Below are 72089 nucleotides of genomic sequence, written 5' to 3'. Positions count from 1 at the left end.
TGCTACATTGGATAGCTGATAACGAAAGTAGTAACTGCCGGACTCACAGTAAATAATTTTCACTCTTTCATCAAGCAAACTCTTGTAATACATTAAGGGTACGAGTCCGGATATGAATAATTACACGAAATTATAAATGCAAGTCTTCGAAGTGTGTAGCGGGGATGTAGGGTGTCCCCGCATTTTGAATATGCGCATTTCTCGCGTGTGAAATTCATTTCGAGTGAAGTTGGCAGTAGCAGAGAGAGGCAACTACCTCCGTGAGATGTAGGGCTTGGGGAGCTGTAGCGTCGCTGCAGAGGCAGTAGAGGCGGTCCACGGGAACCGCAACAGATGGGCGCGCGCGGGACGAGCCCTCCCTTACGCTCCAACCGCGAGTCGTGATGTACCTGGGACGTCCCGCAGCCAGGTCACGCCAAAGCAAACAAAATTTATCCCACCGTTTCATTACGTAATGAAAATCCCTGACCAATTATCAGTTGGCTGAAACATTGTTGCAATTTGTTATGGTCTTTCCGATGAATGTTTGCCGGAGAATCGAATCAAAAGTATCAACATTGAATCGTTTAAGGCTAAGTGTATAAATGTGAGAATATGAACTTACGCGTGTTAAAGGGTGTTTCTGTACCTAGTCGATAAAAATCGGGAGGTGTGAAAGGAAGCACACATACGATAATTTTTCTTGTTTTTATAATTTAGTAGTAAGGAGTAATGCAGATGTGTCAGGCCCACTGGTCACGGTACATAAGGCACCATAATCAAGTTGTACCCTCAGATTTCAAGAAGACTGTTGGAATTTGAGTTCCAAAGGAGGTAGGTGCTGTCAGGCGTGAATAATAAGACCATTCAATTTAATAATTCATTCTTGCAAATTACGAACACGAGTTATTTACAGGAGAATGTGAAGATCTGTATGCTGTTTAAGTTTAGGTGGAGGAAGTAAAACCTTTTAGATCTTACGATGGTATTTTTATTCTGTCATGCATGGAAAAGACTTGGGAGATTATTTGAACGGAATGGATACCGTCTTGAAAATCTGTTAGAACATGAGTGTCACGAAATGTAAAATAAGAGTAATGGAATGCACTCGAATGAAATCAGGCGATGTGGATGAAATTACATTAGGAAATGAGACACTTAAAATTGTAGTTAGGTTCTGCTATTTAAAAAGAGAAATTGGTTGACATCGAATATAGGCTGCATCTAGATGTCATGCTGTCTGAAACCGCGTGACCGCTACGGTCGCAGGTTCGAATGCTGCCTCGGGCATGGGTGTGTGTGATGTCCTTAGGTTAGTTAGGTTTAAGTAGTTCTAAGTTCTAGAGGACTGATGACCTCAGAAGTTAAGTCGCATAGTGCTCAGAATCATTTTTTGTGTTTTCTGAAGGTTTTCGTCTGGAGTGTTGTCTTATACAGAAGTCGAACATGGAGGAATAGTAGTTCAAACAAGAACAGAACAGAACAGGAGCTATTGAAATGTGGAGTGGTACATCGTTTAACTAATGAAGATGTACTGGATCGAAATGGGGAGGAAAGAAATTTATGGCTCAAATTGACTAAACGAAGGGATCGCTTGATAGGACACATCATGAGGCATCGAGAATCATCAGTTGGGTAGTGGAGACAAGTTTGCTGGGTAAACATTGAAAGACTGTAGAGAAACATCAAGTCTTGACTGCAATAAGCATATTCAAATGGGTATATGTTGCAATAGTTATTAAGAAATTAAGACGTTTGTTTAAGATAGACTAGAAAATATTAGATACAGGCTCCGAGGTAAATGCCATTTTCCTTGACTTCCGGAAGGCGTTCGATACAGTTCCGCACTGTCGCCTAATAAACAAAGTGAGAGCCTACGGAATATCAGACCAGCTGTGTGGCTGGATTGAAGAATTTTTTAGCAAACAGAACACAGCATGTTGTTCTCAATGGAGAGACGTCTACAACGTTAAAGTAACCTCTGGCGTGCCACAGGGGAGCGTTATGGGACCAATGCTTTTCACAATGTATATAAATGACCTAGTAGATTGTGTCGGAAGTCCCATGCGGCTTTTCGCGGATGATGCTGTAGTATACAGAGAAGTAGCAGCGTTAGAAAATTGCAGCGAAATGCAGGAAGATCTGCAGCGGATGGGCACTTGGTGCAGGGAGTGGCAACTGACTCTTAACATAGACAAATGTAATGTATTGCGAATACATAGAAAGAAGGATCCTTTATTGTATGATTATATGATAGTGGAACAAACATTGGTAGCAGTTACTTCTGTAAAATATCTGGGAGTATGCATACGGAACGATTTGAAGTGGAATGATCATATAAAGTTAATTGTTGGTAAGGCGGGATCCAGGTTGAGATTCATTGGGAGAGTCCTTAGAAAATGTAATCCATCAACAGAGGAGGTGGCTTACAAAACACTCGTTCGACCTATACTTGAGTATTGCTGATCAGTGTGGGATCCGTACCAGGTCGGGTTGACAGAGGAGATACAGAAGTTCCAAAGAAGAGCGGCGCGTTTCGTCACAGGGTTATTTGGTAAGCGTGATAGCGTTACGGAGATGTTTAGCAAACTCAAGTGGCAGACTCTGCAAGAGAGGCGCTCTGCATCGCGGTGTAGCTTGCTGTCCAGGTTTCGAGAGGGTGCGTTCCTGGATGAGGTATCGAATATATTGCTTCCCCCTACTTATACCTTCCGAGGAGATCATGAATGTAAAATTAGAGAGATTCAAGCGCGCACGGAGGATTTCCGGCAGTCGTTCTTCCCGCGAACCTTTCGCGACTGGAACAGGAAAGGGAGGTAACGACAGTGGCACGTGACGACAAGAGCTAGCTGTTGCTCTGCTTTCATCCGCAGATCAAAAACGTTACCACCTCATGCGTCATCTACACATTACTGTAATAACCGATACCTGAGACCGCAGACTAATATGACAATAGTGAACAGAACAGAAGGTGCGAATTTGGCCGTTCTGTGACTGGTTGTTGCTACGTTAGCTACCCTGTAAATAAACAAACTACAATTCATCATATTGTTATTCTAATAACTTGCACAGAGTTGCTTTCTAACGAACTACAGTTCGGTAGTTTTGGTGCAGTACAAAAATGGCGTAGTAAATGGTAGGGTTACAGGTAGAATTAGTAGTAGTTTTAGGGAAATAAAAAGAAATGAATGTGTGAGAGAGGAATTAGAAGCCGACTTTCTCTTTGATTTCTGTTTGTCTGTTTTGCACATAATTAGAACCGCATATCGTCCAGTATTTTCTATCCTCACAAATATAAATGGAATTTTATAAGTAACCAAAATTAGCTATTTGCATAACTTCTGCGCCTTTATGTACGCAAAGCAATTAGCATTCATTAAAGTACAGTTTACATGTACGAACACAAAAATATCTACATAATTATTCTTGTTACTTTTTACTCAGTAGAATGTTCTTCATCATGATCAAAGATAATAGTTTCCTTTCATTACTGATAAGTGCGAAACTTGTTTAGCAATAACAAGAAATGTTTTACATAAACTCGAAGAAGTATTAAGTGATACGTTTTTGTTTCAGGTTTTCTTTTTAAATTTTTCCTATTTTGCAGGAAATAACGTTTTCTAGTGCTGTATGATAAATCTGTATTTTGCAACAACATCCCTCTGTTTCAAGTTAAAAATGAACAATTTTAGTATAACACCTGAGTTAAACACTGACAATTTCCATTTTGCTATAAATACTATTTATTTTTAAGCAACAGGCAAGAGGATAACTATGTAAAAGGAAATGTTCTGTAGGTTCCGTGACTCTTTAAACTCAGTTTTCTAGACTGTCCACCACTTCCAGTTTCTAGGGAAATCTAGTAAGGGAGTGATCGCATATGCAAACAAAGGGATGGAAATGAAGTACCGCTCAATACATGTGCAACACACCTAACGTACGGATAACGTGGTTGCGATCCTAACTGACCAAAGTTACTAGGAAGACTACCTTGCCGGCCGCTGTGGCCGAGCGGTTCTAGGCGCTACAGTCTGGAACCGCGCAAACGCTACGGCTGCAGCTTCGAATGGATGTGTGTGATGTCCTTAGGTTAGTTAGGTTTAAGTAGGTTAGTTAGGTTTAAGTAGTTCTAGGGGACTGATGACCTCAGCGGTTAAGTCCCATAGTGCTCAGAGCCATTTTTAAGACTACTTTAGTCCACGCTCACTTACGGTAGTCCACAGTAGTCTATGGTAGTTTTACTACTCTGCTTATACTCCTCAGTATGCCTTATCAGTTGTGTACGTGTAACGTTCTGAATCCTGTGTGGTGTGAAAGGTTCTGAATCCTGTGTGGGCTGTTAGTTGTTTAAGATAATTGACGTGCTTGTGTTGCAATGAGGCGAGGGCCCATGGAAGACGCTCACATCTTATCTATGAACATCGGTTTCTCAATATCGAATATTCACACTGCAGTACCTTTGTTGAACATTAGAGACGCCTTCCAGAAGTAGGAAGCCTTCATTCTCAGCACGTCGGTTGGGGAAGGTATGAAGTGAGAACTCCATGCTTTGAGGATACCGTGATGTAGATGTCGTAGCACTGTAGCACGTGATAAGGGCGCGGCTCACGTAAACGTGTACACGGAATTGCAGGAGAAAAGGTACTTTCATAAGGTGCAGGTAATAAAACCATATCTCATTGTATATGGAACTAGTAAACTGGTGTCTTCACAAAATATATATAATGCAGCCTTTTTGTCTATGAGTTTATGTTCGTACATCATACTTCCGGAAATCCTGTGCACCAACATAGCATGTTGCGAGCCCCAACAAATTTTAGTTTTGAAGCGTCAACACAAATAACTGCCAAATTCAGGCAACACCAGATAGGACCTTTTCAATGGCCAGTCTGTTCACCTGTTATATCTCTCTCTGATTTTATATAAAGTGTTCCAGCTGCTAGCAAAGTAGAACTCATGGCTCAGATCTTTTATGAAACAGAATCTTGTCATGTTCGACAGAGTCAAAGGGTCGTTGCTACTAAGCTATCAGGCACTTCATTATACTTACAGCAGAGTGTTTTAAAATGTTGGGCTTCCTTCCGCCGAGATCGACGAGACGTAAAACTCTGAACTTCTAAGCTGGACTTTCTGCTCCTCATGCTTGTGGGTGAAAGATGCACAATTAGAACTGTCTTGTAACTAGAATTTCTTTTGGCAGGTGTCCATTTCCACCGTTCTTATGGCAGTCACATATTTTCAAACCTTTACGAAACTCTTTCTCACAAAATTATGAAAGAAAAAAGTTTATCTCTTACTACAGTTTAGCTATTCATGCAGTACAACTACGGCATTACTTCTTCATTATTAACTGTATTCGCGACATATTTTGCAGACAGTATTTACATACACCACTGAATGTACCTGCAAAATTATGTAATTATAAGACACGTAATTCATGAGAGATAATATCATTAACCGTGAGATGCGCCCTAAAAACTGCAGCATCATGCACGACGTTTATATTTGTTATATCTTTGCTACCTGTTCTAATCGCATCACATTTCGTAGGTAGTTTTCACATCTTCCACCGAATATACCTACAAAATTATATCTTTCTACGACATATAGTTCAGGACATATGCATAATAGACACTGAACTGCATGAAAACGAAACTGCAGGGCGAAATTCGCTAGAGACATAGGTGAAATGTGTGTACAAGTATGAGCGAAATGTGTTAAATATATGTGACGTTTGGTACACGGGTAAAAAGCTTCTCCTAAGTCCAAGGCTTAACTTCAGTCAAACTTGGTACTCCTTTCATATTATCTGGAAAGAAATACTATGGAGGTAAGAACCAGCAACCTCATATTGGCGTAGGGTGATAATGTGAAGAGAGAAGGAAGAGGAGGAGATGGGCAGAGAGTGAGGAAAGAAGAAGATGGCCTCATAAACGATTGGAATAAATACACACTCGGACAACACCGTGTACTTGCCTAGTACTTGAACAAAATTGCTGCTGTGGCCTACAGCACGAGGACTAGTTTGCTGCAGCTCTCCTCGTTAGTCTGCCCTGTGGCAGTTTCCTAATCTCGCCTTAACCACTGCAACCATCTTACAGTAGTTGAGCTCCGTTAATTTCTTGACGTTTCTGGATGTGCCCTATAAACCCATCCCTTCTTTTAGTCAAGTTAAGCCATAAAGCTCTTTTGTCTCCAATTACATTCAGTATGTCGTCACAAGTCACTGGATCCCTTTCCTGATCTTCGACTCTGATAGCTGCAGCCTGGTTGCCATACAAGTTAAAGATAACCTGTCGTTCACTGTATTTTCTCCCTAATACATTTAGAATTTCAAAGAGTGTATTTCAATTAATATTGACAGAAGATTTTCTGAACTTGGGTAGTCAGTCTTCTGACTGGTTTGATGGGACCCGCCACGAATTCCTCTCCTGGGCCAACTTCTTTATCTCAGAGTAGCACTTGCACCCAACTTCCTCAGTTATTTGTTTGATATATTCTCGTCTCTGTCTTCCACAACAGTTTTTACCCTCTGTAGCTTTTTGAAGCTCGAGGTCGGTTTCTACCAGTCTCCACGTTCTTCTGTGAATATAAGGGACAGTCAAATGATAACGTGTTAAGTGGAGAAAAGTAAGTAAACAGTTTATTATTTCAAAGTAATCACCATAACTGTTAATACATTTATCCGACTGTGAGACAAGACGGTCAATGCTTTCATAGAAAAATGTTTTTGATTGCCAACGGAACCATAATTGTACCCAGGCGTGCACCTCATCGTCCGAAGCAAATCGACGGCCACAAACGTCCTTCTCCAGGGCTCCGAAAATATGCAAATCGACATTCGTGGTCATCAATTTACTTCGGATGAAGACGTGCACGCCTGGGTACAACCATGGTTCCGTAGGCATCCGCAAACATTTTCCCATGCAGGCATTGACCCTCTTGTCTCACAGTAGCATAAAATTATTAACAGTTATGGCGATTAATTTTGAAATAATAAACTGTTTACTTACTTTTTCACATGTGTCTCGTATTCATTATTACTCGTGTTAGTATTTGGCATCTCTGGTTTACTAAACTGGTGGCTAGATAATGGTCGTGCCTTTCAGCAAACGTCTTCTTTGGTTGGGATTATTACATACTTCTTGAAGTGCGCCAATATTTCGCTTCTCTCATATATCGTACCTACTAGGTGGAATTGTTTTGTCATGATTGGTTCACAAAAACATTTTAGTAATTGAAAGATAATGTTGTCTATTCCAAGTGCCTTGTTTCGACTATGGTCTATCAGTGCTCTTCAAATCCCTATAGCGGTATCAAATTCCCATCTCTTCTCCATTCGATTCTATTTTCCTTTGCATAGTATTCCCTTCAAGTTTCTTTCCTTTATACCAACCATTAATCCAGTATATATTCCATCCACCTGTCCGTCTCCTCTTCTTTGCTTGCTACTGGTTTGCCAAAGCTCTTTATATTCATGAAGCTGCTTTTCTCAAAACATTTAATTAATTATCCAACATGTGGCGTCTATTTTTCCGATAGCCATGCAAGTTACTACAGTGTTGCATTTGTCCTGTAGCCATCCCTCCTCATCCATTTTGAGTTTCTTGTAGTTCTGACTGTTTAGATGTCTGTATTCCCTTTTGGCTACTTCATCTGCTGCACTTGTAAAGTTTCTCCTTTCGTGAGTTAAATACAATATTCCGTGTGTTATCCAAGGATTTCTGCTGGGTCTTGACGTTTCGCCTGTTAGATACTCTGCTGCCTTTTCAATTTCATCTCCTAAACTTGCCTATTAATCTTCTATTGTATTTATTTCACCTATTCAATCAGTCGTTGGTAAGGTTCTCTTTTTTAAATTCTCTACATTATTTGGTTCTTTCAACTTATTCAGGTGTTATATATCTCGGTAGAAATGTTTTGCGGTTTAAACCTGGTTCCGACATTCCTTCCTCACCAACGTATAAGCTATATGAAACCACCCGCCATCTTCATGACCACTCCACGTGTACAACCTTCTTTGACGAACCTTAAACCAAGTGTTCAAAAATATTACATTGTGAACTCAGTGTGCAGCCTACCAGGGACACTATCACTGGCGTTTCAACACAACCCTAAGGTCTGGGTTCGGATCTAGCTCCGTTGATGGGAGCTTCGCCAATATATGTAGGTTGCCTAGATGCAGGGGCAGGACAATGAAGTCACAGTCCAAGATAGCGGAAAATTAAAAAAAAATGCCAACACTGCACTGCTGGGAAACTTAAAAATTTTATTAGACATTAAAATGAAACAGCCAATTGCAGCACACTATTTTAGTGGTCATTAAAATAAAACCGCCAACCAGTATCGTGTCATGTTGGAAAGTATCAGAAAGATATGAATTTGAGCCATGTTCAAAAGTACTTGAATGGCCTGAATTACCCATCAGAAATACGTAAACACACAAGCACACATGCACACGTGTATGTGTGCACACAGTGTCATAAATGATTGTTATGTACTTCACTAAACGAATGTTACTGTAATGACTCTTTGAAATATTTAAATTAGCCAATCCTGCTGCAATTGGCTTATCAAGCCAAAAATGTAAGGCTCGTTTGTAAATTAAGTTTTGCGTTCAGTGCAGCTGCTCTGAGTCTGCTTTCTCAGGACGTTGCTAGATTTATGTTTCTCACCTTTCGTACGTTTTGCATGGTTTTACAAAACGCGCTATTATTCATCAGCTTGCAAAAATTCCTTCTCAGAATCAGTGCTTGCACGCATGTGTTTCTGGGCTTTATGTATATGTAAGACTTCACCCTGGGAGCTTGTCTAAGCGATAAAATTCTACGAATCTTTTTTGATAACAATTTATGATGCAAACATCGTTATAGATTTCTGTAGTGAATAAAATAGCTCTTCTTATCGCACAGAGTAGATATAAATTTCTATGGTTTTGTTGCTATCAGATGGTGGTGGCTTTTTTTTCAGCACGTAACGGAAACTCTCAACGAAAATTGTGAATCTCTCTGGATATTCTAGATCTACATCTAAAAATGTATGCTATGTCAGAATTGTCTGGTACATTTTTCTCATCAAAAGGTTCAACACCCTCTGAAGAAAATCATACAAAATTGTACAGTGGAAGATATTGCTTCATATCCCAGCTGTAAAGGTTATTCATGTTAAGACATATAATGTAAGATTATCGCTTTACCATCAGAACCAGCCATGGATCTATTGCTCGCAATAGCATGTCTGCACGAACAATAAACAATACTGCCTCTAATGCCCCTTTCAATAAACTGAAGTTCTTCAGTATCAGTAATAAGCTTCAGGTGTGCTCTAGTAATTTTCAGTAGAGCATCCCACGCCAAGACAGCTGAAGTAATGTAATGAACAAGTAACCACTTCGTTTCTTGTCCAACTCGAGTGTGACACGGAGATCATAAAATTTATTCTGCTGTATTTTCTATTATGTTCTACTCATTTATTCCATCGTCGTGCAAGCTAACGTCATAATGTGAAAATATACAAGGTGTACAACTTTGCTTCAACCGTTTTCCCCAAAATTTGAGGCTTTAATGAAACAAATTGGTTACACACTTATCATTCAAAGTATTTTCCATCGCTGGCCACTACTCTCTCCCATTTTTCAGGCAGTGTATGAATCCTGCGTCAAAAAAATTGTTCATCTTTTGAAGCTATCCACGAATCGATCCACTTTGTGACTTTTTCATGAGGTAGGGAGTGTTGGTCAGCCAGGCCATGCGCCATTGATCTAAACAGGTGATTATCATAGGGAGCAATGTCTGGAGAATTCGGCGGGTGGGGTAGGACTTCCATTTTTAACGTTTACAAGTACGTTTTGACTCTTTTGCAACGTGGGGTCGAGCGCTGTCGTGCAGCAAAATTACTTTATCGTGCCTCTCGATGTGTTTCGGCCGTTTGTCTTTAAATGCTCTGCTCAAATGCATTAACTGCGTTCGATAACGAGCACCTTGGATTGGTTCATTTGGTTTTAACACCTCATAGTACACGACGCCGAGCTGGTCCCACCATATGCAGAGCATGATCTTGGAGCCTTGAATATTCGGTTTGGCCGTCGACGTGGAAGCACGGCCGGGATATCCCCATGATTTTTTGCATTTAGGGTTATCGTAATGAACCCCTTTTTTCGTCCCCGGTCACAATAAGATGCAGAAATCCCTTCCGTTATTGCCTCCGAAGCCACTGTTCACAAACACACAAACGCCGTTCAACGTCTCTTGGTTTCAGCTCACACGGGACCCAAGTTCCTTCTTTCTGAGTCATGCCCACAGCCTTGAGACGTTTTGAAATGGCTTGCTGTGTCACTCACACTAATCGTGCCAATTCTTCTTGAATTTGACGCGAGTCATCACTCAGCAATGTCTCCAAGTCTGCATTATCGAAAAGATTCTCTCTTCCACCACTATGCCGGTGTACGACGTTAAAATCACCGTTCTTGAAGCGCTGAAACCACTCACGACACGTTCTTTCAATAACAGCGTCCTTACCATACGTACTTGACAGCATTCGATGAGACTCAGTTGCTGTTTTCTTCATATTGAAACAAAACAGTAACACCTCCCGCAAATGACTAGAATTAGGCTCGTAAACTGACATTTTCAATCAAGAACAACTTTATGATGCAGACAAAAATCGCCTAATGTTTCAATGAGGTTATGTTGACCGAGGTCCAAGCTAACTGCCTGACGTCTGCGATCTGTTTCTTTCGACCGCGGTTTACCGTTGTCGCCACCTATCGGCAAACGGCGGAAGCAAAGTTGTACACCTTTTATTTTTCACGAAATGGAATTAAAGGGAGGGTTTCGAGGGTGAGAATTTGCCCTTCTTGGTACTGCATGTGATCTATTGTGACAACGGAGTATGTGTGCAAGGTGAGAATAATTGATTTCGGGAATACTATTGCAGGTTGTCAGATTTCTACTTGATATAAAAAGTAAAAGCGCCTTCACAATTTTAATCTAATAAAGCTCCCAGTTCACAGGCCCTGGCGAGCCCATCGGCAACGACTGACCGCCATGTCATCCTGCGCTGATGGCGACACTGGAGGTGGTGTGGAGGTGTGGAAGGTCAGTACATTGCTCTCCTGGCCATTGTCTGTTTTAGTCACCTGGAGCCACTACTTCTCGGTCAAGTAGCTACTTAATTGCCGCCACAAGACTGAGCGCACCGCTTTACTGTCCTCCTACCAAGGAAAAATCCCCGTTAATACCAGAAATCGAACCCGGTTCCTCCACATAGTAGTCAGTCACGCTGACCTCTCAGATATAGAGGCGGACTTCATCTAATAAGTAAGTCAAAATTTTCTGTTACCGTTTGAAGAAGTAATTATAAGGGGCGATAGTAAAAAAAAAAGGGTCAAATGGCTCTGAGCGCTATGGGACTTAACTTCTAAGGTCATCAGTCCCCTAGAACTTAGAACTACTTAAACCTAACTAACCTAAGGACATTACACACATCCATGCCCGAGGCAGGATTCTAACCTGCGACTGTAGCGGTCGCGCGGTTCCAGACTGTAGCGCCTAGAACCGCTCGGCCACCCGGCCGGCGCGATCAAAAAGTTACCGTGCTAAGGCCTCACTAACCCCTTACCTACATTGCATTGGACTCGCAGTGTGTTGCACATACGTTGCAGTAAAGCCCTCAAATGGAAACTTTTTCATCGCCCGTTATATTTTGGGTATGAGTTATCAAACAGAGTATCGTAATCTTGTGCTGATCTCATATTTCCCAGATACAAATTTTGGAGCTGTTAGCGACATAAGGTTTATAAGCAGAAATAACAACTGAACCCTTCACAACGTACAAGAAAATCTAAATTTTTTGCCTAGCTGTAATATGTCGGACGACGTACACAGAAGGGGTTTTGTGTTGCTAGACGAGTTCTCTCTTCAAGTAGTACAGAGATCATTGCTCCAACCTCTGGATCGCTGTTGACCTTGGATGTAGCTTGAAGTGTAGGAGAAATAGTTTTACATATTGTGTCGTACTCTTTTTCTGTGGAAAGAGCAGTCAGAGTTCGACTAAATCTTGTGAAGGTTGCGACAACGTCCGTTAGGAAGAGAAGTGTCTTTTCTCTTTCTTCCCTCTTGTCATTAATTTATTGCGCCGTTACGTAGCGATGAGGGAAGCTACCATGAGCAAATAGGTGGTGCTCTAGTGGGCTCATGAGCGAGTGAGGAAATTTGATGGTGAGACACTGGACTACTGGACTTGCATTCAAAACATTTCGAATCCTCGTGCAGCCGTCAAGAGTTGGGGTTCCCGTCGTTTCCCTTACTTGCTTAAGCAAAATGTCGAGGTGATACCTCTTAACAGGTGACGGCCGATTTCCTTCCAGAGACATCAACGGTCCCAGCCTGTGCTCCGATTCTACTGACCTTATTTGCCGTCGATGAGACGTGAAAGCATAACCATAATATTTTTCTTCTGGGATGGTCTGAAGTAATTCTAGGAGTGAACTTCTTCTTGTAGGAATTTGATGACTTATCATTAAATACCCTGTGGAACATGAAGTATACAAGAAACGTATCGATTCGGATCTGTCACCAGACAAGACAGCGACATTCGATACTGGGGACGCAGGTACATTGACTGAGAACGATATGTGATGCTGGTGTACCATCTATGGATCTCGGTACCTAGATAAGACATGTGCTGCCAAAGGAGTTGCATAGCTATAAACATTCTGGTACACTGTTTGGTGAACATACAGGGTGTTAAAAAGTGTCTAATATGTTGAAAGGTGGTAGTAACCATCAAAAAAAGAAAAAAAAGGCCAGTAAACTTGGGTCTGAATATGCATAATTTCTGAGATCTGTACACCTGCTCATAGCGGATGAAGGTGTTTGGTTCTGAAAATGTCCAAGACAATGTATGGACAAGATAGCTGTATGTCCGACTCTATGACGGACAAGGTAAACATCGAGGAAGCAAAGGCTGTATGAGCACAGTCGGAGCATTGGTCACCTGTCAGCAAGGTTCACCACTGTGCATGACGCTCTGTATCAATGTACTTTTAGTATATACATCAGTCCGAGCATGGAGAGGTCTACAGGCAGTTGAGTTGTTTGAATTGAGTTGTAGGTATTGTAGTTTCAGTCTTCGTGTGTGTTATTGTGCAGTAAATCACTCACAACACTGGGTACGTACCATAGTGGCATATCCAGTTACAAAAATGGCTTAATTGTTATGTTAACTTTTATTTTATTGTTTGTATTTTCCTGTGCACGAATGGTTCAGTACATTTTCTTTTCTCTTCCTCGCGTTAGCATTGGAAGAATACTAGTCCACGAGTGGCATGACAAATATGATTTCCCGGGGACTAGGTGTTTGTGTTGTCCTCATCATTTCATCATCATCATTTGTGACAGTGGCTAGATTGGATTGTGAAAAAACTTGGACTGTGTTCGGGCGCTGATGACTGCGCAGTTGAGCGCCCTACAAACCAAACAAACAGATATGATTTTGTGCTATGTGTTGGCAAACGGAAGTAGCCTGTGAGCTGATGTCCTCTAATGTGGAAAAATGTACATGTTACACTGTACAACCCCATAAGTTATTTGGCAGACTTTTTCAGTGTCTTAAGGACACAGTTTCCCTTGCACCACACGAGGTGAACTCTGGGTGGCCTTGGTCAGTCCACATATCGAAGATGGAAGAACAGTGCTACTTTTATTTGAATGAAGACCTGGAACCAGAGTGCAGTGATTGGCAGTAGCAGAAGGTGTGAGTCATCCTCTTGTTTGGCAGTACTACAAGAACAATGGCTGTATCCTTACCATCCTCAGCACATCCAGGCACTGAGGTAGCAGATTGCAGTTCTGTCAATGGATCTTGCGGAAGTGTGCTGCAGATCCACTATTTTCACTGAAGCCTTTACTTATCAATGAGGCAGATTCACGTGAGATGGCGCTGTGAACTTTCATAACCAGGATGTGGGGGCTGATGAAAATCCCTAAACAACTGCAGAGAGAGGGCAGCAACGTCGATTCTCCATTAAGATATGGGAAGGCTTTCTTGGTGATAAATTATTAGGGGCATACATCTTACCACAAAGATTAAATGGACATCTTTATCCCCAATTTCGTGTTGGAGGATGTGCCATGCCAACGAAGACTAAAAATGTGCTTTAGGCACGGTGGTGCACCAGCACATTCCTTCTGCAGCGTGTGTGAACACTGGCACTGACATTTCAGGACTACCACTGTAGATTCGTCGTGGAGGCCTCACACCTTGCCCACCAAATTCCTCAGACATCAGTCCCCACAGACTTTTCGTTATGGGGATATCTGAAGTCATTAGTCAACGTCACGCTAGTCAGTGATGTCTGGACACTGTCAATGCATGACAACACTTACAACAACTGCAGGTATTTCGAAGAGTGGATGATTTCTTACACAAAAGGATAGAGGGATGCATTGTCTTGGATGGACGCTTCGTTGGGCATCTCCTACAACAAGTTTAATGAATGGATATTCGATTGAACCCCTTGCATGGAAAAGTGTACAAATCACAGAATGTATGTGTTTCTCGACCAATATTTTTTCCTTGTTTTCGTGGGTACTACCACCTCTCAAAACAATCGACGCTTTTTTTGTACCTTGTATATATAAAGTATACAATATGTACTACAGCTATGATGACCTAAGCCATGCATTCTTCCTGTGACGTCATCATGCCTCCCGCTACGAAGTCACTCCCCTTTCTTGGAAATAAAACAGTCAGAGAGCTTTTAAGGAGACACGTATTTAGATCTCCTCGTCACAACTCAGTATTTTAGCGACCAGTCACATTTTTTCAACTTCATCTTAAGTCACACCACCTCACCAATCAGGGATCTTCTAAGGGAACACATGCATATGTAGATATCTCAGTCAAAAGCCAGTATCTTACTATATACTTAGTCATGTTAAATAGCCAATCAGAGAGCCCCCATATACATATTTAGTACTCATAGTCTCAGCGTAGTATTTTACCAGCCATTAAAACGAAACAGTATGTTCCCATCTTCGATATTATTTCTTCCTACAATGCAATGAGCAAAGTTCGACAATTCCAGCGCACTTAATAAAAGCATAAATAAGTATTTCTACATGTAAACAGTTACTTCCATATCAGAACAAAATATGCATGGCTTGCATTTTGGCACTAGCGATCTAACTTACATATTAAGCTGCACGAACAAAGTTCAATCGTTATATCACTCGTGGTAGAAGGCACAATGGACGCTCAGATTAAGTATCTCAATGTTATTTTCACGTCTAATTTTTTCTATAATAGTGCAAAATACATATAACTCATTTATTAGCACTACTGATGCACACTTGGTGCTAAAATGTTATTTACACATGTAAAGTGTGTGTCAAAAACAAGTAAAAAATTGACTATGCTAGTGTGTCTTTTAGCACTTCCTCATCTAAAATGTCTCTTTGTAAAAAACACGTAAACTTTTTATTCTGCAATTATTGTGTAGTTTACAGTTACACTTTACAAATGAAACATTACTGTGGACTGTAAAATTAAGTGTCACAATTCTAGTTACAAGTCTAAATTTTCTGTATTATTGTTCTATAACAGTACAAAACATGTATGGCTAAAACCAACTTGGTACGCAGGCAATGCACTAATAGTTGACATTCCTCTTAAGCCTAAAATAAACTGATCGAGATTTATTTTAGGGGTGAAGAAGATAATGTATCATTAAAAATATGATTAACATTACCTATTGGTTGCTACAGCTTTCTATATTACTTTTGATCTTCGACCTACTTATCAATACGTTCCACTAGCGTCTTTATCCCTTGCTGTCACATTTTCTAACATTTCAGCACAACGAAGCATTCTAAAAGTAATGAAATGATGTGTTTTCAAAAGATCTTTAGGATACTGTATCACTTAAACTGCACATTTTCGTAATATGGCAGCGTAATTTCGAAATGCAAACAATACGTGTTTGTAAACAATACATGGCCAAAGACAACACTGGACAACTATGCCCAGAGGGGAAGGCTTGAGCTCTGGAAAATTCTATCTTTCCACCTAAATAAACTTGCCCATATTATTTATCAACGCGCATAAATATTTGTTTTATAAAATTACAAATCACCTGGGGCACTACTGATCTAACTTGCAGGTTGAGGCATACTTTGTGTGAGGACTGAAATAAGCTGTCACACAGTAGAAACTACATGATACTTCGATGAAACAGCGTACTGAACAGTAGTTTTAACATCAGAGTTTGATACACACTTGTATAGGTAAGAATTGAGAGTTTATATGCTTTTAACTACCCACTTTCAGTTATTTTTAAAAGACAGTCATAATTATAGCGACTCCATGCTAGAGTATAAACTACAACATAAAACGGATATCATCTTCTGTTATATGTAACTTATAGTGTTGCAAATATACATCAAACTAAATTGTAACACATTGTTCCATATGTCACCACTTACAGAAAAGCTTGAAACAAAATTGTAAAACTTCGAATTATACGTATCCACATACAGATAAATACCATGTACAAATGGCTCTGAGCACTATGGGACTTAACAGCTATGGTCATCAGTCCCCTACAACTTACAACTGCTTAAACCTAACTAACCTAAGGACAGCACACAACACCCAGTCATCACGAGGCAGAGAAAATCCCTGACCCCGCCGGGAATCGAACCCAGGAACCCGGGCGCGAAATACCATGTACAATTGTAAATAACTGAACCTTATGTCAATATTTTAAAATTTTCTGTTGTATCACAGGAACAAAGATAAGAAAAATTGTGTCTGAATACGCAGAAAAGATTGATTCGAATATTGACCATTTCATTAAAATTTCGTTTGATGTTTATCTGTAACAGCATAAGTGAGCATTATAACTGGAAGATGAATATGTTTCATGCTGCAGGGTAAATTTTTTTTCCTTGCATGGAGTCATTACAGTTTTTGACTGACTTTCTTTTGTAAAATCATTGAAAGTGGGTAGTTGAAAGCATAGCAACTGTCATTTCCTATCTTTAAAATGTGTATTAAATTCATATGTTTAAACTGATGTTCAGTATGCTATCTCATCGAAGTGTCATGTATTTTCCACTGTTTGTTAATGTTAAGTCAGCACTTGGCAAGTTTACCTTAACCTGTAAGTTAGATCAGTAGTGCCATGTATGTTTTGTAATGTTATAGAACATATCTTTATGATAAATAACATAAACAATTTTTGGTTTTTTGAAGTGTGGTACAATAATGGAATTTTGCTCATTGTCAAGTGCACATTAATTTGTAAACTAGCTCAGCAGTAGTTTACTGTTGTGGAACAATTAAGTCTCAACAGTGGTGCCACAGTTGTTTTGTACTGTGTGTGTTGCTGATGAAGCTTGGTTATAGGGACGGCGAAGAAGTTTCCATTTGCAGGCATTGCTGCAGCATACACGCAGCCCAGCATGACTCTGATGTAGGTCTATAATCATCGACGATTAAGGGTATTTTGGTCTTCAAATGGAAACTTAATGATCGCCCCATGGATTACTGATAGATAGTACTTCAATATTGTCAATATCCTTAATTATCTTTGACAGTGAGTTTAGAAATGAAAATGAAATTGTGATAGCAAGCGTTAATCAGTAGTTCCAATAAGTGATTAACATGAATTTTATGCTATTATAGAACAATTTAGACAGGAAAGTAACAATGTGACACTTAATTTGAGGCTCCGTTGTGCCTGGGAACAAATGTGGTACGAAGATCAAACTTTGCTCACTGACCAGTGCAGCTTACCCTGTAAGCTAGATACCTGTTACAGATTGAATTATTTACGTATTTTGATAAATAACACAGACAGTTTAGATGTGGAAATATTTAATTGCGACTTACATCAAGTGTGGTAGAAATATCGAACCTTGCTTGTTGTAAAGTTGGAGGTACAGAGAATAAAAATGGGGAATAGATTTTTCGTTTTAATGGTCGGTAAAGTACTGGGATGTTGTTGGCTGTTAGATTTTAGTGCTGGCAAAATGATGGGCTGTCATTTCGATAGCAAAGTATGATGCGAGCTCTCTGATTGCCTAAGTGGTGTGGCTTAAAATGTAGCTGAAAGAGAGTAAAATACTGGGTTTTGACTGTGATGTCTAAATATGCATGTGTTGGATTGGAATTTCTCTGGCTTAATATGGAGCTGAAAAAATGTGATTGGCTGTTAAAATACTGGGCTGCGATTGGAAGATCTAAATATGTGTTTTCTTAATAGCTCACGGATTCGTCTATTTTCAAGAAAGAGAAGTGGTTTAGGAGAATGGGAGGTTTATGATGATTTCATAGAAAGTGAAGTTGTAGATACAGTATGTGTACGGCTCGTGTATTCGCACCAAAAGTGCACCGTAATACTCATAGATAGACTACTCAAAGGCTGTATTAACGCAGATATTCAGAAGGGGCCGCTCCCTCAAGGAGAAAGGGTAATGTGCTGTGCGAATATGCAAGCTGCGGTCAGGACGGCGTTGTTTGGTATTGCTGCTGCGAACGCTTCAAGCGTGATGCAACAAGAAACCGAGGTCAGCGACCAGGCGCTGTTATTACGTGGGGCGCAAAACAGCCGTGATGTGAGACTTGCGTGCGTTGTCAACCTATTAGGCCCCACAACCAGTACCACAGTACAGCCAGCATCACGACCGGAATCGTGTGGAGTGGCCAGCTAACTGAACAACACAACATGGCAGCAGGCACGAGTGGGCGTGGTTGGAGAATGGAACACCAGCGTAGTGTAGAGATCTTTGCGGAAATCTCTGGTTTCAGTTCTTTGGGAAGGCTTGGTCCCCTAGTGATTTCCCTTCAGAAGTTCTTTTTGATTCAATGCTATCAAAATTTCTTCTAGTTGTCTCCTATATTGTTAGTCTGAAACACATGTTGTACTAGTATACTGAAAGAACAATCGCAGTTTACTTGCAGGTGTGGCCACCTGTTGATGTTACTGTGCTTGCCCCTTGGTAACCTGTAGAGATGGGCAAAAGTGGTCTTTTCAGAGACTGGGTCAGAACTGGTCACTCAGTGGAATGAATTAATTCTTTTTCTTGACTCATCACTCACCATTCACTCACAAAAATAAGTAAAAGGAAGGTACATTACCTTTTTAATTCAGGTCACTAAACCTGTATTTTTATTTAATTTGGTCCTATTTTGAAAGAACATATAAAGAGGACCAATAGCTTTGTGTTATGGCCATAGTAAATTTCAGATACAAAAGTTTTAAATTTCCTCTCTTGCAAACGTTGTAAATATTACAACATAATCCTAAATATTGTTTATCAGGTGGAAAAATTTTAAGAAATAAGAGTGATTCTTATTATATTTTCATATTTTTCTTGTAGAAAACGTAATATAAGAATTATAACAACTGTATTTGAAGTGTATTTGCAGTCATCATTTACGGTCAGTATTACCATATATGTTTCAATAAAAGAAAAATTAAACATTATTGTCATTTATGAATAAATTTGACTCATTTTAGTCGATCTGAGTCTATTTCTCATCTCAGTGCGTATTTGTCCTGCTTTTGAAAATATTCGTTCACAGGCCACTTATATTGCTGTGATTCATAATACTTTCATAACCAATTGAGACAGCGCTGGCCAAAGTATTCTTTTTTCTTGTTTCCCACCAGTTTAAGGGATCGCTGTTTCTAGGCAAATATCCCTCCACTGAATGTTCGTCCATTTCAAAAACTGCTGCATTTTACTGTTTGTGACTTCCTAGAAGTTGATTAATAGTTTCACTGAAGTCCTACCAGAGTGAAGAAGTCTCATGTTTAACAAGTGGTAACTTGTTGAGGCAGAAGTTCTGTTTTTTCTTGTTGAACAACCAACGTTTTCATTTCTACAACAGCCTTCATGTAGCAGTTCTGAAATGTTTTGTCATCTGAAAATACTTGCCTTTGAATTGGGGATCCCTAATGTTGTCTGATTAGTCATTTCGTTGCTGGAGATAACACCAAACTACCCTGATAACTCTTTGCGCAAATTATCAACCAATGGCTTTGTTTCTTGAGGATATTCTTTATTTTTGTCTTTAAAAGGTTTTACTTGCCATTTAATTAATTTTGGAAAGATTTTCATCATTGAAACTGAGACTGTTTTCTGTGAGGGCACCTCTTCGGTTACCTCAGCAAAAACTTTCAAAATCTGTAAAGCCTGTTGCATTATCTTCCATTCTGTATCTTTTAAGTTTAAAGTTATCGATTTCCGACCTAAAACAGAGAGGTAAGACATTATGGGATCTTTATTTAAATAAAATGTTTTCAACATTTCTTAAGTAGTTCCATCTGGTTGGGAAATCTTGTTTCAGTTTCCGTCTGTCTTTTTTAAAATTTTATCGCATTTCAGCAAGTTTGCTTAAAGCGAAGGGTTTCTTCTTAAGAAACACAACAACTCATTTGAAATCATTGACGGTTTTCTGTATGGACTTCTGAACTACGTCTTGCGCAGTGGGGTTTAAAAAATGTGCAAAGTATGGGATATGTGGAAGCTTTAAAAACATGGCAGTTAATTTCGTATTTGAATCATTTTCCGTTGTTATGGAAGTGATTTTAAAATTGGTGTTGTATCTGGGATAACAGACTTTATCCAGTTTTAGACGTTTTCTGCAGTCTGTCTGTCTTCGAATTTTGAGGACTCTAAAACGTATTACTTTAGTTCACTCTTCTCAAACTAATGTTACTTACACTCGTCCACTCATCAGACGTACGGCAGACTGCCTATTCGGTGGCCGAAATTTTTAAAATTTTTATTGCAAAGCAATTTTAAAAGCTGTACGTCTAATGGCATACATTTACTTAATGTGAACGGCTTTATAATATTAAAAAAATACTTATTGGTTGTTGTAAATGAAATGCAATTGAGGGTGAAGGCACCACAAAGGCGATAAATCAGGACTTGGTCCAGAACCTGACGACACTGATGGGCTGGATAGTGCCTGACACTCAGTTTGCCTTTTTGGGGGAATACCTCCACCCGAGGTGGAAGCAGACGTCGGTGAGGACAGTTCGCGAGAAATGATATCTCAAATTTCTGCAGCAATTGATGGCGATCTTGATCGGCTTCCTGACCCTCATTGTTCCAGAGATACTGTAGGCTCCTTCGATTTTAGATGTCTCTTCAGGTCTGATAATGAGCCAGAAGCCACAACAATTATCTGCCGACAGTAGTGGCATTTTCACTTTTCTTCCATTTTGGTAAAATGGTACCGAACATCGCTCCTAATTCTTCAAAAAAGAAAAAAAAACAATTTGTAGCTATAAATGTAGCTGCATGTGTAGAACTAAAAATTTCAGTAATATTAATATTAGATCTATTCATGTGTGTATATATATCTTGTAATCTCACTTGTTCCACATCATATTGGTAAAATAATCGTGAAAAATGATCTACGGAATATGACGTAACTAACTAGCTAGCTAACTAACAAGGCGAAGGCAATGTGGATAACGCACTGAAAGTACACTGGTAAATTAAAACATTTGTTGTTAATATAACCATTTTACATTGTGAAAGCTTAATGTCAGAACAAATATACATGTAGTACATTCTACAATAAGAAGTTATACAGTAGGATGTAAAAAGTTGTGATCTGCGAAAACTAGAGCCACAATCGTGAAGTTTGTAGCATATACGAAAAGGTCTGAAACAATCATAGTGATTGAGAAATTCACGAAGACAAGCCTGACAATATGCGAGGATTTCACTGTTGATAGAAAAATTTTGAGTAATGTGATATCCGAATTTTGGCTACACAGCGTGTGAACAAGAGATGGCAGTATAATGGTGCGGATAAAGGCTGGAAAAAGGCAGTGTAAATGAACTCTAAAGTCTGTGCTCTAGGAGCTACGAACTTGTCTACTCATGCAGCCACTATTTCTAGCAGCTGTTTGTATTGTTACTACAGAACATAGTTGGCCATCACTTTCAACTCATTTCGACGAACTCTGCCTTATATTCAGACTATCGACAACCATCTCTTTCTTCTAACGAACTTGGACATCTGGCTCAAGCCAAGCGTGCTCTCCAGTTCCCTAAATATAGACTCCACTGTCCTAGGACATCACAGAAGTAACAGATGAGGAGGTGGGGCAGTGACATACAAGCGCTTTGACTTGTTACCGATCATGCTACTCACAGCCAATATCAATGAAGCCAAACGAGACAAATACATGTTCGTAAATATCAAACCCCTTTTTAAAAAATTTCCTAATATGCGTCCTCTACAGACCTCCGAAAATTGGTGGGATAGCCTGTTTCAAAATTGACCTTTCAAAATTCGATTCTGCTTAGGAGCATACAAATATTGGTAGGAGCACTAACATAGATATTCTGCCCCTTCACTGTGAAATTCAAGTATGTAGTTTCTTTTGCAGATGCAACAGTATATCAGCTTGCACCTACCCATAATGCAGCCTATAGTCAGGCCACCATACATATATTTGTCAGGAAATCCACAAACGAAGAAATTCTTATCTGGAGTATCAGCTCTCAACTACATTATCACACTAACTCTCTTACATATAACCCTGGGTTTGGTGTGGGGTGGCAGTGGGGTGAGTGAATTGCTGTAGCCTGTTGCAGGGTTGTGACCCACTGAGGGCTACGGCGGGGACGAAGCCTCTCTGTCGTTTCTAGGTCCCCAGTTCCATATAATACAATATAACTCTCTTACATAATAAATATGCTCCCCCGAAGACTGGAAACCTGAAGGGAAAACCTGCGCCTTGGCTAACGGAAGAGGTAAAACAGTCCATGAATGTAGGAGACACCTCACATCGGATTCACAAACGACGTCCTACCCTTGAAAATAAAATTGATTACATGCAGAAAGCAAACAGAATCAATCAAACTGAGAGAAACGATAACTACGATATACCAATACATTAATCTAAAACATAAAGACCAGATGCTCTACGGGAAAGCCTGTGTGATCTAGGGAAGAGTAGGCAAAGTAGAAGCTGCAGCTGATCCCATTGATCCGATCGAGGAATTAAACCGGCACTTGAATTTAGTGATAACCTTCATTGAACCGTAAACATAATAGAGACTTACTGATTATTTTGCCGAGTTAAATGACGGTAGTCGTGAAAAATTCTTTCTTGAGCTGACAACACTGTAGACAAATCCTTCAGCTCAGCATTTACTGCACAGGACGGCGTCGCAGTCCAAATACTCAAGCTTTTTGTTGATCCACTACTGCTCATAATAACCACTGCTCCATAGACCTTGATGCTCTCACCTAGACAACACAGCAGAAACACTCGTTCCCATCAGAATACAAGCACTAGAGATCCGATTGTTAGAAGAGCAGCTGGGTACATTATGTTTGGGGGAGAGTGAATATAGACATCACAAAAGAACTGTGAGTGAAAACATTAAATGAGCAAATTAATGGATACAGAAACAACTCGAAGAATTACGTCAAAAGAAAGGAAGACGACAGATTACCAAAATTGGTAACAATTATTACTCTGTGGAAAGAAGATATTTAGGAAGCTCGAGGAAAATCAACAATTTCAGCCAAGAGGGCGCAACAGTCAAATCTGTCCTACATGCAGAGAGATGAAGAAGAAATATCAAATTAAAAATGTTATCATTTTTTAAGTAACTGCGATTTTAATAATTTTTGTAATTACACATAAAACTCTGATCTGATGTAAAAGGACACCTGAGGGCATTAATCTGTTCAGGTTAAATGAATGAATAAGAAATTAAATATAAGATACGGGTTGTTTCAGGATGAATGATCAATATTCAGGGATATGACAGGAACGATGATTTGAAGCAAAAAACTTCATGTGGACACACACACTCTAGTTACCGAGACAGATCACATTTAATGTACATTGTTACTTATTTTCTTTATTATTCAGTACAGTGCCATTGTTTACAATGTACCACAGTAGTGTAGCCGAATTCGAGACGAATAATTTGATATGGGACACGTGGTCTATCAAGTCGAGAGACTACCTCAAACTGGCTTACCTACACCTCAATGCATGCGCGATGAGCAAGAATTTCCATACTCCCTCGCTCTCTCCACGCAACCTAAAAGTCCTTGAGAAAAAATGAATAGGACCCTGTTAAACGAAATTTAAAGTAGTTTAATTTTGTACTGAGACAAGTTTTCGCTAGAGGCCACGGATTTCGTGTTATTCAAGAAAAACATACAAAAGTAACTTTAAATATGTTTCGTCGAAAAAACCATTTGGAATAGGGCATATGTCCACATTTAGTTTTCTGCTTCAAAACATCGTTCGTGTCATATCTCTGAATACTGAGCATTCTTCCTGAGACAGCCTATGTACATGGAGTATTACGTATGTTAAAATAACTGTTTCATTTAGTATCCTATCCACCCAAAGTAGTTAAAAGGTGCATAAAGGCTACCAACACACCAACAAAAGAAACTGGAAATGCAGCACACACAGAAGAAGACATAACTGTACATCTAATGAACACTCACACAACAAGAAAACAGAAGAGCAACAACACAAGAAGATGACGATTAGAACAGATCACATAAGGATAAAAAGAATTAAGAGCTGAACTTGGATGGAGGCGTGCTCAGTCATGAAAGCGAGTTGCAAATTGTTGCACTGTGCCAAGTGTGCAAAGAACAGAGTGATGCCTCAATTCGCTGTGTGGTATGCTCTGTGCGATCTCGTCCGTGAGAGCTAGTTGCATTGGTGGGGAGCAGTGAGCTAGTTTGCAATCTGATCCTTAAGAACGATAGGGAGCAGTGAGCTAGTGAGCTATCTAACAATCTGATCTCTGAGAGTGGTGGGGAGCAGTGAGCTAGTGAGACAGACAACGGTCTGATCGGTGAGAAGGGTGGGGAACACTGGGCTATTGGGAGGGGAGTGATGCTTGGATCGCTTTGTGACATGCTCCGACCATGCAGTGGCCAAAGGCTGCAGCTTTTATGATCGCTGGCAACACATTACGAGTGCGATGCTAAGTGAAAGGATAAGAAGTAACAACTCTTTCAAAAGCATGTAAATGTTTACTGAGCTTCCGAAATTTGAGATACTGGTTGGTTGGTTGGTTGATTTGGGTTATAAAGGGACCAAACTACAAGGTCATCAGTCCCTTTTTCCTCAAGTAAACGAGTCTCAAGGTAAAGCAATTAAAAACAAAGGAATTGGAGGAAGTAATAGGGTGTAAAACTAATGGGGAACCACAGCGAAAGAGAAAACGAAAGAAGCGATCCAAAGGGGGAAACGTACACTAAAAGGAAAGGTACAGGAAGGTATTAAAATCATATAGCAGATGGCTTGGGCTGGCCGATCACAAAGATAAAAAAGGATGAGGAAGACGCTCTGCAACATTCTAAAATCGCCAGCTTAAAAGACAAGTCAAGAAGAACACACATAGGGATAAGTCAAACAACAAGGCAAACAAAATGCAAAGTAAGAGCGATGAAGACGGAAAAGGGAGGAAGGGTGGAGGCCTAGAGAGAAGGCCAGGATAAAAAAACCCTTCACGATTAAAAGGTAAAACTAAATCGGGCGTTGAGGCATTGTCGCCCAACACTGTAGGTAGAGTGCTGAGGAGGTTAAAAGTCAGCCGCAGAGCGGCTAAAATTGGACAGTCCAACAAGAGGAGGACGACAGTTGAAACGTCCCATTAGAAAAATTAATGAATTACTGTGCTGATAAACCTCTTACATTATTTGATTTTCAAACAGCTGAGCAGAACTGAACGTACTCAGACATTTCGCTCTTTACCTATTCTGATCAACACTAAACTGACACACAATATTTTTAGCGCAACGCAATCTGACTTTCAATAATCCTTACAAAAGAATGGCCCTGACTAACATTAACCTATACGTTTCACAAATCACTTACCTCACAAAAATCTTCGTTACTCGAACTACTGGAATACAGCGAGCGCCACTACTGCCAGCTAAATAAAAGATTCAAACTACTGATAGGCATAGTTGGCAAATGAAAGATTTTGATAGAGAACAAGCAATGTATTTACCTTAATAGTGTTCAAAAGTCATAATGTATATATCAGTCCATGATATCCAATATTACAAATTTACTCTTTCTGATGGACACACGCCCAGACCGTCCGTTTCAGAATTCCGCCATCTCTCTCCCCACATCCAGTACTGCTGGCGGCTCACTTCCAACTGCGCAACGCTACGCGCTGTTAACATCTAGCTGCCCAACACTACAATAGCCAACAACAATGCAAACCAGCCACAGACTGCAAACAGCACAGCCAGTGATTTTCATACAGAGCGCTACCTGGCGTTACCAATAAAAAAACCTAAAGAGCCTACTTACACAGTTTTAGAGGAGCCACAGCGACACTGAGATGGTTCCTCGTGACGGAGGAGGTTACCATGTGTTAGCCAAATATGACCAATGCGGAGCCAAGTATGACCGATGCAGAGCCAGCCAAGGACAACAGAGGCCCGTTACGAGTGGCTCGCATGGATGACCGCCACACATTCGCGATCTCCTTTATTTGTTTGGGGTACTGACGATGCGCGAGTCGGTATCCCAGACCGCGAAAACTTTGTGGCAGAAGATCGATCGGAGATTACTCTCCGGCAGGCCGATTTCCAGAGTTGGTTTACCGATAGACTCTTTGGCCAGGGTGTCAGCAAGTTAATTGACCGGCATTCCGACATGTCCTGGGGTTCAAATGAAGGTCACTGAACGTCCACTATTCTTGAGGGCATAAAGATACACGTGGATGGTCATTACCAAAGGATGTCAAGGGAGGCACTGGTCGAGAGCTTGTAGGCTCCTTAAGGAGTCACTACAGACGATGAAGGACTCACCAGCGCAGGAGGAGATGTGCTCAAGGGCACTATAAATGGCTACCAACTCTGCAGTGAAAACATTGCAGCCACCCTTCAAGGAGCGCTGTTCAGTTGGTCCAACGAGACTGTCAACCATTGATACATTGGTGTAGACTGTTTGTGAGCCCTATAACTCGCCAAGAAGCGAGAAAAATTGCCGGTGGAGGACCTCAGGTGGAATGGAGCTTTTTGGGCCCTGCGATAGGTCCAGCCGAAGCCGTGGCCGAGGTATTGATCATGGAGATGGACGGAGGTGGACCCGCCGGAAAGATGGCACGGGGAAAGCGTCGAGTTCACTAAGAAGCAACCGGACACGGACGGCGAGGGGATTCCCAGTTGTGGGCAGCCGTTGCGGGAGATACATCGCCGTGTTATGGAAAAGGAGACCGTAATTTGCATGGCGGGGCGAACTACCAATGTGGGCGATATAATTTTCAAGTGATAGTTCCGCCGGAGCCCCAATGAAGGAACGCCAGCTTCCACAAAGAGGCTGTTCACGGGGCTCGTTCGGAAGGCTGCCGTCGCGACCCGATGGGGTCCAGCAGATGCAGTGTGGAGGGCGATGCTGAACAATACTCCAGTCTCCCATAGTCAATATGGGACTGTAAGAAGGCTTTTTACAGCTGCAGTAGTGTAGGACGATCAGCACACCATTTGGTGTGGCTCAAGCATCGAATAATATTAAGGTGCTGCCAGCACTTGTCCTTAAGCTGACGAAGATGGGGAAGCCAAGTTAAGTGGGCGTCGAATACCAGTCCCAGAAAGCGGTACGTTTCCACTACATCTAGTAGTTGGTCAACTAGTTAAAGTTCTGGATGGGGATGGACACTACGACAACGATAGAAGTGCATAACGCAAATTTTAGCGGCCGAAAACTGAAAGCCGTGAGTGACGGCCTGCAACTGCATCTTTCGTGTAGCTCCCTGCATCCGGCGTTCAGCCACAACAATAGAAGAGGAGCAGAAGGAAATACAAAAATCGTCAGCATAAAGGAGAGGAGACACTGACGATCCTATTGCTAATGGGAGACTTTGAGATATTCTTTTGAAATCAAAAACGGAAACATGCTGAAAGTGCTTTCTAAGTTAATGTAACATTCTGAAGAGCTCGACATTCGTTTGCCTCGGTAGCTGCGTGGTCAGCGTGACTGATGGCGAAGTTACGGGGCCCTGATTTAATTCCCACACAAGTCGAAATTTTTTTTTCACTCACAGACTGGGAGCTGTATTGTGCTTACTTTCATATTGTCATAATTAGCATTACTATTGACAAGGCTAAATGGATATTGCCTGACACCCAATAAATTGGAAAAAACGGAGCTTCCTTTATTTTCTGTTCTCATGGATGAGAAAAGCTTCATGTACTAATAAGGTTTGCAAATCTGCATGTGCTCGTGGTCTATAACACATTTTTTGTAGCTTCAGCAACGTAACATTTTTTTAAGCATGTGACGTAGGGCGCCATTGCAACAGCCTAGCGAAGAATTTTCTTCCCGATCATTACGGCCACCAGAAACGCATTTTGAAATCAGATGAGCTACCATTCATTTTTTACGAATCATCCATTATCTACTCTTTAGAGAATCAATTCAGGAGCAGAGTGCCCATCTCTAGTAACCTGGTTGCGGATGTATCGGTTCTGTGATATGGATTTTTCGTAGTCGTCTCTGCCTACTTCTGAGGTTGTTTTCCGACCTGTTGGAGTTCCATCATTGGGAAACTCCAAGAAAGATGTAGAGTGAATTTGATACCTCGTTGCCGGTGCAGCGTCTATGCCATGCATTCCGTTACCAGCAGTGAACTGATACATAGCGATCAGATGTTCGTTCCATCAACAGTCAGACAAGTGACATCGACAGCGAGAAAAAGCGACAAAACTGTGCTAACAGAATAGGCATTCGATCTCGAGATGACGATGCCCGTGATGACGATGTTCACAATAACGAAAATCTGTACCAGAAAGTGAGTGCCGCTTCAGCACCGACCCATGGCGTTATTCGAGTGTCACTGGTTTGGTGAATGACGTCAATACTATAGTCGAGGTGCTCATTCAAGACATCCTGCGGCAAGCTGTTATCACAGGAAGTCCAGGCCATGGTCTAAAGTGCCGGCCGCAGTGGTCGAGTGGTTCTAGGCGCTTCAGTCTGGAACCGCGCTTCCGCTACGGTCGCAGGTTAGAATCCTGTCTCGGGCATGGATGAGTGTGATGTCCTTAGGTTAGTTAGGTTTAAGTAGTTCCAAGTTCTAGAGGACTGATGACCTCAGCTGTTAAGTCCCATAGTGCTCAGAGCCATTTGAACCATTTTGAACCATGGTCTAAAGTCTGCTTGTATGTGTGGGTTGTCATTGGCCTCCACACACAGACCAGGAAGTCAGGCAGTATTTACCTCATGAATTTGGTATCTCTGGTGTCGGAGACATAATGACGCCTGGTGTACCGGTGCGCGTCGCAATTTATGGTTGTTATCGTTTGCAGACAGGCCATGCCCAGCGGGGAAAGAGCAGTGAACGTGTGGACCTCGCTATCTTCCTACTAGATAGGACTACCTCCAGTGCAAGGCACTGCACATATCAAGGACTTATCACTATTACGATCGCCTGTCTCCACCTCGAGCTCAACTGCGGCCGCTGACGTCAAACTAGTACTATTGCTCCATGGTAATGGGGTGACTTCAATACGAAGTATAGCACTCGCCAACTATTAAGGGAAGCGGCTGTTGTCCAGTACTCTTTGGTCCCAATGAGTCATCCATCGAACGGCCGGCAGTCTGCTGTCCTTCCGTGGTGCTTCTTGGAGGCTATCCCATACTAAATTGCAGCGAACACTCATAACAAGATCTAGTATTGCTGTCTGTGCGTCACCTCTGATTTTGACGTCGCTGTAACGACACTACTGGACGCCAGGCGTACCATCAGGGCGTTCCACCATAAGAAGTCGGCGGCGACGTGAGTGCCCGCCACTTCCCAGAATGAGTTCTATATCAGCGCACACTCCACTGCAGAGTGAAAATCTCATTCTGAAAACATCCCCCAGGCTGTAGCTAAGCAATGTCTCCGCAATATCCTTTCTTTCAGGAGTGCTAGTTCTGCAAGGTTCGCAGGAGAGCTTCTGTAAAGTTTGGAAGGTAGGAGACGAGGTACTAGAAGAAGTAAAGCTGTGAGGACGGGTCGTCAGTCATGCTTGGGTAGCTCAGATGGTAGAGCACTTGCCCGCGAAAGGCAAAGGTCCCGATTTCGAGTCTCGGTCCGGCACACAGATTTAATCTGCCAGGAAGTTTCAGTTCTAGATGGTGCGCAGATGGGAAAGCCACCACTCAGGAGTGGTGCACCAGACTGTTCAAGACAGTTGCCACCACATATACTGGAGACTACTGCCTGAAAGAACGGAATCTTCCGCGAATGGTAGCAGCTACGTCGTGCGCTTACTGTAATTGCATACAATATCCTCAGAGATTACACCATTTCTGAAATCTGAGATTGCCATTTCGGTGTGTATAACATACATCGATTTCTGTTAATTAGAATAACTGTATCGACATCTGAAGATAAAATTTTATAATTTCGAAATCGGTAATACAATATACACTCCTGGAAATTGAAATAAGAACACCGTGAATTCATTGTCCCAGGAAGGGGAAACTTTATTGACACATTCCTGGGGTCAGATACATCACATGATCACACTGACAGAACCACAGGCACATAGACACAGGCAACAGAGCATGCACAATGTCGGCACTAGTACAGTGTATATCCACCTTTCGCAGCAATGCAGGCTGCTATTCTCCCATGGAGACGATCGTAGAGATGCTGGATGTAGTCCTGTGGAACGGCTTGCCATGCCATTTCCACCTGGCGCCTCAGTTGGACCAGCGTTCGTGCTGGGCGTGCAGACCGCGTGAGACGACGCTTCATCCAGTCCCAAACATGCTCAATGGGGGACAGATCCGGAGATCTTGCTGGCCAGTGTAGTTGACTTACACCTTCTAGAGCACGTTGGGTGGCACGGGATACATGCGGACGTGCATTGTCCTGTTGGAACAGCAAGTTCCCTTGCCGGTCTAGGAATGGTAGAACGATGGGTTCGATGACGGTTTGGATGTACCGTGCACTATTCAGTGTCCCCTCGACGATCACCAATGGTGTACGGCCAGTGTAGGAGATCGCTCCCCACACCATGATGCCGGGTGTTGGCCCTGTGTGCCTCGGTCGTATGCAGTCCTGATTGTGGCACTCACCTGCACGGCGCCAAACACGCATACGACCATCATTGGCACCAAGGCAGAAGCGACTCTTATCGCTGAAGACGACACGTCTCCATTCGTCCCTCCATTCACGCCTGTCGCAACACCACTGGAGGCGGGCTGCACGATGTTGGGGCGTGAGAGGAAGACGGCCTAACGGTGTGCGGGACCGTAGCCCGGCTTCATGGAGACGGTTGCGAATGGTCCTCGCCGATACCCCAGGAGCAACAGTGTCCCTAATTTGCTGGGAAGTGGCGGTGCGATCCCCTACGGCACTGCGTAGGATCCTATGGTCTTGGCGTGCATCCGTGCGTCGCTGCGGTCCGGTCCCAGGTCGACGGGCACGTGCACCTTCCGCCGACCCTGGCGACAACATCGATGTACTGTGGAGACCTCACGCCCCACGTGTTGAGCAATTCGGCGGTACGTCCACCCGGCCTCCCGCATGCCCACTATACGCCCTCGCTCAAGGTCCGTCAACTGCACATACGGTTCACGTCCACGCTGTCGCGGCATGCTACCAGTGTTAAAGACTGCGATGGAGCTCCGTATGCCACGGCAAACTGGCTGACACTGACGGCGGCGGTGCACAAATGCTGCGCAGCTAGCGCCATTCGACGGCCAACACCGCGGTTCCTGGTGTGTCCGCTGTGCCGTGCGTGTGATCATTGCTTGTACAGCCCTCTCGCAGTGTCCGGAGCAAGTATGGTGGGTCTGACACACCGGTGTCAATGTGTTCTTTTTTCCATTTCCAGGAGTGTAAATATCTTAAATAAAAAACAGTCACCTGGAAACTTATCCAGAATCAGTTTCTTACCCATGGCTTTGCCTGCGTATGGGTGTCTGACATATGCTCCACACATGTAGGCCTGATTCTCTGCTATTTTATGGCATACAACTCCAGAGAGGATGTTAAAATATATCTGTTGTATTCAGCCACGTAGCATGATCTTATGTCCCAAAACACTTTACCAGCATTATTACCTCACTACAGTGCTCATTCTCCCGACCTTGTTGAACAGCTCAAGTAAGAGAAAAATTGCGCTTCATACTTTTAAAATATTCCACATCATCTAAATACAGGAAAGAAATTCCAACAGGTCGTTTTAGAACATTTTTACATAGCACCCCATTCTTATCCCCAATCACGTCCTCAAACCTAGAGGCACTAGGGGTATCTTACTCCCACAGTACTTTTGTACAAAAAGTACAGCTTTCCTGTCCATCCCTAGCTGTAGGGATGCTGGAGGGGGGGGGGGGGGGGGAGCGGTCTTACTGTCACAGTACCTCCATCCCAGGTTACAAGTTACAAGTGATACATGAGCCCAGTCTGCTAAAAATTGCTGAAGGCATAACAGAGATGGGCTGACGTGTCACTGTCTTTGCTCTTCACTCCCCTCTACACACACAATATATACAGGGTGTCCCAGCTATCTTGTCCACCCAAAATATCTCTGGAACAATAACAGCTATTGGAAAACGACTTTCACCGGTATCAATGTAGGGCTGGGGCCCATGAATGTACATATTTGGAAACATTATAAAACGATAGCATATGTGTTTTTTAACACAAACTTATGTTTTTGTAAATGGACCTCCTATATTTTTTCTTCAGCAATCCATAGCATGACAAAGCACACACACAATGGCGTTGATTGCGTCGCAATATTCCCATTACATCCGGAGATATTAAGAAGCGCACGTCCTGAGGCTCAGGCGTGAACCCCATGCTGCCCGTAATCGCGATATGATTGACATGCGTAATGACACTTCCATACTTATCAAGAGGTCCGAAACGAATAATACGGTCTCTGCCATCCTGCATTAACGTCGTACATTCCAGCAGGTGTTTATCCCATAGGCTAGGGGTGATGCGGTTCTGTAACATATCTGTGTACCGCAACGTTAGTCACAAAGTTAACTTCGCTTATCGTTAATCCGTTACTAAAAAGGTAATGCCGTTAAACGTTAAAACTTTACTTAACTGTAGATCTAGCGCAAGTGACAGTTAATCATTCACTCGTAATAGTAAAATTCATGTTGATGGTTTTAGTGAAACGAGCAAGTGGACTAAAAGTTTTACTGTTGTTTAGGTAAAAATGCCTTGATTTGGGAAGTTCAGGTAGGACACAGAAGATGAATGTAAACATGTTTAACCAATTAGTTTTATTATCACATAATTATCAATGTTATATTTATCTAATGCGTTAAATGACAAATTGTTGCAAACAAATGTTTCATGACATCACTGGGTAAAATGGCCCTTTGTAGAAACTTCCACTGTGATACCAGCACTACATACTAAACATAGCGTTCACATCTCATGCTCAAAGTGATGCCCATTGGCTTGCATACATAGGGTCACTCTGCGGATGAAGGATGTCCTACTTCGTGCTACTGTTTCCTCTTTGATAGCTGTACAAGCATCAATAATGCGTTGCTTCATGTCCTCTGGTGTTGTTGGTTCATGTTGGTAAACAGCATCCTTTACTGCTCCCCAAAGAAAATAATCCAGCGGTGTAAGGTCCGGAGATCGGGCAGGCCACCTAACTGGGCCACCTTGTCCAATCCACCTACCAGGGAACTTACGGTTCGGAAGTCGTCGTGCTCGTAAGGCGTTATGTGCAGGGCATCCGTCATGCTGATACCACATGACCATTCTCCGGTTCAGAGGTACGGTGTCCAAGAGAACAGGAAGATTGTGTACTATAAATCTGGAGTATTGTCTGCCATTTTGGATGCCATTTATAAAGAAAGGTCCGATAATGGTGTCTCCAATAATCCCACACCAAACATCAACTTTCCACGGACGTTGATGCTCTACCTGACGGAGCCATTTTGGATTGTCTGCGGACCAATAATGCATATTCCTCATATTGACAATTCCTTTGTTGGAGAATGATGCCTCGTCGGTAAAGAGAACATCTGCAAAAAAATTTGGATTAGTCAGAAGCTTTTGCTGAGCCCACCAACAAAATGTTACCCTATTGCGGAAGTCATTCCCATGAAGATCCTGGTGTAAATGAACATGGCAAGGATGCAATTTATGACGTTTAAGAATACGCTGTGCACTTGATTTCTACACACCAACTTCACGTTCAATTTGACGTGTGCTGATTTGAGGATTCACAGCTATGGTAGCGAGCACAGCAACTTCAGCACGTTCATCTGTGCGTGTTCTAGGACGATGTCGGGGTCTTGGATTTAAGCTTCCCGTTTCACGTAGACGAGATGTGAGACGACCAAAATCCCGGCGCGAAGGCGGTGGCTTGTCAGGGAATCGTCTTCAGTACAGTCGTTCTGCCTGAACAGCATTTCGTCCACCTACATCAGGGTACAGTACAGGTATGTAGAGTAGGGTAGAAAACAGACATATTAACTTAATAAACATAATGTTCGCTAACAGTACTATCAACAAACAAGCAATCTCATAACGTATTTCCCGTCAACGTACATTCTCCATAGATCAGCAGCATTTCTACCATATCTTCATTTGTGTACATTATACTGTACAGTATAAGTTCCACAACACAACGTTTATTCACAATGTGTACCACCTCCGTGCCGTCACTAGATTACTCTGATGCACGACTACACTGGCGAGCGGTGTACTGCACGCCAAAGCAACAACAAATGGGATGCTCGGAGGGTGGTGGAGTACAGCAGTTTGCATGGGTCGCAAATCATAAACAAGGCGAAGTGGTAACTGTGGCAGTAGTGGGAACTACGTTGGACACTTGACTAGGTAGAGCCAGGCCCTGCGCGACAGGCACAATGGGTCATATAACGCATTAGATAAACCTTATTTTGGGTGTGCAGGATAAATAAGGCAACATGACGGGTGTCACCGATCGGTACTGGTTCATTTTGTGCACGTAGATACGTAAAACGTGCAAGAGGGAAACCATTATGTGCTTATGAGATTTGATGGCAGCAGACCGTATTATTAGTTTCGGACCTCTTGATAAGTATGGAGGTGTGATTACACATGTCAATCACATCGCGATTGCGGGCAGCATGGGGTTCACGCCTGAGCCTCAGGACGTGCGCTAGCAGCGCATCTCGGGTGTTTCAAGCGTCAACTTCGCGTCTCAATATCTCGGGATGTAATGGGAATATTGCGAAGCAATCAACGCCATTGTGTATGTGCTTTGTCATGCTATGGATTTCCGAAGAAAAAATATAGGAGGTCCATTTAAAAATCATGTGCTTTCGTTTTAGGATGTTTCCAAATATGTACATTCATGGGCCCCAGCCCCACATTGATACCGGTGAAAGTCGTTTTCCAATAGCTGTTATTGTTCCAGAGATATTTTGGGTGGACAAGATAGCTGAGACACCCTGTATATATATAGGATGGTTCATTGATCGTGACCGAGCCAAATATCTCACGAAATAAGCGTCAAACGAAAAAACTACAAAGAACGAAATTTGTCTAGCTTGAAGCCGGAGACCAGATGGCGCTATGGTAGGCCCGCAAGATGGCGCTGGCATTGGTCAAACGGATATCAACTGCGTTTTTTAAAATAGGAACCCCCATTTTTTGTTACATATTCGTGTAATACGTAAAGAAATATAAATGTTTTAGTTGGACCACTTTTTCGCTTTGTAATAGATGGCGCTGTAATAGTCACAAACATATGGCTCACAGTTTTAGACGAACAGTTGGTAACAGGTAGGTTTTTTAAATTAAAATACAGAAAGTAGGTACGTTTGAACATATTACTTCGGTTGTTCCAATGTGATACATGTAACTTTGTGAACTCATCATTTCTGAGAACGCATGCTGTTACAGCGTGATTACCTGTAAATTCCACATTAATGCAATAAATGCTCAAAATGATGACCGTCATCCTCAATACATTTGGCAATACGTGTAGCGACATTCCTCTCAACAGCGAGCAGTTCGCCTTCCGTAATGTTTGCACATGCATTGACAATGCACTGACGCATGTTGTCAGGCGTTGTCGGTGGATCACGATAGCTAATATCCTTCAACTTTCCCCACAGAAAGAAATCCGCGCACGTCAGATCTGGTGAACGTGCGGGCCATGGTATGGTGCTTCGACGACCAATCCACCTGTCATGAAATATGCTATTCAATACCGCTTCAACCGCACGCTAGCTATGTGCCGGACATCCATCATGTTGGAAGTACATCGCAATTCTATCATGCAGTGAAACATCTTGTAGTAACATCTGTAGAACATTACGTAGGAAATCAGCATACATTGCACCATTTAGATTGCCATCGATAAAATGGGGGCCAATTATCCTTCCTCCCATAATGCCGCACCATACATTAACCCGCCAAGGTAGCTGATGTTCCACTTGTCGCAGCCATCGTGGATTTTTCCTTGCCCAATAGTGCATATTATGCTGGTTTACGTTATCGCTGTTGGTGAATGACGCTTCGTCGCTAAATAGAACGAGTGCAAAATATCTGTCATCGTCCCGTAATTTCTCTTGTGGCCAGTGACAGGACTGTACACGACGTTCAAAGTCGTCGCCATGCATAGAAACATGGTACGGGTGCAATCGATGTTGATGTAGTATTCTCAACACCGACGTTTTTGAGATTCCGGATTCTCGCACAATTTGTCTGCTACTGATGTGCGGATTAGCCGCGACAGCAGCTAAAACACCTACTTGGGCATCATCATTTGTTGCAGGTCGTGGTTGATGTTTCACATGTGCCTTAACACTTCCTGTTTCCTTAAATAACGTAACTATCCGGCGAACGGTCCGGACACTTGGATATTGTCGACCAGGATACCGAGCAGCATACATAGCACACGCCCGTTGGGCATTTTGATCACAATAGCCATACATCAACACGCTATCGAGCTTTTCCGCAATTGGTAAACGGTCCATTTTAACACGGGTAGTGTATCACGAAGCAAATACCGTCCACACTGGCGGAATGTTTCGTGATACCACGTACTTATACGTTTGTTACTATTACAGTGCCATCTATCACAAAGCGAAGAAAGTGGTCCAACTAAAACATTCATATTTCTTTACGTACTACACGAATATGTAATAAAAAAGGGGGTTCCTATTTAAAAAAAAACAGATTACATCCGTTTGACCTATGGCAGCGCCATCTAGCGGACCAACCATAGCGCCATCTGGTTTCCCCTTTCAAGCTAGACAAGTTTCGTTCTTTGCAGTTTTTTCGATTGACGCTTATTTCGTGAGATATTTGGCACGCTCACGATCAATGGACCACCCTTATATGTACATGTACGAACATCAGTGAACGAAACGTCACCAGCACTGACAGGCTAACGACACAAAGCACTATTAATTCGATATTAATGTTGGCCATTATTGAATATTTTTATATGGCATGGCTTCTCATTTCCATGCACACCCACCGGTGTGCTAGGTAGGGGTATCTTACCGACACTGTATTTTATACAAATAACACATTGAATGAGATATACAAAATTTGCTTGAAATTGCTCCAGACATTCATGAGTTGCAGTTCTATGTCACCCCTATCGCTACCCTACCCTATGGAAACCGGTAGTTCTTACTTATAGAGTGCTTCTTTCAAATAGTAAATGATACGTGTATCAAGTTTTGCTGAAATAGATCCAGTGGTTTAGGAGGAGATATGGAACATACACACATTACATACATACCGTTTTATAACGTGTATAGAAGATATGATTCACAAAATACAGTTAAAAACACCACCATCTATACCTCCTAAGACGGAATCTACAAAATTGTCACACGTAGCTTCATTATATAGACTGTTTGTGTTTTCTAATTTGTATGTTGAATTTGACTTGAATAATCTCTAATCCTGCACATCTGCCACTAAAATCTCAAGCATTATTGTAATCAGAAGTAACACTTTTTGGTAACATGTGTGAAGCACATCACTTACACTGATAATACAAAACATTACGAACACTGTCCACCACGTCGTTGGATGCCGCCTGGTGGCGTTGCGGGCATGTGACGCGGTAACAATAGTATGTAAGCGGAGCAGACACGGATTGGGGATCACCCTAGCAAAGATATGGGGTGCAAATGAGGAAATCTAGTGAGATAGAGGCAGGCTTTTCAAAGGGCAGATTATTATCACCCCGAGATTTTGAACGTTGAAGCTGGTCCGATATTCACATGCTACTGTCGTCAGCATTTACGGAAAGAAGTGGAAGGACAGTGAAAATACCACTAGGCTCTGGATGGTTGGACGTCAATGACTCTTCACAGAACGTGAGGTTCGGAGACTTGTCTGCTGTGTAAAGTGGGATAAATGTTGATCTGTGACATCTCAACCGAGAGAGCACGATGCTGGTGAACGCACAACTGTTTCGGAGCACACCGTTCGTCGAACATTGTTGAACATGGAGCTCCGCAGCAGACTACCCCTACATGTTCGCATGTTGACTCAATGACATCGTCAATTACGATTGCAGTGGGCACGGATCCATTGGAATTCGACTGTTGATCAATGGGAATGTGTTTGCTCTTCCGGTGAATCACAGTTTTGCTACACTAGGTGGATGTTGTATCCACAGTCTCTGTCATCGAGGTGAAGGGCGGCTCAAAACGTGCAAATGGTTCAAATGGCTCTAAGCACTATGGAACGTAACATCTGAGGTCATCAGTCCACTAGACTTAGAACTACTTAAACCTAACTAACCTAAGGACATCACATACACCCATGCCCGAGGCAGGATTCGAACCTGCGACCTTAGCAGCAGTGCTGTTCCGGACGGAAAAGCCTAGAACCGCTCGGCCACAGCGGCACGCTCAAAACGTGCAGCGCGCCAAGGGCGCAGGCTGGTGGAAGCAGGCTGGTGGTAATCGAAAACACGTTGGCAGCTGCGAATCATCTGCATCCCTTCATACTTGATGTCTGTCCAACGGGATGTCAGTCTACAGCAGTATAATTGTCTGTGTCTCTGAAACAAAACTGTGCTACGGTGGTTTGAGGAGCATTATAGTGAACTCACGTTGATGTCTCCATGACCGAATTCACTTGATGCAAACCCTATGGAACCCATCTGGGTCCCTATCGGGCGCCATCATTGCGTACGCAAATCAGCGTCCCGTTATTTACGTGCGTATACGTGTAACGCCACATACCTCCACGAACCTACCAACGAACTATCGGACGTCTGATACGCAGAATCAGCGATGGATTTCGTTCCACAGAAGGAAACCAAGCTGTGAAGCAGGTGGTCATAATAATTTGTCTCTTAAGTGTATAATCTTTAAGTAAATTCGATTACTTATACGAAGGTTGTCCAGAAAATAAGTTCCGATCGGTCGCGAAATGGAAACCGTAGTGAAAACCAAAAACGTTTTTTTTGCAACAGTTAGGAACACCTTACACCTACTTCTCTACATAGTCGCCGCTCCCCCTTCGAGTGTTGTCGTGGTGTTGTATCAACTTTCCAATATCCTCGTCATAGAAAACAGCCGCCTGTGCTTTCGGCCAGATATCTGTACCGGTCTGCAGCTCGTTGTCTGTGGAAAAATTTTGTCTCCATAGCCAGTGGTTCTTGTGAGCAGACATGAGACTCAGGGGGAGCCAGTTACGGACTGTATTGTAGGTGATCAAACACTCCTCATCGGAAACGCTGCAGGAGCGTCTTCATTGCCCCTGCAGTTTGCGGCCGAGAATTGTCAAGAAGAAGGAACTGCTCGACAGTTGTGTTATGTGGGCTGCATGACACAGGCGAAATCTCTAACCAGGCCCTCATACTTGGCGGGAGACGCTATTCCCCACGCATCTTTACGTGCTCACTGTTCACTCAGAACTGAAAAGAGTGGCGCGACACGATAGACGGGCATACTAGAGACGTTGCCCAACACATCTGTGCAAAGCTTTACCGGATTTTCTCAGTGGCTTCCAATTCGCGACCGATCGGAACTTACTTTCTGAACAACCCTCATATCAACAGCCCATTGAAGTCAAGTACATGTGTAAAACTGTTTTGGCACTACGCTTCATCATATAAAAATATTTGTGTGTGTGTATGCGTGTGTGGGTGGTGTGCGAGTTAACAGCGTGTTGACCTGAAGATATGCTGGATCATTGATGCTCCTGTGCGAACTAGCTTTGCACCTGTAACAGCACTGTCCTTTTTACTGTGTGAAATTGTGCCAGTTAAAGTCGTCTTTGTATATCTGTTTGTGTGAGACAGATCTATGTATTAATATCAGATATGGCTTAGTAACAGAGTAAAATATTTTCCATGTAATTAATTAAATACTGCGTAATGTAGTGCGAAGTGATTCACAGTAGGATGTAACCTTTTATAAGTGCCTTCACTACACTAGGAAGTAAGACGCGGAAGAGTGAATTGCTTACCCATAACATAATGGTTCTTATTGAGAGTAAGAAATAACAAATTTTTAAATTGTAGGGTGGTTTAGAATCGGTCAATGATAGTTAACTGTTGCTTCATCACAGATATAATACGGGTATTGTTATGCAAAACAGTCTCCCAGTGAAAAAAAAAAATTGAAATGCAGCAAGTCCTTTTAAGTAATGATTAGAGCGGTTTTACGGAAATTAAATGTAATACAGTCCACATAGGATAATACCATTTATTTAATTGCATTAAGAGGGAAATCTGCTGTTTGCAGAGATACAACTACATCGATCACACCGTGGTATAATCTAGGTAATGGCCTTGTATACCGCAGACTCCTCCAGGGCTAAGGGGCAGAGTAGTGCCTCTGTAAGACCTCACAACCACAGGCTCTTTGAATTAGAGACTAATCTCTTACATGTACGCTGGTGCTGTAGCCATGAATAGAAATTCTTGTTAGTCTTCTGGACATTAGTAATGTTTCTGAAGCACTGGCATGCTTCAAGATGTCGATGAAGTGAAAGAAGATAAATAAGGTAAAGCAGATTAGGGGTTATATTCTACAAATATGGGAAGGAAATCTGCCCTGGCCTGTTTTGGGAGAAACCAACCCACACCTAACCGAATTAATATAATTTATTCATGTATTTTACTTCTGTCCACATTTATACAAAAGAACGTGACTGAAATATTTTAGTACTTATAACATAATGTATGTTAAAAAAGTTAGAACTTCTATTTTTTACTTCGAATAACTCTTTTAGGGGGTACGACAAATCAACATTATTTCTGCTTATTAGTATTCAGCTGCAGTTTCCTTTAAGATCCACATTTCTTTCATTCGTGAATGTTGTTTCTTCTCTTGTTCTGCTCACTTTCTTCAAGTTCTCGGTTTATCCTGTTCTGAATTCCTATGTTTTCTATTACTTCTTTAAAAATTGTCCTGTTTCTTATTATGTCCTAGCGGATTCCCACATTTTCGATTTCTCTTCCTACGTCTCTCAGCCATATGATTTTTGGTTTGTAAGCAATCAACATTAAGATGTGCTTATTCTTTATTTTTTCAATTTTTTAATATATGGTCTACACTTGTTTTCCTTTTCGCTTTTTGTGAGCTCAGGAGTACAAGTACTGGAAATGATACGCGACAGTTGGTTTTGACAGTTTATATAGAACACATAAGTTGGAATCGTATCCAAGTACGAAGTTATACAAGCTTCACAAAAGACAGATTCCGACATAAAACTAATTTTCCATTGACAGTATACTGAAACGAGTATACAAGACGAAAATGTTACACAGAATACATAGAGGTAGCATGGAATAAATATGGTTCAAATGGCTCTGAGCACTATGAGACTCAACTGCTGAGGTCATTAGTCCCCTAGAACTTAGAACTAATTAAACCTAACGAACCTAAGGACATCACAAACATCCACGCCCGAGGCAGGATTCGAACCTGCGACCGTAGCGGTCTTGCGGTTCCAGACTGCAGCGCCTTTAACCGCACGGCCACTTCGGCCGGCAGCATGGAATAAAAATTCTACTGGTAACATAATAATGAAAGAGAAATCGCCGTTGCTGCACATCTGGGATATTTCCGATTCAATCCATATTTATGACTGTGTATCTAAATTAATGTTAAGGTGTACTTGTATATGCCCTGTAAGAATTGTTTCAAAAGCTGCGGACAGAGAATTGACTGCGTTAGCGGGACTACAAGTACCATCCAGACACAACATGATAACAAATACAAGAACCGGATTTGGGTATTACAACATTTCTCAGAGTTACCCAGTTCATGTGACGTCTTCTTTTTCCTGACCTTATCCCGCATCAGCACGCCGTGGGCATTTTAATCTGGATTTGGCAATGTTAGTGGTAGATGATGGCCTGTCGCCACCCCTTTGAAAACCACTTCTTCAGTGAATCCGTAAGATTCACGTATGATTCTTCAAATTGCCCACAGCCCTGCATTTGTTGCTCCTACAAGAAGTTTTCTTGGTCATTACATTTTAGGTCGCTCCGGGTAGTTACTCGCAGTGCTTTATCGTAAACAGTATAATTGACCACTAATACCGAAACCAACGAACATGTTGCGGAGTGTGTCTGCAACCGCTCAACTCTACTGATTCAACTTTACTCGTTACACCCTTCGTTAACAAGTATATTGTTCTGTAGACAGATATGTAAGTTTCTATTTAAGCATTAATTTTTAGTCAGAATCTAAACTGAAAAGGGGAACGTACGAACCTTCTGTCACCCATAAGATTCATATTGACAAGGTATGTAGGACACGACTAGGACTTCAGTCTATGTAAAGAGGAAGTCGCAACTCTCAAGCGTTTGCGAGAAAATCGAGTTTGAAAATTTTAGGCGTGCTTACATACTTTCCGTGGTTACTAGTACTCAGTGAGACCGCAGACGGGCGAGCAAGCACTTAGTTTCATAAGAGTGCGGTATCTGGATCGGATCTCGCTGTGGGTACCTTTTTTTTTATTAGTTCCCGCGTAATTTTAGCAACAGATTAGAAATATGCAAATTATGAATATTTAATGAGCCCGTTGTTACTTTTATAATCTTTATCCTGAAAAATCTGATTATTCTCCAAAATGTTGTAAGTTATTTCCCATTGTAACCGTATTCCTGCAGGCACGTTGCCGACCTCTGTGTCCGAGCGGTTCTAGGCGCTTCAGTCCGGAATCGCGCTGCTGCTACGGTCGCAGGTTCGAATCCTGTCTCGGGAGTGTATGTGTGTGATGTCATTAGGTTAGGTGGGTTTACATAGTTCTACGTCTAGAGGACTGATGACCTCAGATGTTAAGTCCCATAGTGCTTAGAACCATTTGAACCATTTTTTGCAGTCACCTTTCAACCGAAAAGGAGTCCGTTATCGCGATATTTATACGTAAAGAAAGAACCCAGGTTTGCACGGCGAAACCTTTCAGGATGGATGGGGTCTGCCAATGTGCAGTATTAAAATAATTCCTTCAAAATGTACTCCACTGGCGCAGCCTTGCGACGTTTAGTTTTACGGGCCGACGAAGAACTTTATAAAACGATTACGAAGTCGCACATACACCATCAAACAGTTTTGAAAGTTAGCTTCTAGAATAAACATTAAATTAATTAAATATGCTCTATGTACAATAATTACTGTTTCCAAATGAACACACCGCCATTTGACTATATTGCTGTATATTTAATTACGACCTGCGTTTCGGCAGTTTTTGCTATTTTCAAGTCTGTCAGTTTATGACGTTAACATATATTGCAGGGTATCACTCTCAAAATTAGCCGTAAATGAAAACAAATAAGTATTTGTTCCCCATGGAATGTCAAATGTAAAATCACCATCTTGTAAAGAGATCTTTTTACAAGATGGTCGTTTTACATCTGACATTTCGTGGGGAGCTAATATATATATATATATATATATATATATATATTAATTTATGGCCAATTTTGAGCCTGTTGTCCTGCAATATACGTTACTGACAAAACTTAATTTTTTGGAAATGGCATAAAAGGCTGAAATCTGGGTCGTAATTAAATACACAACAATACAGTCAAGCGGCTGTGTATTAATTTAAAAATTGTTGTATTACTGTTGCTCAGAAACATCAAAAACTGATTAATAATTACTTTTTCCGTGTTTTTACGTTCAGTATCATCCCGAATCATGCAGGGATCCATAGGTTACACATTATACTTGTCACAAATGTACATACAATAATATACGTAAAATGACTAAGTTCTCGAGCATCGGTTTTTATTTCCAATCCCATTGCGAAAAAAATGTTTCTCCTTTTTTCGGGAGAAAGATTATGAAAATTATAAATAAATCATTAAATATAAATAATTGTCACAGTCATAGCCAGTCTTTTGTTAGAATTGCGAGAGAATGAAAGAAAAAAAAGGCATCTAGCTTGATTCGAATGAGAGACCTCGCGCTTATGAAAGTGAGCGCTTACTCGCTAGGCTCCGGACTCCTAGAAAGTAAGTGACCACACAAGGTATGGAAGCACGCCAAGATATTCAAACTCGATTTTCTCAAAAACGGTTGGGAGTTGCGGCTTCCTGTTTACCTGCGTTAAAGTCCTAGTCGTGACCTACACACCCTGACAATGTGAGTGAAATCGGCGGTGGGAGGTTCTTACAGTCCCCTTGTAAGACAAATTTCCAGTTTAAAGTGATGCCAGAAGCACCCTTTAGACTACGCAAACATTCTGACAGTATTCTTGAAAGCGACTAAAACATCGAAGGATGTGAGAAAATACGAGACGTGTGGCTTACGGAAAAAGATACTGACCAACGAAGGGAAGGACAGGAAGAATGACGAAAAATAAGTCGAAATGAGGGGATCTCAATTACAAACCACCATTACGAAGGTTTATATTAAGTTCGGTCAATACCGTCAGACGACGTTTCGAGGCTGCGGCCAAGAAGCGAATCCGGTACGAATCATATAAGAAAGGATGGTCTGGACATAACAGAGCTCTAAACTTCTTTCCGAAGAGCGGAGCGTAATAAAAGCAGTTTTTATGAGGCGCAGTGTGAGCGTCTGGCTGCGCGCGGCGGCTCTGCAAATGAAGGCTCTGGCCGTAATGAACTGGCGAGGGCCCGCCACCTGAGATCGTGCCACGTCTCCCTGGCCTACCATCTGACTCACTAAACAACTCACACCACAGCGTATGCCGTGCACACAGTTTCATTCGCTTCACATCAACTGTTTATGACAAGAGGAGTTTCTTTTGAGCCTCTAGCAACAAAAAGTAAGAATTCTGTATTGTTAAATTTGTGAAAATGTAGAAAAATTTGGGAGTAATACGAGGAGAAATCGTAAAGTTTTAATTATTACCTCAAAAAATAAAGCTTTCTTTGAACTCAGGTACATGACTGCAGTCATGATACACGGTGAAATCGCCTCACCACGATACCGTACCACGCCGCTAGAGGGGGGAAAAAATATCGCACCACATTTATAAAGCGTAGTATCGTGCGGTAATTCGTTTTCGGCAGCTAGGAATATTGTAGCTACGTCAAGCCAACAAAGATGATTCCTTTAGACATCTGGATTGGCCTTATGACTCCCCTGCCTGGCTTTAGCAATAAGAAATTTGTTTTTATAGTCCACGTTGACATTGCGTAATAACACTCTCTGTTTAGCAAGCAATGTACATTCAAGAGCAAGGAAAGGTGACATCAAACAGTTCTAAAATGTTTATTTGGCTTTTTAAGATGACGTCAGTATGTAAAGGCGTTGCAATGTTGCGTAATATCACATTTGAGGTCTACGGTGTTACATGACATGGTATGTCAGAAACTGTTGTTTATTTATCATTTCATATGAAATCCCACACGTAGTTTCAAATTTACACATGAAAATCTAAACTTATAACAATATAAAACCCTCTTCGGTGTCTATTTGCCGCACATATTGCAAACAGCGCTACGGATTTTAACCCTACCTGAGAAACAGTCTCACGCTGTTAGCGTCTGAGAACAATAATGTATGACAAGCTACTTCCTGTCGAAGCTTCTAGAACTTTCGATGTGTCAGCAGTGTGTTAGAGAGACTTCTGTTTCTAAATTATTCATCAAATGTAGTTTACTGAACATTTATGTGAAGATTTTTAACAATAACAGCTGATAACAGAGGTTGAAACAGTTGCAAATAACAGAACTGGAAACTTTCCGTTATGTTATAACATCGAGTACATATCAATATAAGAAATAGAAAAAAAATGGTGAGACAAGTTTTATCCCCAGTTGAGGTAGTCTGTGAAAATTATTAATAAATAACATAGTTTGTTAAATAGGATTTGCTATTGCATATTTGTAAACTAATCTTCAAAGTGCATCTTTGCATAAAGTGAACATATCGATACATAAACAGAAAATATATTTACTGCAAAATTTACGCTCGAAGTTAGAAACATCTGTGAACGTCGACAGCAATGGATTATAGAGTTTATAAACGGGAATAATATCAAACCTGACCAGAATTTACGTGGTATCGCATACTTCACTAGTTTGGAAGAAGATACCGTCAGACCCAGTTTTATTACAGCTTGACACTGCTGCTACGTTTGTGTTACTACAGAAAAAGAATCATCGTAAGATACTAACCTTTATCAAAGCATTGTGTCCATTTGTTTTGGCTCCTGTAGCGGCACGATGCGTGCCTGTGGCGCGGCGATTTCTGTGTGTACCAGGACTGTAGACATCTACCTGAAAACAAACTAAGATTAGTTACGTAATTTTAATTTTTGAGGTGATAATTAAAACTTTACAACTACGCGTCGTACATAGTTTCGTGTTAGAGATTAACATCCCTTTTCCCTAGCCGTAGATCCAAGGGAAGGACGGCCGTTGGGGTCCTGACTTCCTCTCCATCTCAAAGAAAAACTGTTTCACTAAAACCAGATTTATCAGTTAACTTTCAGAGAATAGAGTGGCATGAAACTAAGAATCCCGAAAATGGATAGAAATGTAGAAATTACAAGTAATTTTGAACACAGGATAATTTTCAATTGCTTGCCTGAAGCATAGCCCACTTGGACGGGCTTGCGGTCTGACCGCCTGCAGAGAACATTCCAACCAAGAAAAGGCACCCATTCACACACTGGCCATACCTTCTGTTAAAAACAAATGCGAAATTGTTTCGTAGCCTACAGGCAGAAATCAGCAAACCATAGGAAGTTGGAAAATGCTCATCTACACTGTCAAAGTTTCTTTGACAAACTTTTAGAAAAACTAAGACCACATGCTGAAGTTTTTATACAAGATGAGCAAGATGTACACAACTGAAGTATTTGTAAAATGTCTTTTTATAAAAGATATTTTACAGTGCTATTTTGCAGTACGATAAGGTCCTAAGGTGAGACAGAAATGGAAAGACCCTTCAATAGGGAAGTATAAAAAAGTTTAAAAAATGGTCAAACGTTTTATGAAATAATTTGTCTGAAAGCAAGGAGTAAAATAGATTAGAGAAAAATTTGACAAGCCTTTAAATGATGCTCGGAATCATGAGCAGTATTCGACATGCCAGTACGTTAGTGACGCAAGAAGACGACTGAGTGAAATTCCACCTGACAAGTATCCTCTCGCATTCCTTGAAATTCTAAGAATCTAAGTTAGACACTGAAATTTAAACTCTCGCTTGGTATATCATTTGTTGCCCATCATTCGAAGACACGTCAGATGTTTTCTAATCTATTTTATTTCTTAATTTTAGACAAATAATTTCACAAGACTTTTGATCTTTTTTCAGTTTTTTTCAAGTTTTATTCAGAAAGCATGAAATATAATACATTTAAATTCCGATCGGTATTCTATTATTATTATTGTTATTATTATTCGTTATTATTATTCGTTATTATTATTAAAGGTATACAGATTTTATTTAACTACTTCTTTCTTTTAAAACTGTTACGGTTTGGATAGATTTCTATTGTCACTTTATACAGGCTGGGGCAAATAAAAGTGGCCTGGACGAATGGATACGATTGGACGTGAATGTATGCATATAACCACACACAGTACGCGCACACCACGTGTACGCCCGGCACGCGATCCACACCTGTTCAGAGCGTAGTGCCGGCTGTGTCAGTGTGAATGGGGCAGCAGGTGTTGGTTGTGGAAAGTTATGCGACAACAAAGTCGTGGAAAACGTACGGTCAGTTGTTTACTGAGAAGTTTATTGGCGTACAGTGCCAACAAAGAGTACCATGCAGCGTTTAGTCCGAAAATGGCGTCAGACAGGATCTGTTTTGTAAAAGTCAAAAACATTCCTAAACATGCCCACACACCAGAAAATGTAGCTGCAATTCACCAGAAAGTGCTCCAGAATCCTACCAAATCAACCCGACGCCTCTCGCAAGAGGCTGGCATATCATGTCGATTATGTGGACGAGTACTCCACCTGACCCTACTGTCTGGTCGCGGCCCTCGGTAGTCATCCAGGTTACCTGATTTGTAAGTGTGCGATTGTGTGGGGAGCCCTCAAGTCTAAGGTGTATCGCAAGAACCCTCATAGTCTTCAAGAACTGAAGCAGAATATTTGGGATGAGATTGCAGCAATCCTAGCAGTCCAGCTTCAATCCGCCTTCAGCACCATGCTGACCAGGGCCCAAAAGTGTCAAGAGAAGAATGTTGGTCACTTTCAACATCTGCTATAGTCAGGTAAGTACTGTATTTCCTTTCCTTTGCTGAGTATACTTGTACCTTGGAACTCTGTTCTCCGGATCACTTTTGTTTGCCCCACAGTGTATAGTCGAATGTGATATAGCACTGTCTTGCATTATACGCTACTCTCATGAAATTTTGTTTCATGGCCTGCACATTATACGGCATGTTCCTCTACGGCCGATTTATTTGTTTGTCCAAAGTGACAGTCCCACTTTTAAGGGTAGATGTAATGTCTGGATAGACGCCGCAACCCTTTGGGAAGTTACAGCATTTAAGCAATAGTTGCGATTTAATATAGACAATTAACGACTACATCCGTTATTGGCTGTTTTGAAATAACGGCAAAAACCGATAACAGCTTATGATAAATCAAAACTGTGCCTTAAATAAGTTACTCTTGTATTCAGCTGAACAAGTGTTAACACTCCTTTCTGTGATTCTAAAGACTGGCAACAATTGCACCGAAGTTTTCTACATCTGTGTTGCAGCTCTGATATTCACAATGAAGTGAGTGGCAGAGAACCACTTCCAGGTTATTTCTCGACCTTTCCACTATCGAATAGCACGTAAGAAAATGAACGCTTCAATCTTTCTGCGCAAGCTCTGATTTCTCTGTTTTTATTATGATGGTCATTTCTCCTTATTCGAAGGAGACAGTTCTTGATTGAAATTTTCTTGAGAATATCTCGTTGAAACGAGACACTCAATAAGAAGAATGATTCCCACCCTAACTCGAGTATCAGATCTTTGATATTCTAACTGTGCCAAGAAGGACACTAATAATGCTGTATCCGAACACTACGGGTTTGTTTTTCCTTCTCATCCGAATTAACTTAAATTTTTCTACATTTAGAGTTAGCTGCCATTCATCACGCCAACAATAAATTTTGTCTAAGTCATCTTGTATTCTGCTTCAGTCACTCAACTTCGACACTTACCCTTTCACCACCGTATCATCAGAAAACAGCCACAGACTGCTGCCCACATTGTCCGCCAGATCGTTTACGTATATAGAAAATCGATATGTACGGGAAAGGAACAGCAGCGGGCCTATAGAACTTTGGGACGTGTCTTACGCTCAATTACTACGGTCTGTGACCTTGTAATACATAATTTTATGCTCACTCATGTATGCTAGCACTTTAGCGTGGGGTGGTTATGGCTGCTGGAGGAGGGGGATTTTCTGTTCTGTCTGAAAATGATAGGCTGGACTTTATCTAAATCTGCTAAATGGGTGTCGGCCGGAGCCTACATAACGGGCTTACAGGGAAAGTAATTTCCCTATTATGGGACGGGGGGGGGGGGGGGGGGTGTTTCCAACACCCGTTGCAGAAAAACTTGTAGAAGTCTTCGAAGTAAGCAATGATTTACAAATGTGAAGGATAAATGGCCAATGAACTTGCTTGCATACTGATAATGAGTCTCACTGGCCGAAAAGCCTCATGGTAAATAATTTCGTGGAGCGGTGTGGAGCTCGCAAAATCAAGGAGTCGGCCGACGGTCCCTGCAGTTGAAGTGGCAAGTCGTGCGCCATCTGGGGTGGAATTTGCCTTTTAAAATCGGTATCATGTAGAAATTATGGAGTGTTCTTTTGCGATCAACAAGATTACTTTTCTGGTACGGAAAGCATACAAACCATTCTAAAGTGCGTTACCGTGCGCTGGCATCGGATTCTGCTTCGGAGCTGTCCTGTTTTTCCCACCGAATGTTGCGGACTGGTGAGCGTGGACTAGTTCGATAAAAAGAGACATCAGAGCAATGTGTGTAGGCATTAGCTAACTGAAGGTAGATGGTCTAGGCTAGGCACGATTGATACAAATAACCTTCATTTGTTAACGTGCAAGCTTGAGTGTGGTTTTACGTGCATATTTCCCTATTGCCTTAACTGTACTGCTGATATGTTGCGTGGGAATTATCGACGAAGTTGTTTGGAGTCGGTTGGAGGCTGTGTGCAGGCTGTTAGCGGTGAACACTATTTCAATAAAGTGATTGGATCTCATAATCTTTCTTGAAAGTAGTTTGATAGTGACAGGGCCTTTAATTATTTCCTATAGAGTTGTGAGTAATTTAACTGTGTCTCGTGGCTCAAAGCGGGGCTGGCAACTCTTATTGATGTTGATTCGGCAATGTAGCAGTATACACAGTTAATGCAGCTCTGACAACAAACGTTTCCAGTTACATCCGCGCACCAGTAAACAGTGTAATTTGTTTCAGGCGTCGCACATTGCCAACTATGCCTGTATTACGACTCTTGCCACGACACAGCCTTTGCGCTACGTCACGGAAGCTCCGGAACGGACGGAATGAACGCTTTAACCTTTCTGAAAGGAAATACACTCCTGGAAATTGAAATAAGAACACCGTGAATTCATTGTCCCAGGAAGGGGAAACTTTATTGACACATTCCTGGGGTCAGATACATCACATGATCACACTGACAGAACCACAGGCACATAGACACAGGCAACAGAGCATGCACAATGTCGGCACTAGTACAGTGTATATCCACCTTTCGCAGCAATGCAGGCTGCTATTCTCCCATGGAGACGATAGTAGAGATGCTGGATGTAGTCCTGTGGAACGGCTTGCCATGCCATTTCCACCTGGCGCCTCAGTTGGACCAGCGTTCGTGCTGGACGTGCAGACCGCGTGAGACGACGCTTCATCCAGTCCCAAACATGCTCAATGGGGTACAGATCCGGAGATCTTGCTGGCCAGGGTAGTTGACTTACACCTTCTAGAGCACGTTGGGTGGCACGGGATACATGCGGACGTGCATTGTCCTGTTGGAACAGCAAGTTCCCTTGCCGGTCTAGGAATGGTAGAACGATGGGTTCGAAAACGGTTTGGATGTACCATGCACTATTCAGTGTGCCCTCGACGATCACCAGTGGTGTACGGCCAGTGTAGGAGATCGCTCCCCACACCATGATGCCGGATGTTGGCCCTGTGTGCCTCGGTCGTATGCAGTCCTGATTGTGGCGCTCACCTGCACGGCGCCAAACACGCATACGACCATCATTGGCACCAAGGCAGAAGCGACTCTCATCGCTGAAGACGACACGTCTCCATTCGTCCCTCCATTCACGCCTGTCGTGACACCACTGGAGGCGGGCTGCACGATGTTGGGGCGTGAGCGGAAGACGGCCTAACGGTGTGCGAGACCGTAGCCCAGCTTCATGGAGACGGTTGCGAATGGCCCTCGCCGATACCCCAGGAGCAACAGTGTCCCTAATTTGCTGGGAAGTGGCGGTGCGGTCCCCTACGGCACTGCGTAGGATCCTACGGTCTTGGCGTGCATCCGTGCGTCGCTGCGGTCCGGTCCCAGGTCGACGGGCACGTGCACCTTCCGCCGACCACTGGCGACAACATCGATGTATTGTGGAGACGTCACGCCCCACGTGTTGAGCAATTCGGCGGTACGTCCACCCGGCCTCCCGCATGCCCACTATACGCCCTCGCTCAAAGTCCGTCAACTGCACATACGGTTCACGTCCACGCTGTCGCGGCATGCTACCAGTGTTAAAGACTGCGATGGAGCTCCGTATGCCACGGCAAACTGGCTGACACTGACGGCGGCGGTGCACAAATGCTGCGCAGCTAGCGCCATTCGACGGCCAACACCGCGGTTCCTGGTGTGTCCGCTGTGCCGTGCGTGTGATCATTGCTTGTACAGCCCTCTCGCAGTGTCCGGAGCAAGTATGGTGGGTCTGACACACCGGTGTCAATGTGTTCTTTTTTCCATTTCCAGGAGTGTATTACACGCACCATCAGTCACCAAAGAATAACGTGAATTTTTTGTAGGCATAAAGAATTAATCTATTTTCCTAGGTTTGAGGCGTCATGTCACGGATTGCGTGGCCCCTCCCGCCGGACGTTCGAGTCCGCCCTCGGGCATGGGTGTGTGTGTTGTTCTTAGCATAAGTTAGGTTAAGTTAGCTTAAGCAGTGTGTAAGTCTAGGGACCGATGACCTCAGCAGTTTGGTCTCTTAGGAATTCACACACACACATTTTGCTAGAGGGTTTAAAATGGTTTTAATCCCATGTTTTGCCAAAATTTTACCAATGCGATTATTAACCCCAACGCATTATAAAAATAAATGTAGGTATATATGTATGTATGTATGCATATATGTATGTTTCAGATCTCCTCCTAAACTGTTGGACCGATTTCAACCAACTTTGGTATACATATCACTTACTGTCTGGCAATCATCGCTGTGGGGTAAGAATCATCTACCTATCAAAGGGGTGGACGTATAGGTGAAAATGCAGTGCAGTCCACGACGCGCGAATACCCGTGCTTTAATCATCCAATATTCGAGAAAGAGATCACTTAGAAACTTGCAACAAACCTTACAGATAATTTGAAACCTTTAAGAAACGTTTTCTTGCTCACGACCCCCACAAAATGATGCAAGGAAGAAATTTCATCGTTTACTACATTTCCACTGTTTATGCAGTGAAACTGTCGCATGAAGGATGATGTTCTAATTTATCACTCCTTTACTGGGAACTGTATTCGCGTCATAGTTTGTAGACAGTATTCACATATACCACTGGACGTACCACAAAAATTATATCATTCTACAATACATAGTTCAGGAGATATGTCATAAATGTGATGTCGTCAGTCATACGACCACACCGCCGCCTGAGAGATCGATCCGCCGGATGCGATTCTCTCGATAAACGGAACAGAAGATCGGCTGTGTTAACTAAAGAGTACACAGCTAGTCGCAGTACTTATGCTCGCAGCGCGGCACCGCTAGGCCACTTCATGTGCAGCAGGAGGGTAGTGCAGTTGTGCCAGTCTACAGTTCGTAGCCGCGCTCAGTGTTCAGTCAGCGCCGATGTTAGTCATCGTTTGCAGCTCAGTCATTGCTGCCATCAAGTCTTTGTAGCTCCGTTCCAAGTTAGTCTTCAAATACATCGGATTCGACATTCAAGATTACGAGAAATTAATTCGTCACTGCAAGATTTGTGACTTGTAAATTATGTCATTCTACAGACGCTTAGTGTAGTCGCGTTTTCTATAATGGCCAACCAACTGATCATGGACTGCTAATTAATTGTGTTTTCCTATTGTAGCTACTAAGCAGTCTTGGCATAGTACAACCCACGTTTCCACCTACTTGGCTACCTCGTTTTTGGCACTTCTTGTTGATGGACTCGATTATGGTGGAAGATCAATAGCCATCAATAAACACTGAGGTGCCTGAAAAACTGCGGCATCATGCAAGACCTTAGTTCATTACGTGCGTGAAAATCTACTGCACCATGCATGACTTTTTGATTTATTACATCTTTACTACTGACTCTACTCGCTACACATTTCCGATACAGTATCAAAATATAGCACTGAATTTATCTACAAATTATCTTATTGCACAGGACATAGTTCAGGCGATATGACGTCACAAAAATTGAACTGCGTGAAAACGAGACTGCAGGGGGGAATTCGCTAGAGGTACGGTTCAGATGTGTGTATAAATACGTGTGAAATATGTTAAATATATGTGAAGTGTATTCGAACTGTGCGTACACGAGCAAGGCCACTCATCCTAATCTCCTGGAACGATTTCAGCCTAATTTGGTGCAGACATTAGTTACAATCTGGAATGAAATATTGTGGGGGTAAGAACCACCAGCCTCCTACTGGGGTGAGCGTGATAACGTGGAGCGAAGAGGGAGAGGAAGACATGTATAGTCAGCGGAGGGGGTGAGGGGGGGGGGAAGGAGGAGATGGGCACAAGTAGAGGCATGAAAGAGAAAGACAGAGTGAGGGAAGTGGAGGAGGTGACAGAGAGAGGGGTGGAGGAATTTGGCAGATGTGTTGAAGAAGGAAATGGATAGAGAGAGGAGTAGGTGGAGATGGACTAATAGAAGACTGGCACAAATCCATACCTGGGCAACGTCGGGTACTCAGCCAGACTTGCTTATGAAGGGGAGGAAAACTTCCCCTGTAGATGGTTCTTGGTCTTCATTAGCCTTGGAAACATTTATTCTGGTTGGTAGTGCTCATTCCATCGACTTAATTTCTTTGACTGCACTCACGTGTCTTAAAGCACTATTTGTTGCCACCCTAGCCTTTCTGACATAATACATTATCTTTTATGCTTCCAAACCTTCTTCAGGAGAATTCTGAGATGGTTTTTTCAACAAAGCCACTTCCACTTTCTTTCCTCATTGTTGTCTACTATCAGTTTCGATTAACCGACCATTATCAAGTAACATGAAATTATTTACAACAGCCTGTATATTATCGTTCGCCAGGTCCTGGTGGTCGTTAAATACAAGTTTCTTAAAATATTCACGAATTATGAATCATCGACTGCACAAAATATTTTCTGAGCCACTAATATGACAAAAAGCTATGTAATTCGTTTAACTACATAATCACCGAATATTTACACAGTTTCGCTGTTGCCAACACAAATGTCAAATCCATTTTTGATTTTCTGCTGTTAAAAGACACGCCCTGATGAGCGATGTGTGAGTCGAACCATCAAATTACTTTTGCTTGCATATCTGATTAACCACGGAAAAACTTTCCAAATGTTTTTGTAGTGAAAGCTCTGTGGTGAACAGAATAGCTAAACAACACACAATTAAATGAGCATTAGTGCAATGTTTTTATTGCAAAGGCACTCACTTTACCACGTCTAAAATAGGCACTGGGCTAGGCAAATAATGTAGGAAACAGCGATGCACTATATTTACTCGATTTAGGTTCTGGCAGCGTTGCTTTCTGTCGATTTTCAGTATAATTCGAGTTGCGTACCTGATTACTGAACTCACGTGTGATCACATTTGCGTACCAGTAAGTACTTCAATATTCAACTAGTTACTCTCAGTTCATAAGCTGATCTACTGGGACAGACGAAAAATTGTAACAGGGCAGAATGCAGAAAACTATTTACGTCGTAACTTCACAAATAGCTTTACGTAACCCTACTTAAGTGTAGCCAGAGCGTTTCTCTCTCTCTCTCTCTCTCTCTCTCTCTCTCTCTCTCTGTCTGTCTGTCTCTCTCTGTCTTTTGTCGTCTGGAAGAGCGCTTCACTGAAGTAGCGTTCGGTTTCATCGTAGTACGGCTATTCTTTGGCGACAATTTACAACAAAACTCAGCATCCTTTTCTCTTAAAGATTACTTATCTTCCGCATTTAAACAGTTCCTGTTTCATAAGACTCGTTCTGCATGGATATAATTGCTTACGCTTCACAATGCCATACGTTCCTTTTCCGAAGCAGGCGCTACCGGCTACTATTCTTCAGTTCTCTACTTCGACTTCGCCGAAACTCTGCTCTCGAGCCTATGCTCTGCTTGTACTCTTAACCTTCTCTGTGTGGATTTTTTTCTATTGCCCCTTTCATAACCTTGGAATATTAACCCGCAGGCTCGCTCACATCGTTACAGTAATCACAAAAACTGTAGACATGTTAATATTTTTACGTATTTGAATTCCCTTTACACAGTCCAGTATAATGATGTCAGCACTGTTACAGCATCCGAAGCCATTTAAAATTGAAAGCACTTTCAATCTCATTCGGCTTCTTAGAGGCTTACGCGTTTCGTCTTCCGCAAATTTTGATGTTAGAGGGCCCATGCGACTCCTTCACGATCCTGCAAGAATGAGGACTTTTCCTAAGAAACCGAAAATCTTTGATATCCACTTCTCACTGTACCCACTGATGCGGAGTTTAATCACTTATATTGCTGAGCAGTCACTTTCATAGCAGATGATTTGTTACTCTTGGTCACAATCTGTCTCCGTAAGTGTCTGTCTGCACCCCTTCGCATAACTCATGCAAGCATGACGCTTTTGTTCCCCATGAAGTATTTTCTGTCACAATGTTCAACACCTCGTCAGACAACAACACAGAGCTAGGTGGACAGCGATTTACTGGACGTGCTTTCGGGAGGACGCTGGTTCAAATTTCCCCCCGGCAGTTCAGATAAAAGTTTCTAGTTGTTTCCCTAAATCGCTTAAAACAATGTTCGGATGGCCCCTCTGAAAGGGTCGTTGTCGATTTTTTCCCCATCCTTCCGCAAAAACAGCTTGTGCTGCGGCTCTAATGAAATCACTGACGAAGTGTCGTTACACCAAATCTTCCCTCCTTTTATTCCTCACTATCCTCTCGACAAATAAGCGACTTAACCCATAATCACATCAGACAGTACTTTTCGCTGTTCGTGTCGCAAGATCATTCAGTATTCAGTGTCAGCTGCAATGTTGTCTGCAAGACGCGAAATTTAACCGACGGGAAGAAGATGCTGTGATGTGCAAATGATTAGCTTTTCAGAGCATTCACACAAGGTTGGCGCCGGTGGCGACACCTACAACGTGCTGACATGAGGAAAGTTTCCAACAGATTTCTCGTACACAAAAAGCAGTTGATCGGCGTTGTGGTGATGCCTCGTTTAAGTAGGAGAAACGCGTACCATCACGTTTCCGACTTTGATAAAGGTCGGATTGTAGCCTATAGCGATTGCGGTTTATCGTATCGTGACATTGCTGCTCGCGTTGGTCGAGATCCAATGACTGTTAGCAGGATAAGGAATCGGTGGGTTCAGGAGGGTAATACGGAACGCCGTGCTGGATCCCAACGGCCTCGTACCACTAGCAGTAGAGATGACAGGCATCTTATCCGCATGGCTGTAACGGATCGTGCAGCCACGTCTCGATCCCTGAGTCAACAGATGGGGACGTTTGCAAGACAACAACCATCTGCACGAACAGTTCGACGACGTTTGCAGCAGCATGGACTATCAGCTCGGAGAGCATGGCTGCGGCTACCCTCGACGCTGCATCAAAGCAGGAGCGCCTGCGATGGTGTACTCAACGACGAACCTGGGTGCACGAATAGTAAAATGTCAATTTTTTCGGATGAATCCATGTTCTGTTTACAGCATCATGATGGTTGCATCCGTGTTTGGCGACATCGCGGTGAACGCACATTGGAAGCGTGTATTTGTCCTCGCCATACTGGCGTATCACCCGGCGTGATGGTATGGGGTGCCATTGGTTAAACATCTCGGTCACCGTTTGTTCGTATTGACGGCACTTTGAACAGTAGACAGTACATTTAAGATGTGTTACGACCCATGGCTCTACCCTTCATTCGATCCCTGTGAAACCCTACATTTCAGCAGGATAACGCACGACCGCATGTTGTAGGTCCTGTACGGGCCTTTCTGGATACAGAAAATGTTCGACTGCTGCCCTGGCCAGCACATTTTCCAGATCTCTCAGCAACTGAAAATGTCTGGTCAACGGTGGCCGAGCAACTGGCTCGTCACAATAGCCAGTCACTATTCTTGATAAACTGTGGTATCGTGTTGAAGCTGCATGGGCAGCTGTACCTGTACACGCCATCCAAGCTCTTTTTGACTCAATGCCCAGGCGTATCAAGGCCGTTATTAAGGCCAGAGGTGGTTGTTCTGGGTATTGTGTTGTATTGCATGTTAACCGGGGACCTAGAAACGACGGAGAGGCTCCGTCCCCGCCGCAGCCGCAGTGGTCCACAACCCCACGACGACTACCGGAGTCCACTTCGCCCCTCTGCCGTCCCACACCGAACCCAGGGTTGTTGTGCGGTTCGGTCCCCGGTGGACCCCCCAGGGGATCTCTCACACCAGACGAGTGTAACCCCTATGTTTTCGTGGTAGAGCAATGGTGGTGCACGTGTATGTGGAGAACTTGTTTGCGCAGCAATGGCCGACATAGTGTAACTGAGGCAGAGTAAGGGGAACCAGCCCGCATACGCCGAGGCAGATGGAAAACCGCCGAAAAACCTTCCACAGACTGGCCGGTTCACCGGACCTGGACACAAATCCGCCGGGCGGATTCGTGCCGGGGACCAGGCGCTCCTTCCCGCCCGGAAAGCCGTGCGTTAGACCGCACGGTCAACCGGGCGGGCGTTGTTCTGGGTACTGATTTCTCAGAATCTATGCACCCAAATTCCGTGAAAGTGTAATCACATGTCAGTTCTAGTATAATATATTTGTCCAACGAATACCCGTTTATCATCTGCATTTCTTCTTGGTGTAGCAATTTTAATGGCTAGTAGTGTAGATCGAAAAGAAAGTATTTTGTAAAGAGCGGTAGTCGTTAGCTTTGTTTACAAAAAAATGGCTCTGAGCACTATGGGACTCAACTGCTGACGTCATTAGTCCCCTAGAACTTAGAACTAGTTAAACCTAACTAACCTAAGGACATCACACACATCCATGCCCGAGGCAGGATTCGAACCTGCGACCGTAGCGGTCTCGCTGTTCCAGACTGCAGCGCCAGAGCCGCGCGGCCACTTCGGCCGGCAGCTTTGTTTACATTTTAGGCTTAAATTTCGTGCGAGTGTAGATCTATATTTTTTGACTAGACTTATATGATTAATTCGCGTCTGTCACGTAGAGTTTAGTTAGTTAAGTAAAACCTTTGGATGTAAGTTTAAACGTTTGTTTACATTCGCATTTAGTTACGTATTGGTACAGGTCTTGTGCCACGTTATTCTGCTTTTGTGTAAATTTTTCTATCAAATGATGTGTGACAAATGTGGTGGTTGCCGTAGAAATCTGAAGGAGGAAGGGAGTGTTTTCTGAAGACTGCAGGTTATGGTTTAGTTGGGGCGAATGTAGCGGCGATGAAAAACGGTGGTAGATGATGAGGCTCTTCCATGGCAACGCACGTTACGAAGAAAGGACAGAAAAATCACGGAACAGGAGGCAAAAATTTGTGTCCTCAAAGCTGAATTAGAAAACGCGAATTTGGAATTATGTAGGCTAAGGGAGGAAAAAATAAACAGGGTGCTTGGAAACGGTACCAAGCGAACGGCAAAAAAGCGAAACTGTTGAAGAAACTTTCGAAATTCAGTTACTAAATCAATTTGGTTTCTTATCTGAAGTAGTGGAGGAAGGGCCTTATCCAGATGTAGTCGAATGTAGTTTGGAGCAGAATATTAGCTAAAAGAAAAAAGACATGTCGGGATCAAATCAGAATAGGAAAAGAAGAATTTTGCTTGTAGGTTGCAGTCCTTGGAGGAGAGTAGGCCAGCAGCTTCATGAGAAATTAGGTGCAGTTACCAGGTCACAAGTTTTGTGAAACCAAGTGCTAGCCTCTGCCAGGTGTGATAAAACTTAGGTCAGCTACGCAGGGATTTTGAGAAGGAAAATCAGGTAATTATACACACATCAACAAAAGTTTTGCATCACCTCGGTTCCGAGACTTCCAGAAATTCTAAAGAAAATTGGGATAGAGATGAACATAAACATCATTTCCGCCCATTTTATTGCTCATGAAAACCACACATTGCATGTTGTACCACCATACAGCGAGACTATCAGAGGTGGTCGTCCAGATTGCTGTACACACCGGTACCTCAGATACCCAGTAGCAAGTACTCTTGCATTGATGCATGCCTGTATTCGTCGTGCCGTACTATCCACAAGTTCATTAAGGCACTGTTGGTCCAGATTGTCCCACTCCTCAACGGCGATTCGGCGTAGATCCCTCATAGCGGTTGGTGGGTCACGTCGTCCATAAACAACTTTTTTCAGTCTATACCAGGCATCTTGGATGGGGTTCATGTCTGGAGAACATGCTGGCCACTCTAGTCGAGCGATTCCGTTCTCCTGAAGGAAGTCATTCACAAGATGTGCACGATGGGGACGAGAAATGTCGTCCATGAAGACGAATGCCTCGCCAATATGCGGCCGATATAGTTGCACTATCGGTCGGAGGATAGCATTCACATATCTTACAGCCATTAAGGCGCCTTCCATGACCACCAGCGGCGTACGTTGGCCCCACATAATGCCATTCCAAAACAGCAGGGAACCTCCACCTTGCTGCACTCGCTGGACAGTGTCTAAGGCGTTCAAATGGTTTAAATGGCTCTAAGCACTATGGGACTTAACATCTGAGGTCATGAGGCCCCTAGACTTAGAACTACTTAAACCTAACTATCCTAAGGACATCACACACATCCATGCCCGGGGCAGGATTCGAACCTGCGACTATAGCGGTCGCGCGGTTCCAGACTGTAGCGCCTAGAACCGCTCGGCCACTCCGGCCGGCCTAAAGCGTTCAGCCTGACCGGGTTGCCTCCAAACACGTCTCCGACTATTGTTTGGGTGAAGGCATACGCGACACTCGTTGGTGAAGAGAACCTGATGCCAGTCCTGAGCGGTCCATTCGGCGTGTTGTTGGACCCATCTGTACCGCGCTACATGGTGTCGTGGCTGCAAAGATAAACCTCGCCATGGACGTCGGATCTGAAGTTGCGCATCATGCAGCCTATTGCGCACAGTTTGAGTCGTAACACGACGTGCTGTGGCTGCACGAAAGGCATTATTCAACATGGGTTCGTTGCTGTCAGGTTCCTCCGAGCCATAATCCGTAGGTAGCGGTCATCCACTGCTGTAGTAGCCCTTGAGCGGCCTGAGCGAGGCATGTCATCGACAGTTCAAGTCTCTCTGTATCTCCTGCATGTTCGAGAAACATCGCTTTGGTTCACTCATAGACGCCCGGACATTTCCCTTGTTGAGAGCCCTTCCTGGCACAAAGCAACAGTGCAGACGCGATCGAACTGCGGTACTGACGTCTAGGCATGGTTGAACTACAGACAACACGAGCCGTGTACCTCCTTCCTGGTGGAATTACTTTAACTGATCGGCTGTCGGACCCCCTCCGTCTAATAGGCGCTGCTCATGTATGGTTTTTTACATCTTTGGTCAGGTTCAGCGATATCTCTGAACAGTCAAAGGGACTGTGTCTATGATACAATATCCATAGTCAACGTCCATCTTCAGGAATTCTGGGAACTGGGGTGAAGCAAAACATTTTTGATGTGTGTAGTTAGGGAGCTGGAAACAACCTGCCTATGAATCAAAGATATATTACTAGGAGTGACCTGGATAACATAGGAGCAGAAACTTGGCACACAAATGTGGGGTTTGTGAAGATCCCTCAGCGCCATGATCGGCCCTGGGCAAACACTGCTGTGAGGCATGTAAACACTGAGCTGAGAATAATGCTCCGGACACCGGCAAAATCTCACATAAGCGTTATTCCAGTTGATGCTATTAGTAGGTGCAATAGGTGAGGATACGCTACCCGTTGCCTGGACCTAAATGGGAAGGGGAAAGATAAGTTAGCTTCTTTGTTAGCAGATACTGTAAGGGGGGCCACGGTCACACAAGGGATGATCCCTGTGGTTAATGCGACCAGACAGGTTTATTAGGCTAAAGCAAAAGTCCAGAGTAACAAAAATCAAGAAAAATAGTATAAGACAAGCTTCATGTACAGTAAGTAGGGATAAAGCTAAAGGTAGTATTAATTTACTTCATAAAATATCAGGAGAATAATAAATAACACAACTGAGCTGTTAGTGTGTTTAGATGATCTCAAAAATAACAGTAAGATTGATATACTTTGTCTGAACTTTATGTAACTGTGAGGACAGAAAGTGTTGGTATAAATGGGTATAATTTAGAATCTTACACTTGCAGATCTAGCATGCATAAAGGAGGAGTTGCCATTTACACCTAACAAGGGTATAAATGCAAAACTTTAGAAGTAAGCTTATTTGGTGTCGGTCAGGACTTCGAAGTTTGTGCAACTGAAGTACAGCTGGATAATTTAGTGTTGATATTAGCAACAGTGTTCATGTTCCCATTAGGAGATTGGGAGCTATTCATAAAAAGCTTGAATCCCTATTATACTGTCGGTCAGACAGAAAGAAGTTATTAATCTGTGATGATTTCAATGTAAACTTTCTAAGCAATTCTGATAGGAAAAGCGAACTAGAAGCGTTGTTAATGACATATAACTTAGAATCAGTGATCAGTTTCCTTACAAATATAGCTCAAGACAGTAGCACTCTAATAGAGAATGTATTTGAACAGCAAGAGGATGTAAAATTAACACATAATTTTCCTGTGATAATTGGATTATCAGGCCACGATGCACAATGGATTAACGTACAAAACCTAGCAGGGTGCAAAGTTGAGAAACCATTAAGTAAAAGTGTAAGGTTGCTCAACCAGGTATCTATAGAGCACTTCAGAGAAATTTTAAGAAATGTTAATTGGGGAGATGTGTATAATAAGCCAAATGCTAATTCTTGATAAATTTATTCTTGCTAAATTTATATCCCTCTTTGAACATGGTTGCCCAAAATAATTACTAATTTTAACCCCAATCAGTTTTCATAGAAACCTTGGATTACTAAGGCATTAAAATGCCTGCAGAGAGAAAAAGAAAACTGTACGAGACAGCAAGAATTAGTAAAGACACAGAAGTAATTTTACACTATAAAATTATTGTAACATACTGAGAAATGTTTTCAGAAAATCAAGAAACATATATGTTAGAGATGAAATTAACAACTCGGGCAATAAACTCAAATCAGTATTTAATGTTGTTAGAAGAGAGACAGGAAAAGTAACTACTGGGGTAGGTAGTATTACTATTAAAGAGAATGATACCATCTTAACCAACAGTACACAAGTAGCTAATGAATTTAACGACAATTTCTTAATTGTAGGTGAAAACATTGGTGTGAATAGTTCAAAAGAAAAAGTCAAGCAATACATGGAAGAATTAATTTTGAGAAATCTTAGTCAGATTAATTTTCACCTAACAACATCTTGTGAAATACAGAAAATCATTAAATCTTTGAAAAATAAATCTCCTGTTGGAGTAGATGACATCTCTAACTAGATATTAAAACAATGTGGAGTACAGCTGATTTTCTGAGTCACGTATGTAATGCATCGCTAACTCAAACTATTTTCCCATACAGGTTAAAATATACCATTGTCAATCCTCTCCACTAAAAAGGGGACATCACAGATGTCAGTAATTATCAGTCAGTATTCTTGCTTACAGAATTTTCACAAATCGTCGAGACAGTAATGTACTCAAGAGTGGTTAGCCATCTCAACAGTAAGGGGATACTTAGTAAATCACAGATCGGATTAAAAAAAATTATGTTCCTCTGAGACAGCAATATACAGTTTTACTGCCCACACAGTAGAGTATTTAAATAGTAAAATATCACCAATAGGAACTTTCTGTGACTTATCTAAAGCATTTGATTGCCTGAAACATGACATTAAGTTTCATAAATTACAATTCTATGGTATAGATGGAACAGCACATGAGTAGTTTAAGTCATACCTGCAGAACAGGAAGCAAAAAGTTTCTTTATATGGGTTCAGTGATTTAAGGAAGTTTGCTACATCATCTACCTGGGATGAAATTAAATAATGTGTTCCAAAGGGTTCGATCATGGGTCCTCTTCTGTTCTTGATATATGTTAATGACCCCTCTTCTTATCTGAATCAAGAAACTAAACTAACACTGTTTGATAATGATAGAAGCATCATTATTAATCCAGTAAAAGGAACTCCGATAGAAAGTGATACAAATAAAGACTTTGGAATAGTTATTAATTGGTTTTCTGGGAATGGGCTTGTTCTGAACTTTGAAAAAAAACAGTACATCCAATTTTCTGCTGCAAGGCGTACAGTTACTTTAATAAATACAACACATCGACAGAAGTAAGTAGCCATGGTAGAGCATACTAAGTGTAGCCATGGTAGAGCATACTAAGTTTTTAGGTTTACATATAGTTGAGAATTTTAACTGGAAAATTCACATTTTGAATCTCCTAAAGTGACTGCGTTCAGCAACTTTTGCAATCAGAATAATCGACAATTTTGAGGATACAGAAATTATTAAGCTAACATATTTTGCATACTTTCACTATATCATGTCATACAGAATAATATTTTGGGGTAACTGAACACTTAGTCAAAAAGTAGTCACTGCTCAAAAGGAAGTGGTCAAAATAATGTGTGAGGCTCACAGTCGCACATCTTGTAGGCAGCGTCACCGTACATTTACTCAGTAATGAAATTTGTTCTCAACGACATGGACCAGTGTAAAAACAACAGTGTCATTCATGATTGTAATACCAGAAGAAAGCAGGACTTACACTATCCTCTACTTAACCTAACTTTAGCACAAAAAGGGGTAAAATACGCTGCTGTTAAACTTTTCGACAAATTACCAGATGAAAAAAATGTCTGACAGACAGCAGTAATAGTTCAAAAAACAAACTGAAATCACATCTCCTTGAAAATTCCTTCTATACCATAGATGAATTCTTGGAGAGGAATAAGCAAATGTATAGGTATAATACATGCATTTTGTGTCATTTAAGGGAATTGGGTATGTAATAAAAATTTTAAGTTTTTTTTAAAAAATTCATGTGTGCATTTCTTATGCACTTGACACATTCCACATCGTAACGGTTGCCATACGATTAACCAATGGAACACATAACTAACTAACTAACATATGGACTGGGCTGTTTAACATGCCAAACACTTTTTTTATTTATAATCCGACGCAAGCGCTACAAAAATATACTAACGTGCAATGATACATCGACTGTGATTGAAAATGAAATAAGACGCTATAATTTCATCGGAGATTGTCCTTGCAGCAGTAGCACTATGAATGTCGCGAAATAACTTTATCTCGATACCTTACAGAAAGGGGAAACACGTAGGTTGTCTGACATCATTACAGGCTTCTGCAGAGCTCGGTAATTCCTTTCCGTACCTGCAGTCACAGTTTAGTGGGTCTCTTTTACTACAGCACCTAAGAGGAGTTTGATGAAGGCACGTTCTAATTTGTGAAAAACGAGCATAACGTGAAACTACTTTTTCTCCGAGACCGGTTCCTCTTCTTTTCTTGAAAAGCAGCAGCTCTCAATTTACTCCATTCTTTCGGCTAACGACTTCGCATTTAACAGAAAATGAGGCTCTGCTCGTTTAATACTTTCGAATCAGCACAAAAAACATCGGACAAGCATTGCAGTTACGTAAATAAGCGAGAACAAGGAACGTCAAGTTCAGCCCGAGAATATAGACGTTTACTTTACGAGGCAGTTGTAACTGACGAATGGCGAGAAATAAGTCAGAAATTGTAGCAAGATATTCTTCTAAAGGAAGTCGTTCATATTTTTCGACTAGCAATATTTCCTGAAAACAATCACTTAGCAAGTGCTGGAGAGAATAATTCCTCTCTCCACTATATTTAACGTGTATAAAACAAAATAATTGCTTTTCTCGTACACACATATCACTGATATGCGGACAGTCATTTTATTACAGAGAGATACGAATCAGAGTGGACAATAGTACGACGAAATGTACCGATCGTTTTAATGTCTCTTCCCGTGATTCAGCATTTAATTAATTCTCATTACCATGCCACTATCTCGTTTACAAAATCGAAAGCTCATTAGTATACAACCCAAGACACATCGGAATAGTGTCTAACCGAAAAGAAACATTTCACTGTTACAACACATACCTATAAACAGATCATCGAGAACTATATAGTACACAGATGTTTTGGGTTATTTTATAATCAGTATTATCACTATAATAAAATGAACTTTCATAATAAGTCATTTCATTGCATAGCCCTTTGACTGCTTTCCATAACCGAGAGACATCACTCACGGGGTCTGCATAATATGACTAGAGTAATATAATGTAAAAATATAAACACTGAAATCACAATCCGGAAGCCAGAACAGCAACAGCCACTTACCTTCGAACAAATATCATTTTGTTCCAGCAATTCCATATAATTAGGCAGAGTCTTTGATAGAGATGTCCGCCCTCTCGTGGAATACTGAAACCGTAAAAGCCCTTCTTCGTCTTATTACCTTCATGGGAATTTGGTGTGAAATAGAGTAGACAGCAACGAAATAAAATTCTCGCACACGCTAATCAATTTCAGGCGTGTTACCGTTGAACTGTTCTGTGGCACAGCTTACAAATGAGAAGCTTACCAAAATAGAGATCCAGCAGAAGTAATATCTTACTGGGCCAGTTGACAGTGCTAGAACACCAAACGTCAGTTCATAGAATAATCAAATTCGTTAAATAATTAGCTGTTCACATGCTAGACAATTTTTACAGAGACAAAGTGAGATACGACGCATCGTAGAACAGAAGACTGTTTCATTCAATGACACACCATATGTGATTTACCTCTGCCGAATGTCTCCGGCAGTATCGTGTAGTGTTTGTTAATGGGATGCGTTTCATGTACTAGACCCATGTGGGCCACATTCACTGTGAATGCAGAAAGCGTAGATTGATGATATCTTACACCCTGTTGCTGTTAAAGTGGCACGATGGAGGTGAAGAGCAATCTGACACATTTTACAACGGAGGATGAGCAGGTGTAATGGTCATATACGGTTTTAGTCGCTTGTAGACGACCTGTGAATAGCTTTCGTTGTCTTAGTGATGTCTATAGACTTTAAATTGTCCTTTGGGACGATCACATGAAATTTGTTAGTGATGTCATTACTAAAACGTTTCCGTTTTATCACTGGTTCGCCATGACAGAGATTCTAGTACATCGCGTCGCAAATACAGTGGGCCCCTATTAGTCACATCAAAGTGAACACCATCAGTGAATACTAACAAGTCTTGGACTTCCAATGTTGGAACAACGCCGTCAAATTATTAATCACTACCTGGTAGACTTGTTTATGTGAGAGGAACACCTTCTCTCCCTGTAATAATGATGAGAACTAATCCTTTAAACTATCCCAGGTACAAGTTTCATCTCATGGAATACGAGCCGGCCGAAGTGGCCGCGCGGTTCTGGCGCTGCAGTCTGGAACCGCGAGACCGCTACGGTCGCAGGTTAGAATCCTGCCTCGGGCATGGATGTGTGTGATGTCCTTAGGTTAGTTAGGTTTAACTAGTTCTAAGTTCTAGGGGACTAATGACCTCAGCAGTTGAGTCCCATAGTGCTCAGAGCCATTTGAACCATTTAAACCATCATGGAATACGTTTATAACGGTGCTAATTCTCTCATTGTCTAGGCAATGTATATTCAACGAAGTTTAAGTGTCACCATTGTAAAATACATTAAATAGAAGCAAAGATTATCCTGCAGCAGCTCTGTCTCATTGTCTGTTAGCGCTAATTACAGAAGTGACTCCGGTATACACGTTACACATTAACTAAATGCAGTAACTAAAGATAGGTATCACAAAAATGGCTCTAACCACTATGGGACTTAACATCTGAGGTCATCAGTACCCTAGACTTAGAACTACTTAAACCTATCTAACCAAAGGACATCACACACATCCATGCCCGAGGCAGGATTCGAACCTGCGACCATAACAGCAGCGTGGTTCCGGACTGAAGCGCCTAGAACCGCTCGGCCACAAAGGCTGACTTTTACGTAATTTATGCACAAACAAAAAAACACAATTTTACAAAGGGACGACTCGCATATAAAGTAATGTGTATAACCCAAGAACAAATTCATCAAAACTCATTAAGAAAATAAAAAAGAATGTTCATCTAATTAATGTGTAGTAATAACTGAAAATTTGCGCCGGACTCTGACTGGAATCTTGATTTTCCTATTTTGGGCACCATTAGTCTCTCTGATCATCCAGGGCTTACTGTCACTAATGTTTCCACCTGTGGTCTCTGAAGACTACTAGAGCAGTTCTCCCACGGGGCGTGTGAGAACAGCTAAACTGCGGGAACCGAATCGGTCAGGAGAGCTGCGGCAGTATATACAGGGTGTTTTGGATTACATGCCTTTCTCTTTAACATGCGAAATAGTATGTAATAGGAATTTTATTATATGGAAGCGTAAGCAACGTTACTCTTTCGGTGGGGTTGGGTTGGGTTTGGGTTATTTGGGAGAAAGAGACCAAACTGCGAGATCATCGGTCTCATCGGATTAGGGAAGGATGGGAAAGGAATTAGGCCGTGCCCTTTCGAAGGAACCATCCCGGCATTTCCCTGAAGTGACTTAGGGAAATCACGGAAAATCTAAATCAGGATGGCCGGACGCGACATTGAACCGTCGTCCTCCCGAATGCGAGTCCAGTGTGCTAACTACAGCGCCACCTCGCTCTGTAGGTGGGGTTATGAACATACGAAGACTATTTCTTTTTCAACCGCCGATCTGTCACGAAGTTAAAGCCATAGTGAAAATATAGTGAAGCTTTGCGCAGATGTGTTTTCGCGATGCCTGTAGTATGCCGGTCTATCGCATTACGTCGCACTTTTGGGTTCTCAGCGCACACTAAGAAGTGTAGAAAATAGTATCTCCAGCCAAGTGTGAAGTCGTACTGAGAGGTTTCGCCCGATTTCATGCAGCTGACATAACATAACTGTCATGCGTTTCCTTCTTCATGACACTCGTCGGCCATATACTGCAGGTACAACGAAGACGCTCCTGCAGCGTTTTTGATCGGAAGCGTTTAATCATCCACCATACAGCCCGGACTTGGCCGCCTTTGATTTTCGTCACTTCACTTACAGGAACCACTAGCTATGAGGACAACATTTTGGCACAGTCAGTGAGCTGCAGGCCATTGTAGAGGATTGGCGGAAATGAGAGCGGCTGTTTTCGATGGCGATGGTATTGGAAAGACAGAATCACGCTACGACAAATGTCTAAGATGGAGCGGCGTCTATGTAGAGAAGTATCTACAAGGTATAGCTGAAGGTGCAAATAAAATATTTTTGATTTTCACTGTGGTTTCCATTTCATAACATATCGGTGATTGATAAAAATGCAGCTCTCGTAGTTTATTTTCCAGAGTGTCACAGAAACGATATATATATTAAATAGAACGTTGTTTTTTTCAGTAATTCATATTCTGTATTTAATCCAGCTGTACACAAATCAGTTTAAATAACTGGTGTTCAGTCCAAAGATTGCTCTGACGCATCTCTCCACGCTGCTATCTCCTGGGAATGCTTTCATCTGCTTGCTGATACCCACAGTTTATGGATTTCTCGATGACGCGACGTACAGGACAATAGGACATCCGACAAGCCGCCTCCAGAAAAAAGCACCCAACTTCACTACTTTCGATGTGAGAGCGGTCAAGAAATTTCGACCACGAGATACTGCCCCGTGACGACTGTCTGAGCTACCAAAGGTCCACAAAGAGAGCTTCCCACTGCATGCCATCTTGAGTAATATCTGAGCAGCAACATAAGGCTTGGCCAGACAGCTAACAGTTCCCCTCATCTATCTGTGGGGAAATGCCAACATCACATCCGAAATTCCATTCACTTTGTACAACGTCTACAGGACCTTTGCCGCAACGGTAGTGACCTACTGGCGAGTTTTAGTGTAGTGTGTCTCTTCACCAGGGTCCTACTAAAGGAATTCATAAAAGAGAGAGCAAGAATTTCGACACCAACCTGACCAGACTTTCCGAGTTTGTGTTCTTCAACTTACTTCCTTTTCAATGGAAATTATTATAAACAGACAGACGGTGCTAACATGGGGTGTCCTTAAATGACCAGTTGCAGCGAATTAGTTCACGGAGATTTCGAAGAGAAGACACTAGGGCAAGCCCAGATAAACCTAACCTGTTGCTACCACTACGTGGATAACACATTTGATGTTTAGCCACGTGGACGGGGCAGCTTAGGTGAATTTCTTAATCATATCAACTCACTTTACTCCAACATACAATTGACCATGAAGGAGCAACGGTAGGGCGTCCTCCGGTTTGTTGATGTTTTGGTGAAATGGTGAAACGGACGAGTGTGCAGAAAACCTACACACAATGATTAGCAGTAAGAAGAGAGGAGCACAAATCACTAGCCTGCATCTCATTTGTCGGGAATACCTCCATGAAAGACAGTGGAATTTTGGAATGACACGATTCCAAATGCGTATTTCACCCACCCCATAAAACCTTGACACTACTGGGTTCATTAAAGGATGGCGTAGATTTTCACAAATCAGGGGTCTAACAAATGCCAAGCCAATGCGGAAAGGAACACATTTGGAAACTATTGTAGAGAGGTGTTGTGAACATAGACGCCATACTGAATCGCGCCAGACTAGCAAACCAGCCGTGGCCGAACATACGAGTATACAGTAGTATAGAAACAAGCCATACTAAAGGTTACAACAAAACAAAGATACTTAGGCAGTCTTCCTCGTTCGTGGATTGCATTATTAAAAAGGCTATTGAAATAAGGGAGAAAGACTGCGCCGAGAAATAAAACAAAGCGTTCCAGAACAGTTGTTGATAGTTACAACGTCTGTGTTTATGCAGTATCTGTATCTTCACAATACAATGTCCTTCACACGTAGATGCATGTCAGAAGGAACAGATACTGTCACTGACGATTACAGCTGCGGTAAACATTATAAAATAGATTCGCATCTCGCGACTATGCATTGATATCAGCTGTTTGCGACATATGACAATTTGTGCTCACCGGGACTCGAACCTGGATTTCCGGATTATCGCGAGCGGTCATCTTAACCACTTCGGATATCCGAACACGCCTCTAGGACCGATCCAGACTTCCATATGTCCTCCTGTAAGGCATGGCTGTGTGCACAGTGCGGCTGCCTCGAGTGAAATGAGCGTGCAGCTGCCTGTACTGCGGAAGTGCCTACTGATAAGCGCCGCCTAACTGGGCGCGGCAGGAAGTCGAGCGCTGACAAACCGCAATGGCGGCCGGAAATGTATTTATCCCAGCGGATCGCGCTTAGTTAAAACTATAGCGCGATCCTCCGAGCTCTAGCGGCGGCCGAGCGAAACTCGTTCAAGATCACCCGCCAATATGGCGGCACACACAGCCATATAGAACGTAGCCACAAACCTTATGCTCGCCCAATTCATGATTCCTGCACAGGGAGACAAATATATCTTATATGAAAATGGAAGGTGGAGGGGAGAGGGGTGGGGGAGAAAGGAAAGGAAAGGGAGGGATCACTCCTGTCAGCTCGATCAGGGCATTACGCGGAATCAGCGGCGACGAGCGAAAATGTGAATCGGTCTGGGATTCGGACCCCGGGATCTCCTACTTACTTGGCAGGTGCGTTAACCGCTGCGCCATCCGGGACAGTGTTGCCGCAACTGCGCTGAATATCTAGACACGTCTGACGGCCGACCCACATTGCCACCGAGTGCCACCTGTCCGAAGTCCCTGTCCATTTCCTTCATGCTCGCTTGTCAGAGATTCCCGCAGGAGGTCGGGTGTACTTTTGAATCCGGACTAAAGAAGGTGGATAATATGAATGCATGGTTTCTGAAAGAACAGACACCACGCATTCATATATATATATATATATATATATATATATATATATATATATACTCCTGGAAATGGAAAAAAGAACACATTGACACCGGTGTGTCAGACCCACCATACTTGCTCCGGACACTGCGAGAGGGCTGTACAAGCAATGATCACACGCACGGCACAGCGGACACACCAGGAACCGCGGTGTTGGCCGTCGAATGGCGCTAGCTGCGCAGCATTTGTGCACCGCCGCCGTCAGTGTCAGCCAGTTTGCCGTGGCATACGGAGCTCCATCGCAGTCTTTAACACTGGTAGCAT

Source organism: Schistocerca piceifrons, chromosome X, assembly GCF_021461385.2.
Source record: "Schistocerca piceifrons isolate TAMUIC-IGC-003096 chromosome X, iqSchPice1.1, whole genome shotgun sequence".
NCBI classification, from domain to species: Eukaryota; Metazoa; Arthropoda; class Insecta; order Orthoptera; family Acrididae; genus Schistocerca; species Schistocerca piceifrons.
Note: the sequence above shows the minus strand (reverse complement) of the source record.